Below are 71,689 nucleotides of genomic sequence, written 5' to 3' on the forward strand. Positions count from 1 at the left end.
AAAGGTGTGCAAGATCAGCTCTCCTAGTTAAAACCCCATTCCTGGGAGTCACTCTTTAACTGGAAAAGAATGTTGCTAATTGTACTCATAATTGTCTTATGTTATTTGTAAATCCTAGGTTGTAAACCAGAATAAAAGCAAGAACTGCCTTGCCTAACTGACCCATCGATAAACACATCAGTGTCCAGCAGACAACAAAACCTAATATTGTTAACAGAAAAAAGGGGGAAAGGTTGGGATTTGAGGTCTCATTTTATTAAATAGGTTGTACTGTTCCTCAACTTACGTTTTTTCATGCTTTTTCAAAGATCAGTTGGTTGATAAGTATTTGGCTCTGCTTCTGGGTTCTCTATTCTGTTTCATTGGTCTGTGTGCCAGCTTTTATGGGAGTACCATGCTGTTTTGGTAATTATAGCCCGAAGTATTAAGGTAGGAGGCAAGACTTGACTCTGGAGGCAGGGCTCGGACACCAGACCAAAAGGAAGACTACATAAAACAAGGCTGGGGCAGAAGCAGCTTTTCATAGCACAAGCCCATCAGTGTGCCATGTCAGTTTACCATTGCCACAGCAACACCTGGAAAGTTAGTGCCCCTTCCCACAGCACAACCCAACAACCCAGAAGTTTCCATATTTTTCCTAGAAATTTCTGTATAAGCATGCTTTAATTTGCATATAAGAAAAATTGGGTATAAAATATGAGTACAGAGCTGCCTCTGAGCTGCTATTCTGAGCATACTGTCTATGGGGTAGCCCTGTTCCCCAAGGAGCAGTACCTCTGATGCTGCTGTACACTGCTACTTCAATAAAAGTTCAACACCACTGGGTCACCCTTGAACTCCTCCCTTTGGAGAAGCCAAGAACCCTCTCAGGCTAATCCCCAACTCTGGGGCTTGCCTGTCCTGTATCATTATAATTTGAAGTCCAGTAATGTGAAGCCTCGAGATTTGTCCTTTTTGCTAAGGATTTCTTTGGCTATTCAAGCTTTTTCTTGATACCATTTGAATTTTATGATTGTTTTCTCAAATTATAGGAAAAATAATGTTAATATTTTGATGGGAATTGCATTGAATCTGTAGATTGCTTTGGAAGGCTGGTCATTTTTGCAATATTGAGTCTTCTAATCCATGAACTTGGCATGTGTTTCCATCTGTTGTGTCACCTATGTTTCTTTCAGTGGCGTTTTATAGTTCCCTTTGTGGAGACCTTTCACTTCCTTGGTTACACATATTCCTAGGTATTTTATTTTCCCTTTGCAGCTGTTGTAAAAAAGTTCAGTTCTTGATTTGATTCTCAGCTTGGGCATTGTTAGTATTCATGGAATAATATTTCATCAATGTATACATATTACATTTTGTTTATTCATTTATCTGTTGATAGGAACTTGGAATATTTCCATTTTTGACTAATTTGAATAATGCTGCAATGAACATTGGCATACAAGAATGTATGTCTATATATTCATCTACCTAACTATCTAATTTGAATTCAATGAGAAAAGAGGCTATGTATGGGCATGAACAGCCCCTCTCACTAATCTTATACTCCTATTGCTAGAGGCAACTCATTTTTTATGATCCAGACTCTCTTTAGGGCTTGACTGGTGATAATAATGTTATAGATCCCTCCCTGACTATGTCTTTGACTACCTCAGGGCACTTTGCTTTCGCTCACAGGTCACTTAGAAAGCTAAATTTGTGAGTTGCATTATCTAATAAATGTTGTATTCAACACAGCTGTCCTACTCAGTTCCAGATCAGTGTTTTCCCCATGCTCCCAAGTCTATTCCCACCACCAGACGCAAGAAGCTATTCTTCATCGAGGCATGTTCCACAGAACTGTTACACCAAAAAGTTGGGTCTGGTTTCTAATTGATTCAACAGCACCTCAGTTGTTTAATAGTTTGCCAAATTATTATTGTCAAAGCTACTTGTTAGTAATTCAAGGAATTAGAATCTTGTGTAATCAGGCCACAAGTAGCCATACTGTTACTTTTTTCTTTATAGATGCAGTCTATAAAAAACTTTGGTGCCTATCCATTTTTTCCCCTAAGCTTCCCACAAAATCACAAAGCATAAGGAAATTCTCATGGTAGGTAGCCTACACAAACTAGAGAGTAAAGCAGCCAGGCAGAAGAAAAAAGAGTTTATTAAAGGTGAAGTTCAAAGATAATGATGAACTTTGAGAACAACAGTAATAAGATGTTAATGAGCATGTGTCTTCTCTAAAGGAAAAGAGAAACATTTTATGCTGTTAAAAATCAAATAAATCTTGTTTATATCTGCCAGTATACAGTAATAATGGTCATATGTCATTCATTATATTTGTCAAAGTATCCATTTAAATTTAATTTAATTTAATTCAGCCGATAAATATTTACTGAGACTATGGGATCCTAGGATTTTATGAATTTGAGAAATTGATGGTCTATAAAATTATGCCATAAGTTTCTTCCAGCTCCTTTTATACTTGAAAGTATAATGAGGTTTGGTAACAACATAGTATCAGCATTAAGAGCAACAGTCATAGCAAAAACAAAACAATTCTCAGGAGACTTTTCCTTAGTCTGGAAAAACAAATTAGAAATTTTTTTATTTTATTAAATCAGCATTAGGCTCTTGTTTCTAATATATGCCTTAACATTGCCAAGCATTTTACTAAGAAATAAATACCTAATGCGGTGATATTACCTTTCATGGGTTTACATACATAATTTGAATAGTCATAATTTTATTTCATTATTTAATGACATTACTGTATTAGTATTGTTTATATCATAAAATAAAAATGTTATTACTAAAAATAAATACAAAGAACTTTAAATTATAGTCAATAAGAAGAAAATAGGTGTATGTTTGTGTGTGTACATTTGTATGTGTGCCAATGTCAGTTTACAGCTGTAAATACTTTCTAAAAAGACAAAACATGTAACTTACAGACCTGACATTTGATTCTCATGTGACTCACTCTGATTTATTGTGTGCCATATGGCTTATTTCACCATATTTTTAATTCTGGCATGCTATGAAACACCTTTCTTATATTGCTTATAGAAAAACAATCCTTCATTCATGTGAAAATATTTTGTTTAGCCAACAGACCCCCCAGAAAAGACTGATATTTCAATGAATAATTTTAATCTCTTCCTATCTTTTAGGTAGAAACAATAAACTTAGTCTATCCACGGGCTTCTAAATTTTTTCCTCTTTTTAGTTAATAACTGTATGTTTAGAGAACAATGAGGGAAACATTTTAAAAATAACAACATATTATTAAAGTTTAATATATCAAGAATAATATAACTTATTTTCCCTGTATTTTCTTATTTTGCTTTGATAATAATGTCAATACATGCTTTGAAATAAATGTTTTGGGAAGGCTAATATGTAATTCTAAAAAGCTGAAAAATATGAGCAATAGCCACAGTAGCCAGAGACAACTACTCTTAACATTTCCTGTTTTTATTCACCTTCTTTTTAATATTTTTATTTGTTACATCATGCTTGATCCCTCACCATAAAAAGATTTGTAAATAGTAATGTTTTGGGTTTGGGAGTTCTTGTTTGTTTGAAGGTAGTAGATTCAGAGTAAGCAGACTTCTTACTGAGTTACTGGTTCATCCCACAGCAAACATCCCAAGAGAATGATGTGGAAGCCAATGGCCTTCCTCTGAAGTCACATAGAATTACTTTTACTGTGTTCTACTGGTGGAACTGATCATAAACCTGCCCAGATTCAGGGGCAACTACAGAGACTTCCACCTCTCAATGGAAAGAGAGTCAAAGAACTTTGATCTGTGTTTTAGAACTACCATTACATGGTAAGACAAACTAAAACCCAAAGTCATTACTGACACTAATTTAATAGGAAAAACATTTCAACAGTGGAAATGTCTGTGCTGTTTGTTATCCTGTTCCTCTAAAAGAGCTCATATGATACCTTTCTTACATTTAAGTATGTGAGAATATTCGTAAACGTCTCCAAAGAAATTAAGTTCCACAATAGGAAAGAGATTTTAGAGGTATTTTAGGGGTAAAAATTCAGAATGTTGTCCATCATAATTACTATAAATAACAGCCAAAATTACTGATAACTTGCTTTGTGTCACAAATGGCCAAGTATAGTATTATCTCATGTAATTTTCATAAGATATTTAAAAACAGTTATACTGAAAGTTATACTGTGGAATATTCTGCCATAAAGTCTACCATAAAGCAGACTTCTTACTGAGTTACTGGTTCATCCCAGAGCAAGCATCCCAAGAGAACGATGTGGAAGCCAATGGCCCTTTTCTGAAATCACATAGAATTACTTTTACTGTGTTCTACTGGTGGAACTGATCATAAACCTGCCCAGATTCAGGTTGATTTGTATGATCAATAATATGTATTGATTTGTAGAGAAGTCCATCATATACCAAGTGAAAAAGAAAGGTTCACTGTGCATTATATAAATATTTATTTGTTTGCAATTGTAAACTAAAATATTCATGTCTGTCATTCTAAATGATGGTATTAACTTAGAAAAATGTCTATAGGAATACTTATCAAATTGTTATAGTTGGTACCTTACAGAGTTGGAAATGGAGTAGGAAAGGGCATCTTAATGTTTTCATAGACTTCAAATTGTTAGAATGCATATATTTGTTTATATATTGCTTCTACAGTAACAAAACAAATTAATATTAACTTTTTTTAAGGAAAAGACTTGGATCAAAAGAAAACTGAGAGTAGGAAACATAAAACAAAGCCAGGAGCCTAATCAAGATGATGGACAAGATTTCCAAGCCAATGTTTGTGCTTTGGGAACCTAAAGTGTCCGTCAACAGATGACTGGATAAAGAAAACATGATAAACATATAAATGGAATGCTATTAAGTCACACACAAAAAAAATGCAATCATGTCTTTTGCAGCAACATGGATAGAACTGGAAGCCATTATTTTAAATGAAACAACTCATAAATAGAAAAACAAATTCCACATGTTTTCACTTATAAGTGGGGGCTAGAGTGTATGCATGGGCAGAGGGTGCGGAATAATAGTCGCTGGAGACTCAGAAGGATGGGTTGGTTGGGAGGATGAGGGGTGAGAGATTACTTAATGGGTACAATGTTCGCTACTTGGGTGATGGTTATCCGAAAAGCCCAGACTTCACTAACTTAATGTATCTATATTACAAAACTGCACTTGTAGCCCTTAAATTTACACAAACAAAATAATAAAATGTTTTATTTGCCATTATTAAGGTTAAGAAGAGCTATTTCAAATTTGTAATTTAACGGGTATGGTTTCGTACTTTGAAGTCCATTAGAGCTTGATCCTAATTTGTTAAAAATGGCTTAAAATATTATTAAAAGCAGAAAACCCTACTCAGCCATTGGCAAGTATATTTGGTAGTAAAATTTCTGACTATTTTTAAAGTAGAAAATTATTTATCAGAATCATTTTGGGCTTAAAATTTTTGACTCAGATTTTGGTCTAGACACATTTAAGGACAATGCATGCTAATTCAGAAATAAATTTTAGTACGAAATTTTTGTTTAGCTAACAAATAAATTTTAGTATAGTGTATATTGTTTACTACATATGCACCCAAAATGTCAATAGTTCTGACTTTTAAACATCTGTTGATAATGTGAAAAACAGCTCATAAGAAACAATTATTCAAATTCTAAGATAGACATTCAGTTAAATAACATCTTGTTTTAAATGCATGGTATTTCATTCTCTCTCTTTTGTTTTTAATGATGGCCACTAATGGTCATATAACACATATATAAGGCCGCTTCGACCTTTTTCATTTTAGTAGTTGAAAAAACTGCCTTTGACGAAATTACTGGCAGATCTAGCACCCTGAAATACAGGCAGTGCTTTATGTCATTCTGGGAGGGACCCTATTGAAAGGGCCTGTTAGTGGGAGTTACTACTTCCTTATTGTTTCTGGGGATTCATACTGCAATGAAGTGTCCCAAAGCAGATGTTTCAGACCAACAGACAAATGTTAAATCAAATGCAAGAACAGCCCATCTGCTAAAAATAATCCTTTTTCCCTGGGGGATATTCTTAGAGATGCATTTTTCTCACAATCTATCAGGAACCATCTTTCCTCCTGCCTAGACTGGAGGAAAAATAGTTAGGCAGGAGCAGAACTGGACTTAAAACATTAGGCAATATAGGCTGGACTTGGCATGCTACATTAATCACCGTGTGTGTGTGTGTGTGTGTGTGTGTGTGTGTGTGTGTGTGTGTACGTATTTGAGTACACACACACACACAGTACATTTGACTATGTCAGACTTAGTCAAATGTACTGCCATATACTCTGACAGTCTTCTCTGGGCCATAGAGCCAGATTCTTCCCTGTGGTGATGGTAGAGGTACCCACCTGAAGAAAAGGCATATGATTTTACTGTTAAGAAACTCAGTGAGGGCCAGGCATGGTGGCTCATGCCTGTAATCCCACCACTTTGGGAGGCCAAGGTGGGCTGATCACTTGAGATCAAGAGTTCGAGACCAGCCTGGCCAACATGATGAAACCCTCTATCTACTAAAAAATATGAAAATTAGCTGGGTATGGTGACACATGCCTGTAATCCCAGCTACTTGGGAGTCCTAGACAGGAGAATCACATGAACCCGGGAGATGAAGGTAGCAGTGAGCCAAAATCGCACCACTGCACTCCAGCCTGGATGATAGAGTGAGACTCCATCTCAAAAAAAAAAAAAAAAAGAAACCCAGTAAGAATTAAGTCTGAAATGGGAAATGAGCGATTCCTCAAGGACCTAGAAATAGAAATTCCATTTGACCCAGCAATCCTATTACTGGGTATATATCCAAAGGATTATAAATCATTCTACTATAAGGACTCATGCACATGAATGTTCATTGCAGCACTGTTTACAATAGCAAAGACCTGGAACTAACCCAAATGCCCATCGATGATAGACTGGACAGGGAAAATATGGCACATATACACCATGGAATATTATGCAGCCATCAAAAATGATGAGTTCATGTAGGGACATGGATGAACCTGGAAACTATCATTCTCAGCAAACTGACACAAAAGCAGAAAATCAAACACCACGTTTTCACTCATAGGCGGGTGTTGAACAATGGGAACACATGGACACAGGGAGGGAAGCACTACACACTGGGGTCTGTTGGGGGGAAATAGGGGAGGGACAGTGGGGGATGGGGAGTTGGGGAGAGATAGCATGGGGAGAAATGCCAGATATAGGTGAAGGGGAAGAAGGCAGCAAATCACATTGCCATGTGTGTACCTATGCAACAATCTTGCATGTTCTTCACATGTACCCCAAAACCTAAAATGAAATAAAAAATAAAATAAAAATAAAATAATAATAAAATGTTAAAAAAAAGAAATGGGAAATGAGCAAGGTTTTGGCCTTGAGAGATAAGCATTTGCTTTATTCTTGGAGAATAGGAGGAATTGGGCATAGACTCTGGGGTGAAAAAATGCCTGGAGCATTCAGTTGTGGGTGAACTGACTTCTGTCTAGAGAATGTGATTAGCTAGGCAGACAGCCTGCCTCTGAAGGACTGAGGCAGGCGGAGTTCATCCTCTAAGTCGTGTTTCTGCTTTAACACTGCAATGTATTCTAGATGTTAAAAGTCACAGCCCATGCTGGGCGTGGTGGCTCACGCCTGTAATCCCAGCACTTTGGAAGGCTGAGGTGGGCAGATCATGAGGTCAAGAGATTGAGACCATCCTGGCCAACATGGTGAAACCTCATATCTACTAAGAATATAAAAATTAGCTGGGTGTGGTGGCACATACCTGTAGTCCCAGCTACTTGGGAAGCTGAGGCAGGAGAATCACTTGAACCCAGGAGGTGGAGGTTGCAGTGAGCTGAGATGGCACCACTGCACTCCAGCATGGTGACAAAGTAAGAGTCCATCTCAAAAAAAAAAAAAAAAAAATAAAGTCACCGCCCCTTCTCAGCTGTGCTGTGAAAAATATGAGCACACAGAGTACCCCTATACCAAGGCCTAGGAGACCATCAGCAGTGGCGTCGCTAGAAAAATGGCTGGGGCATTGTTCCAGATTAAACATGAGGCAAGAGTGTGGGACATTGAAAAAGCCAGGAGAATGCTTAGGGTTGATTTCTAGTGGGGTTTAGAGCTACAGTAATTATAACATAAATAAGCATTACCTTATCTTGTATCAGAGACCACAGTGGCCATATATAAATAAGGGTTCAAGTATTCCAATAATACACTTTTGCACCATTTGTTAAAAATTCTCACCAAAAATAGAAACCTATCCAGGGAAGTTATTCGAATTAGTGTCATTTCCAAAATGACTTGAAAAATGGAAATTACCTGTCAAACATATACCACAAGTAAACAACATAAAGAGCTTGAAACCCCTAAATTGCCAGCCATAAAGTCCATGTCCCTGCTACAATAAAACAGCTATCTTTGTATTCTCCATAGGTCTCTGCATGCTTCATTGCAGTTTGATTAAAATAGTCCATGTTTTCTTAATTCTCTTCACTCCTTTATTCTCCACACTGTTACCTTGCACACCGGGATGTCAGCTCCCCTGCTGTCTAGCATCCAGGCACTTACTGGAACCTGGCCTCAGTTGCTCCTGTTCTAAGCTTCCTCCCAAAAGGAATCCAGAGGAATCAGGACTGTACATCAAGCCAAAGACTTTTCTTCAACATTCTCACACAGGAGCAAAAAGAGGAGGCCTATATTGCATATTTCATAAGAAGAAACTAAGAATTTTTTTTCTTTTTTTGAGAAAGTCTCACTCAGTGGTGCAGGCTGGAGTGCAATGGCATTACAGTTCACTGCAGCCTCACTCTCTGAGCTCAAGGGATCTTCCTGCTTCAGTCTCACCAGTAGCTGAGACTACAATCACCACCATGCCCAGCTAATTTTTGTATATTTTTTTTAGAGATGGGGTCTTGCCATATTGCCCAGGCTGCTCTGGAACTCCTGGACTCAAGCGATCTACGACCTCAGCCTCCCAAAGTACTGGGATTACAGGTGTGATCCACCACAACCAGCCCCAGAAATTCTTATTAGTTATTTTTGTTCCTCCCTCTGTCTTCCAACTCCTTCCATTTTCCTTCAAAGGTTCAGCCCTGTTTATTCTTCCTCTTTCTAGAGTTTCCCTTTGGAAAGCAATTTTCTCTCTCTAAAACCTCTCTTCCTAAAAACTTAAACAAGAGACAAAGTAGGCCTGTAGAGGCTGTCTGAACCCCAGCACTGCCTTACTAAATCCTCTCCTCCACAAGAACAGGGAACCTCTTTCTTCAAGGAGTCTCTCACCAATAGTTTTGAGGGTGAAATGTTCTTTCTAGGCATGAATGGGAATTATCTCCCTGTGAGAAAATACCAGTATGTAAAGAGAAAAAAACAAGAAAAAGAGATGGAGTCAGGAGGTGTGTCCTTTGTGTCTGGAAGGTTGGTTGTGTTATGTGGAGACTTGGAGCAAAGTGAGGTTGGCAGCGCTCTCCAGAGATGAGCCTTTATCCCCAGTCATCCCTCGCTGCTTTCTACAGAGGTCCATGTGGACCAGGAGGGGCCAGAGAAGGAAGTGGGAAGGGGAGGATTCCAGAGCTAATCAATCAAATGTCTCTCCACAGATTACTCCGACAGGATGGGAGGTGAAAGATATTAATAGCTTGCAAGGAATAGGTTATGCTTCCCTCGGAAAAGGCTGCTCTATAAGCTTGAATATTTACCATACATCATGTGATTTATGTTCACCTTCCTCTTATTTTTTCATGCATGTAAAAACTGAAATCATAATAAATTAATTATGTAGGTAATTCTAGGGTCTTTGATGTAGTAAAAAGGCAATAATATAAACAAAATCTATTTGAACTGTGCCAATGGGGACACTCTCAACTTGTCCATGTTTGAGCCAATTCTTTAAAACAATAACTTTTATTTTTTAAATGAAAGCAATATTTTTCAATGTAGAAAATTAATATAATGTCAAAAGAATATATATTTTTAAAACTATTAATAATCCTACCACACAAAGATGACTGACTGTAACAATTTTGGTGCACTTTAGTAGGGGAGATATAGATAGGTAAATAAAGAGAAAGAAATCTATTCCCCTGCAGGCTGACCTTGGTGACAGTGTCAGTAATCAACTTAGAAAGCCGTAAGAAAAAAGGTCATTGGACAGCTGCTTGTTCCTTCCTCTTTGAACATTCGCTAGCTAGCATTCTTCTTTCAAAGTTCTCAAGTAAGGGACAAAGCCAGGTTTTATGAGGTCTGAAGTTTACATTATCTGCACCCTCCTCATAAAAAAGAATGCAAAATTATTCATACAAAATCAGATACAATCGTGAACATTATTTAGAAAGTAAAATCACAACATATCGCATAATTTTAAAAGATGAAAAATATCTACAATACAAAATGCAAACAAATTGTATATATTTTTTAATAACTGCCTCACATGCTTCTAAAATACTTTTTCCTACACTATTTTTGGCTACATACCTTTTGAGTATCTCCTCAAGTGACAAAAGTGTTACAACATTTTCTATAAAGAGAAAAGGAAGATAAAATTCAGGCTTCTGGCATAGAAGATAGAAAATTTTTATTAATAATAATATAGAAAAAATTATTAAAATTTCATAGCTCATCACTAGCACTATTGTGTAAATTTTTAAGGCTACTATTTCTTTCTTTTATAAGCTATAGGATTTGGATGAATTTCCTGAGACTAGCTTTTGAGCATGTATATTTCAAGACCAAGTTTTTCAGCATTACGCACAATTCCACTGATACTGTTGGGCATGTTTATACAGTGACAGGCCTCTGACTCGGATGCTGACATCCTTGTGACCTGACACCACCTGAATTGGAAAGGAGGATGATAGAAAGTCATTCCTACACAGAGGAAGCTAATAATGACAGAAATATTCATGGAAGAGACTGTTAACCACATAAATATATCATAACATGCTCAACCTCAATGCATCCTCAGCTTTCTCTTTTAGCCAGATTTCAAAAATGACTGCAATCACTCTAATTACCATAGTATACTTACCATAAGAAAAGTATAAAGAAAGTAAGGTGAGGAGAGGACTGTCTTAACTGATTCCATATAAAACACTGTACTTCTGGGAATGTTACAAAAGCGAATACTCACAGGCATTTCTAAGGCCCCTTGCTAGGACTTGGAAGTAAGGAGTCAGTGGAAGATTGTAAGAGACCTCAAAGCTTGTGCTTCATTGGTTTCCTGGTAAATCCATCCCTGCCTCCAGAGCTATGTTTTGTTTTACTAGAAGCTCATCATGTGAAATTCCTCTCTCACCCACAATTGATAACTCTTCATGAACATGAAAAGAGCTGTGTGACACATAATCCACGTAGTTTCGTCAATATTCACCCAGCTGAGCAGTTCCTTTCATGCCAAAGTGTATTTCAGTATTTTAGTGGATTGCACTAATAAATTCAATCATGGTTGTAAATGTTATTTGTTTACATCATAAAAGCAAATAATAATAAAAGTTAACTCACATATAATGATGTTCCCTTATGTTTATATGATGTTTTTAACTTTCCAATATACATTTCCATAGAGCACTATGGTTATTAACTAAATTCACTCTCACCAGTAAAAATCCAGACAATGCATGTAAATATGGATTAGTAGAAAGACCCATCATCTCACTTATTTACATAGAACAAAACCTGCATTTACCTACAGTATCATGGTTTAATGCGTAAGCATACACAGCAGGAACTACAACGCCTCCCCATGTAAATACATGCCATTCTGTATATACAAACTACTTCTATAAAAACATGAAGATTCAATAAATAGAACTGAAAACCTTAGTGCACTATTTTGTCTTTATAAATATGTCTTTAAGTACTTTCAAGTATTCTAAAAAGCATTGTCATTAGAAAGTTTTATTTCAAATAAAATATATACAAAAAACAAAAATAAGAATATAAACAGAAATGCACAAAATAGGCATGGCATTCCGGTTTTTGTTTAAGTGATAATTCATCTCAATACATCAATAGCCTGTTACTCAAACCAGAAAAAAAAAAAAAAGGAAATGTCTGAATATTACTTTAACTAGGGGAACAGTACATTAGCTATGTCAAACTGCTTATTGAACCTAAATCCGTGTTCTGACCCCACCTTATGTGATACCAAAAGGCTGTTTTTTCCAAACAAATCATGGACATGATTGTCTCTGGGAAAAAAATTGACTTGAAAAGGAATTCCATAAAAATCAGTTTGATTCCTTTTTAAAGCAAAGACTTTCTCTGACTACACCAAAGAAAGTGTTATAATCATATCTCATTCAACTAACACTAAATTAAAGTCTCACAAATATATTTAAAATTAAAATTAACCTTGAAAACAAGTAAATGTAGTTCTGACCAAAAGAGTTTTTTATTTATCACTGGTAATTTTTAAAAAGGTAAAATGCATAGATAAAATAACCAAAGATCTTTTTATTACCATGCCCCCAATATGTGAAAATTCCAACTGTTTTAAAATTTAGCCATTATGGCCTCCATATATGTACATCACTTTTTTTCTTAGGACAAGGATGTTATCCTGAGTTCTGTTATTTATGAATCAACTTCAGATTCTATGAAGTCTCTGGAATTATAGCCATAATTTTCTTTGAAGAAAAATACTTTTAAAGGAAGGTAGTTCATAGTGTTCATCAGGATCTCAAATGGACTGTGACCTACAAGGCCTCAATACCTAATGGACATCACTGTCAGCTGGAGTGGAAGAAAGCAAAAAACTAAAATCTAAGAGAGGTACTGGTGCCCCAGGAGACCAGGCTTGAGTATCTGTCTTCAAATGAATTTTTATATTCATGAGTTAACTTTATGTACAACTATTATTTGTTTCACCCAAGGTAGATGTCCCTCTTTCTTTCCTGGGAACCAGTCATTTATCACAGAAAATACTTAAATACATATATAGAACTCTTTCACTTAGTATTTCTGAAAATTACTAAAATCTAAGGCTATATATTTTTCTCTCAGTTTCAAATAATTTGTAATAAGTGTTGCAATTTCTCTTGTAAATAAATAAAAGGAAGTCTGAAAATGGTTCTCTCATTTTTTAAACTTAACAGGCTACTCTAAAAAAATAAGAAATAAACACGGCTTTTTGGTTCTTGTGATGTGTATCATTTGCTAGAGAGGAGCATTTATACATATACAGTCCATACTGGTTTTTTCCACTCAACATTTCATCACTCTGTTACTTTCTAAAAAACTCTAATAATTTGCTTGCCATTCATTTTAGGCATATTAATTTTTCATATCCACTGATATTTAGCTTATAAAAAACCAGAGGTTGAAAAACCATCAGTATATGTAGTCAGGATTTCAACTTTTAAGATATGATTTCTAGAAATTTATTTTAATTCAGAAAACTTTCTGTGTTGTGTTTTGATTTCCCTAAATTAGGAGGGTACCTCCCTCCACATTTTCATTTTTTGTTTTTATTTTGCTTTATGTGCTACTCTTAAATGTGTAAAACATCTTGTTCTTTTCATTCCCCAATGGATTGTATTTGACTTCAGAGTTGTAATATATTTAGTTTCTCAAGAAAATAAAAAGTCTTTTATTGATAATCACCATTATTAATTTTTGCAATTAAATTATAATATCCAGAATTCAGAGTACAAACATAGACTAATCCTCTTGTTTATGAACAACATAATAACTTATTGGGTCTTCCAGGCCCTTCTGTGCTGGTAATATCATTTTTATCAAGTGGTTTTGTTCATCAATTACTTTCAGAGTAAGGTATAATTCGAGATTAAAAAAAATCAGAGCTTTTTAAAAAGTTATTCACTACATTATAAGTTCTTAAAAATTAATCTCAGAAGATACTGAAACATTTATAGAAAAATAATAGAAAGTCTTAGACAGTCAATATTAATATCAGTGATTTCAAGAATGTTTTTAAGTTTGAATGCTAAATTTGCTTGTCATAAAATATATACACACTTCATCCAAGAAGAAACTAATACAAGGCAAATTTATTGGGAGAAAAAAAGTATTTTTTAATCATGTTGAACAATATTGATTTTAATGTTATAAAATTATCTGAACTCTGCTATGTGAGAGCACTAATTAAAACTACCTGAAATAGCTAAAGCATCTTATAATTTCTCTGTAAGTCATTCATAAATCCACTGCCTGGAGCAAGTAGAAGATATACAGATGGCTTGATTCAGCAAGTTCCTAATGTGAGTTGTTTCAAAAGCTGAGACAGTTTCTTATTAATGTATGTTCTCATTAATGAAGTCCACAGAAAAGCAGGAGTATATTTGGAAATTTTTGAAAAACAGATTTGTAAAATGTTTCGTTTTGCATGTAAGATATTTTTCTCACTCTGTTTCTATTCATATATAAGTAGATGACTTCTCTGCTCCCTCCCACGATTTTGATTTTATCATTATGACTGAGCCTTAGCCTGGTTTTCACCACTGGCACCAGAAGAGAGTCTTTCCTTGGAACCCCGAGTCTCAGCTTTGCAGTTCTATAGGAGAAATCCCTCTTTAACCATCATAAAAGACACAATATAGACAGATAGGCACCCTATATAAGAGGGGTGTATGTGTGTGTGTGTGTGTGTGTGTGTGTGTGTGTGTGTATTTTCATTTCAAAAGAAATTTTAAAAACTATTCCATAATTTAAAAAAAGATTTTGTACTCTTTTCACTTAGCAATTATAAACTATCAATTTCATGTGAAAGAAATTTTATGAAATCTATACATAATTCATGAAACCTTATTTTAGATACTAACTTTAATAAATTTCCTTACCAAGGGGACCAATATTACAGGGAGCAAAATTAATCATAATTTCATCTTCTTCTTTAATACCTATTCTGTATAGAGATACTAACAAACAGTGAAATAAACTTGAGGTAGCTGGATGAATCACTGTTTATACCATCAGTCTATGATGTTCTTTGTCAGTGTGGCCCAGATAAACAACTAGGAGCTGAAACCCTTGTCAGCGTACTTTACCAATTATACTTCTCATACTCACCAGGTGATTTCCAATGTATTCTAAGCTCCATCTGAAGATGGTGTTTTAAAAGGCATGGAAACATTAAAAAGCAAAGCATAACAGCTAAATTAAAGAATTCCTATGAGAACTTCTTTCTACAAAAAATGTAACAAGTTTATCTTCCCAAATAAATATGCAGTGACATTTAGTTACATATAAAGAATTAAGTTTGCTTTTCTAATCCGGAAACTGTTAAAAGCGTAAAGACCAAAAAAAGTAGTCAGGCACAGTGGCCATGCCTATAATCTCAGTGCTTTCATAAACTGAAGCAGAAGGATTGCTTGAGGCCAGGAATTCAAGACCAGCCTGGGCTACATAGTAAGATCTACCCCCATCTAGAAAAATAGTAAAAGTAAAATACAGGCAGAAGATATAAAAAGATGATACACAGAAAAGAAAATTTCAGTGGATAATACATGTATCTAAAAAACTTCAACCACATTTGCAATAAAAATGCAAATAAAGTTAAATTGAGTGTCATTTTCCTTATCAAATTAGAAAATGTCTTAGAAGGATTACACAAAATGCTGCTAGATGTACAGTAAAACAGAAATGGTCATATTCTGCTGATGAGATACAAACTTTTACAATTTCTCTGGAAACAATGGGGCAGTGTATATCTTGAACTTAAAAATGATATGTACTTTGATTCACTCCTACATCCCAGTCTAAGGAGGTAATCAGAAATGCAGTCAAATGCTTGTATGCTAAGATATTCTATCTAATGTTACATAATCAAAAGTTGGAAACAACTTGAATGTCTAACAAATTTAAAATATTAAACTAATTATTATATAACTATATTATAAAATTGTATTTACCTATTGGAGATAAGGTTTTGGTAGATTATTTTACATCATGAGAAAATGCTCACACTATAATGGAAAGAGAAATAAGTTATGTCAATGAGTCAGTTGTCTATTAATGCATGACATATATGCATAGAACCCCTTTTATAGTCAATGTGTTTAGAATGATTTTTACAGTTGTTTTCTTTTTCAATATAAAAACAATGTAAAAGTATTGAAAGTCTATGCACCTGTAATTCTAGACCTAGGTTTATTATTAATCTATATTTAAGCCAAAAATATTAAGCAATGATAGGGATTACATTCTTAGAACTATGATTAGCTTTGACTGAAATTTTTCATTTTCATTTGGAATACCGACAGCTAGGCAAATAAAAAATGTGCTTTTAACCAATGCCAAATACTGAAAAGTTTTATTCATGGGTCATCTGTCAATTCTAGTGACTGGTAGACAGGAGGGAAAAGGGTAATCTGGGTTGGACTCTAGAAAGCAGTAAGACACGCTGGCTCTGACAGTCACAAAGGAAGTCAGATACAAGGGAGTAACTGTGGGCCAATAATGGCAGTGGAGCTGCCAGGCTCTTGCAGGAGAGAAGAAAGCATCAGCTTGTGATAGGCAAGGTCTAAGCCATTACTTGGTAAAGGAATATGCTCTAGATAGAGGGGAGTTTATACCAAAATGTTCTGCTTGTCTCATATTCTTCATTTCTAGCTGCTTCCTCTACTATTTTTCTTCAACACAGCCTTAATAAATGCAATTTCAACATGATTTTACAAAGTTGTAAAGGCATCACTTCTGGATAAGATGCTCAAGGGAAGCAAATATTCCCTCTGCTCTCCCTCCTTTAATTTGATAAAAGCCAAAGTTATGGCCAAGCATCTTATTTATTTCCTCCATTATGATGCAAGTCTTGATTGCCTGCTTACCTCAGAAAGGATTTCATTTTTGAATAATGATTTGCCTACTTTTCTAGGTTCCTTTAGTCTGAGTTGACATATAAAGAGAAATCTTTGCATAAGCGAAACTTGATGTACTTAAAAATTTTCCGAGAGGATAGATCTTAAGGCTAAGTACTCTAACCACAAAAGGAAACAAACAAAGGGAATGAGAGGAAATATCTGGAGGTGATGTGTAAGTAAGTTTATGGCATTGATAGCAATGACGGTTTTAAGGGTTCAAGGGTTCATAGTTATCCCCGAATGCTTAAAGTTATATACATTAGATATCTACAAATTCTTGTACATCAATCATAAAGCAATTACTTTTTTAAAAGCAGTCTTACTCTCAAGAGGTCAATGGTAGAAAAAAATAGCACTGAGTTGTTTTTCTTCCTTTTCAGGGCCAATAAAAAACATGTTTTAGCACCGCTGGCATGCATAAAGGATAGAACCAGGTTTCGATGCTTATTTCCCAAGTTAATGTGGTGCTGATCTTAATACAAAACATTGTGATTAGACGCACACTTTTGTAAAGTTATGGTGTAACCACAGGGATGGTATGGTGACTATATTATTAATAAAAATAAAAGAGAAAGAGATACTAGCCATAGGCTTTGCTTTCACTTTTGGAGAGGAATCTGTGTAATAGAAACCATTGTTATATTGAACTATCTTTTTAACAAATATTGTTAAATTTCCTAGAAAGAGTAAGGTCACTCATAATTTTAGTGATCTTTATTCAACTAATCATGGATAGCCAAACAATCATGAATACATTATTATGCAAAGTTTAAGGTAAATGGACAGATATTCTTTTTAGTTGGAAAAGAGCTGCTCTAGCGGAAATACTTCAAGGAAATTCTCAAGATTTTTTACTCCTTTTCCCTATTACCAGCAATCATAGAATGTTAGAAAAATCAGAATACATGTATTTAAAAAAAAAAACACCTACATCTAATCCAAGTAAAAAAATGTCAGTCCCAGAAAGCTAGTCTTCATAATTGAACATCAATAGGAGTCTATTTCCTGGAATCTATATTGTATTACCAAGAGGCAGAATGGTACTAAGTACACATATTTTGATGCACATCACACCGAAATGTACTTCCAAGATGACTGATGTGTGTCACCTTGGAAGAGGAAACATTTCTAGTCTATTTCTTCGTTTTTATATGTCACAGTCATAAATACACTGGCTTGATATTTTCAGTTCAGAAGAAATATGTCTCTTAGGAATATTGGCATTTGTATGTGGATACTTTCTGAGAAAAATATCAATCAATTTATACATAATACTGTGAACATAGCCTATTTACTTTCCCTCTGATTTAACGCAGAAGGCCTACTTAACCATATCTGTATGAAAATCAAGGAAGGGTGGTACAACCATATCTGTACGAAAATCAAGGAAACGTGGTACCACTTTTTCTTCACTTACAGATGGACGGATCATCATATGAACCAAAAATTTCCTACATTGCCACTTCTACTCATCAGTTCTGAAATGTCTCCAGAGTTGAGCATGGAGCTTCTCATTATCTACAAAGGTTTTTCTTGAGATAGCATCTGTTAGATTGAGACAAGGAAAAATACACTTTGATTAAGCATTTCAGATTTCTTAAAGACAAAGAACAGAAATAGATCTCGTATTATGAACAGTGCAAATTATCATACTAAAGCTAAAGAAGATAAATGGTGGTGGTGTTTTAACTCATTGCTGATTGGTTTTTAGCTGCTACAAATCTTTCAATCTAAGAATATTACCATGAGAGGACCAGAAAAATAGCAATGGACATACCTTTCTCCAACAAAGTGCAGTTATGGTTCTCTTATCGTTTTGAGTCTGGAGTGTCTCTAGAAGAAATACAAAGATAAAGCTGGATCTTATGTTGGATTATGGTCACCTTGCATATGGAATGGATATTGAAAAATAGATAATGAAAATAATCTCTGAAAAAAGGACAGATAACTATAAAAATGCTTAAGCACTGTAGATTTATTCAAACTTACTGAAGCAATTTGGTTTTCAAATTGGGCTAAGTAATAGCAACCTTTCATGATTTTTAAAGTAGGTTGTTCTTAGGTGTGTTTTGAACCATGATTTAAAGTTGTATTCTTTTTATATTTCAAAATATGAGATGGCTCAATTATGGAGGAAATGTGACTTAATATATCTAAAAAGTATTCATTTGTGTATATGGAGATCAGAACGTTTCTACTTCTGTCAGGTACTTTCTAATTGAATTTAGATAAGTTGCCTAACATCTTGACTAGTTTCCTATCTTTGCAACAGAGATAACTCTTCTTTCTACAAGTATAGAAGTAGAAAGTATGTCATTTAATTCTACCCTATTTACTTATTTTCTTATAATGTGTCAATTTGTAGGAATAATGTATAATGTATACATGTATACACTATGCTATTATCCCATATTCTGTTGTCAGTCACTTTTTGTGATTTCATGGAATGTCATACATCTGGAGGTGGGCTACAGTCTATTTCATGTTGGGGGTGTAACAGAATAGAATACATGTTGTACTTTTATTAGTACAGCATTCTAAATACTTTTTTCCAATTCTTTGGACTAAAGCTTTCTTATTTTGTCTGCTTCTTTTATGTTATTTAGCATTTACTCAGTTGCAATAAAATTTTTTTAAAAAATTTAAATGCTTCTCACCCAAATTTGACTGTTTTATTATCTTAGGTAAATATCTGTCCTCTTCGATTAGTTCATAGCAACTAATTTGTATTTTGCATCTTTGTATGACTTTCAGAAGTATTTCATTCTTAATTTTTTCTTGGATTAAATTCTTCAAAGGAATAATAAAAATGAATTTTTGAAACTAAGCTTTCCTCTATGCCATCATTCAGTAATTGCCTGAGATTCAAATTATAATTTGCACATAATAAGGCCTCTAAAGTTGAATTTCAATACACATGCTATCAGCTGGGCTAAAGGGAGTTGAGAATGGAGATGACACATAAGGAGATACATCCAATAGAGTCATCACAAAATCATGAAATCCTATTTTTTACCTTTCCTAGATGAGACATAGGTCATGAAAATGTATCTCCACTGATTCTTCATTTTAGCAGATGAGTCTGAAAACGCTGACAAAATCAAAACTGTAAATTTTTGTTTTTCTTCTATATATTTGTTTTGCCTGGAAGGGAAATCTAACCCCAGAAAATTAAAGCGGCCTATGCAAGTTCAGCCAGCACTTATTTATATAATCTTGAATAAGTCACTTACCCTTTAAGATTCCAACACAGCTTTCTCTATTAAATGGGGATAGCTGTGGTGGAATATAACTCCATTCCTTCCAGCATTAAAATTTGTATGAGTCCTAGAAGTTCTATAGTTCATATAAAGTTCTATAGTTACATATGAGTCCTGTAAGTTCGTATGAACTTAGTTGTATCTCATTTTCCACACACTATTCATTCAACAATATTTACTGAGTATCTACTGTTAGGTTCTATTTGCTGTTTGCTGCCTTAGTTCCATAGCATCTAGGTGCAGTCTGATATGCTGACAATACAAGGTCAACATTTTATAGTTTCATCATTTTATGAACAACCTCCTAGACAATGTATTAAATCTATTTTTTCTATTTCTGTATATAGGGAAGGAAAAGATTATACCCATTAAACTGTGATTTTTCAGTTGATTTTACATTTTTCAAACTGTCTTGATGAAGCAAAGTACTCCAATGTAATATATGATAGTATTTTAGCCAACGCTGTGGGCTCTGGATAGAGTCAGACCACCTATATTCAAATTCTATTTTCACTCTTCTTATGCTTCATTCTCTGCACTACAATTATTTTCATCAAATCAGATAATTTCCTAATTTTGTGGTAAGAATTGAATGATAGTAAGTGTGTAGAATAATTTCTTTAATACTTTAAGAATAAAATTACTATCTGCTAATATGGCAAACTGATAAATTATTGTCAAATCAAAATATAATTATCAAGTATCCTTAATTTTTATAATTTAATTTTTATACCTACTGTTTTTTCAGAAATTAACTTCATGAATGTAATTTAACATATCTCTAAGAAGTATCCATTTGTGTATATGGAGATCGAAATATTTCTGCTTCCCTCGTGTATTTCCTGGTTACATTTAGGTAAGTTACCTAACATGTCAAGACTAGTCTCCTATCTCTGCAACAGAGATAACTATTTCTGCTAAAGAAGGCAGACAATTCAAAAAATCAAATGAAATACTTTTGGGAATAATTTTGGCAGCTTAAAATATGAGCCTGATAATCACCCTGTTTGGATTTCTCATCCACCTGATACTTATAATGTTGTTATTCTAGAAATTTGGGACGAGAACTCAGGAACTAAATTTTACAAGTCTAACTTTAAGATCAAAATCCATAGAGATAACCTATTAGAATAACGAAATAAACTCAAATAAAAGTAAAACTATACTGATCCTTTAGGAAAATGAAGGTATAGTTCACAGCCTTCAAAATGCGGTTTCTCTAGAGCCTGGAGTCTGGCCTCAGCAAGAAGACAGTGAACCAATGTGTGACCAAGGTGTCTTTTAAAACCATGTAAACTCCTCCTTTTACTTCTTGTGACCACATAATAACAACATAACAGAATGTCAGTGAAATTTTGAGTCAGTTCTTTAGAGAAGGCTAAAAAATACTGTGAGTGTTTTTCAAGGGATTAAACTAACCTAGCAGATTAATTTGGACCAATAAAGGATTCAGTCTTTAAAGCCCAGTCTCTCTGCAAAACTTCAGTAAGAAAGCCAGAGTAGTGGAAAAATTGCAAACAAAAATATTTTCAACTGAAAACATAAAAACAGATTCAGTCTCCTTTAAGTGACCTATAAAGCACTTAGCCTCATCACTGGCATGTAGAACAAGTCAGTGTGCTTCTTTAAAATTTTTAAATATTTGTGCAGCTATAACCAATAAGAACCAAACAAGCAGCTATCTATGCATGGGAGACACCAGGTCATAATATCAATAAAGTATCTCCTAATTTCCCAACTGATTTATGGACATTATCTCACCATGTTAGAATCAAAAAATTCTGTTACCACTTTGTTCAAAGCAAACACAAAAAAACTTTCTACTGGAAGCGTGCCAATTCTCAAGTATCATGTAAGCATTCAGAAGAATATATATTGATTGGAATGTGATTAAGCTAAAATTAGTTTAATGAACTATAAATATTCAGTGCCTCTGATAGATATTATTTTTCTTTAAAAAGAAATGTTATTTTAGTAAAACTTTCAAACATTGCTTAATTTGAAAAACATCTATTTTCATTTGGCTACTGCCTTTCCCAAATCTCTATCAAGACTATGAATTAGTAACTTCAAGACTGTATAACTCACCATTAAATTTCCTATATCTGAGAAAGAGCTCTTCATTAAAACTCTGCTTCCAAAATGAGATTCAATCATGGCAAATGCAAAACAGTCCACATATGACAGGAAAATCACAAATGCAAATACAAACTAACTAAATTGTAGCTTACTCTCCATTATACTTTTAGAATAGTTCTTGGAAAAGTCAAGCTTTTTCTTCAATTAAATGATGTATATAGGGAGGCAAATGAGAGCCAGAATCTAGGATTTCAGAATGAAATAAGTTCTAGACAAATACAAATCTCATCACAGAATCATTTAGCCAACAGCCCATGTGGCCAGCTGCACCTTTATGAATGTAACAAATGCAGAATGGTTTGAAACAGCTCAGCGAAAAATTTTTAAAACACTTGGACATTCAATGTGGATAAATTATAGCTTATAAATTATGTATTTACCTAAGAAGTAAAATTTAAAAAGAATTGCTTGAAAATTACATCCATAGCATATATGCATTCTGAGGTAGCTGTCATACGAAAATGCAATTTAAACAACAAAATGTTTCTTGTAAAGTATTATTTTCAGAGAAATTAATCTTAATTATAATCTACATGTGGGAGGGTTGGGGTTGGGAGGGGGGTTGGCTAACAAGAGTTTCCGTACGTTTGCCTACCTTTTATTGTACTAGTTTGCCCTGGAAATTTGAAAGAAAAGACCATAGAAAAGGAATACCCAGGTACTGGTTATTATGGTGAAGATATCTGCAATATAAAAGGATTCTTATTGTTGCACTAGAATAAGAAGTATTGGGGGCATATAAAATATCATTTTCATAATGGCCTGTAATAGTGTAGACAAAAAGCAATGGACATCTGTCATGAAAAAGATTATTCCAATAGTCAGTACACATTTCAAGATTTTTAGCCTAACATTACATTGTTATTAATAATTTGGCATGTGTATATCATTTGGCTGGTCATTTATATGCCACTGTTGTCCCTCATTTACTCAAGTCTCTTTAATTCAGCAAGTTTATTTAGTGAAACACATTCATAATAAAATATTAATGAAAACAGAATTTTTGAAAAATGAAAGACTAAGATTGATTGAACTTTTGTTTTAACTAAGAAGCAGAATTCTGTATAGGTCTACAGTATTTGAAAACTCAGCAGATCTTTTTAAATGTAAACACTAAATGTATATAACTTAGTCTCAGAAAGGTAACTTAGGACATTAAGTTATAAACTGTGCAGATCCCATTTATTTTTCATTTATCCCATGATCATGACACCAGTCTACGGTTTGGTTTGGAGCTGAAGTTTCTTCACCTGTATCTAGAATTGGGAATGCCTTCACGAGGCCAGAGGTCAAGACAAATACCATTTGCTGGGCAGAGTCAGGGTTTATCAACCAGAAAAGCCAAGATCAAAAACCACAGGCAAAATTGATATGCAGGTCATAAAACCAGAATTTTAGAAGAGATATGGACAGGAGCAATTCTGCTGCATTTTGGACAGCAGTGATGTGTAGAAGATGGGTGGGTGGATGAAGCTGGCAGGAGAATGTGACAGGTGGCACGGACATCTGCTTTCAATGGCTAGTGGATGTATCATCCTTCATGGAAGACCCTGGGGGTCTCTAAAAACCGTGATGGATGTAGACAGTGGATGGTAAGTCTAGTCCTTTCATTTTTGAAATTTTCCATACTGTTGCAATCTTAGATTTAGCCTTTTTGTTGAAAATATTTCTTCATAGAATTGTTATTTTCTTGCTGCAGTAAGCACAATATGAGGACAAACATTTAATAATATTAATAGCTAACATTTGTTTAGTATCATTCAGCCAGGGAACTGAGCACTTTGAACACCATGCCTTATTTTACAAAGTAGTAGTCTATTTACATTTTATTTCTGATGTAACTAAAGTTCAGTAAGGTTATATGAACACCTGTTTGTAATTGTAATAGACAAACGAAACTCACTTTAACATGGTAAGTATGCCCTCTGCTGGTGGATAATAGCTTTTACACTACCTACTTTTTGAAATGATGCTAGTAAACAAAAGCCCAGGACGACGTCTTCATGTGAATTACTTACCACGCACTATTTTTATAACTCTGGTTTGCTATACCTAAGGTCAACATTGCATCAAGAAGGCCATGAAAACAGGATATATTTCAGGAAAAGGAAAATTTTTATTAAAAATTTATATTTCAGGACTGGTTTTCAAATCTGGAAAGGAAATTGCCTTTAGTGGGGGTAGAATATGGGGAGGGAACATTTTATTAAAGTGTCTTAAAATTATTATAAGTCAAAAAGTGTTCTGGGGAGAGAGCTGTATTTGAGACTGGATATTTGTGGCAATAATAGGAAATAATTATCTGTCTTCAGGATGCAGCATTTAGCATTAGGAAAAAATAAAAGACAGAAACAAAATGTCAATAACCAAAGCAAAACATACTTGTAATCAGATTTTTGTTGTTGTTGTTGTTGTTGTTGTTGCAAAATTGAGCAAGAGTGAGAATGAAATGGTGCCAAGGGAGCAATTTTTCCCAGGATGTAATTGGAAGACCTAGCCATCATTCAAATCTTCAGATTTGCATTCCTCCAGTTTCATCTGAAGAGCACCAGATTCAAAAAGTAGCCTCTGATTTTCTTCCTTAGAGGAAAAGCTAGTGTAAGACTCTACCCATGACACAGGAGCTGACAGAAGATCAGATTTCTCGGTGCTGTGTGTTCCCATCAGTAAGATCATCTGGAGGGAGTATTTAGTGCCATCTGCAAGGAAAAGCCAAGACTTGTCCTAGGAAACATGGCCTTCTCTTTTTCAACTATTCTTCATGTTATCATCATGTCAGCAGAATTCTTCACAGGGATCACAGTAAATGGATTTCTTATCATTGTTAACTGGAATGAATTGATCAAACATAGAAAGCTAATGCCAATGCAAATTCTCTTAATGTGCATAGCGATGTCTAGATTTGGTCTGCTGGTGGTGTTAATGGTACAAAGTTTCTTCTCTGTGTTCTTTCCAAACTTTTATGCCTCAAAAATTTATGGTGCAGCAATGATGTTTTTTTGGATGTTTTTTAGCTCTATCAGCCTCTGGTTTGCCACCTGCCTTTCTGTATTTTACTGCCTCAAGATTTCAGGCTTCACTCAGTCCTGTTTTCTTTGGCTGAAATTCAGGATCCCAAAGTTGATACCTTGGCTGCTTCTGGGAAGTCTTCTGGCCTCTGTGATCATTGCATTTCTGTGTATTGAGGTAGATTACCCTAAAAATGCAGAAGAGGATACTCTCAGAAATACCACACTAAAAATGAGTAAAACAAAGATAAAGAAAGTTAGTGAAGTGCTTCTTGTCAACTTGGCATTAATATTTCCTCTTGCCATATTTGTGATGTGCACTTCTATGTTACTCATCTCTCTTTACAAGCACACTCATCGGATGAAACATGGACCTCATGGCTTTAGAAATGCCAGCACAGAAGCCCATATAAATGCATTAAAAACAGTGATAACATTCGTTTGCTTCTTTATATCTTATTTTGCTGCCTTCATGACAAATATGACATTTAGTTTACCTTACAGAAGTCACCAGTTCTTTCTGCTGAAGGACATAATGGCAGCCTATCCCTCTGGCCACTCAGTTATAATAATCTTGAGTAATTCTAAGTTCCAACAACCGTTTAGAAGAATTCTCTGCCTCAAAAAGAAATGATGAAGAGGAGGACCAATGTGAACTATTTCTTTCCTTGATACAGATTCAATGGACTTAGTTGGGTTTTGTGTGCTGACTCTCCCTCTCTCTATTAATTTTCTGCCAGTGTCTGTCCCCCAGGACAAGTGAGGCACTAATACTGATGTTGGATGGGTGGGATATGTTGCTATTTCAGCACTTACCTACTTAAAACTATTGCATTGGTGATACATTTAAGTAACAAGTACTTGCGCTGGAGTATAGTTATATATTAGAAATAAAAAAATACTAAGACTTTATTTGGCTGACCAAGGTAGTTCTTTTAATCTCTCTTTCCAAGTCATTGGGAAGCACCTGGCTTAAACAAGAAAAAGTATATTGATTTAGTTCAAGAATTGAAACAATAAAATAATTTGGTTTTAGGGGCACTTGACTATTTTTCAAAGGGATTCAAATTTTATGTTGAAACTGTCTGTCACAGCAATGTCCCCAGCAATACTGGTTAGGGTCTTATTTTGCTTTTGATGTCAGATTGGCAGATGATAAGATGCAAACTGAGCTGGCATGCCTGTGCACACATAAACATAATCCAAAGTCTCGATTTTTTTCTTTGTTTTATGAAACAAATATTTTTCAACTGTCAGGAGTACTAAACCCACTCCCAGAGAGAATGTTGGGGAGGTTGCTAACAGCGAAATCCTAGTGAACAAATGTTCCACAATAGGGACCTTAACTTCTTTGCAACTGAGAATTTTGTCTGGAGCATGGCAGTAGCAAATGCCTTGAAGGTCTAAAAAAGCAGGTCTCTGTTCACTATCAAAATCTATTGCCAGATTTGAATTGATTCTGCTTTTTGAGGATCTTGAATAGTCTTATTGTAAAAAAGAAAAATATGTTTTGCAATATCTGACATCACTTAGGATATCTGTTTAAATCTACAAAATCCATGCTGGATGTGGTGGCTCATGCCTATAATCCCAGCATTTTGGGAGGCCAAGGTGGGTGGATAGATTGAGCCCAGTAGTTGGAGACCAGCCTGGGCAACATGGCAAAACCCCGACTCTACAAAAAATACAAAAACTAGCTGGATATGGTGGTGCATGCCGGTAATTCCAGCTACTTGACGGGCTGAGGTGACAGAATTGCTTGAACCCAGGAGACGGAGCTTGGAGTGAGCCAAGATTGTGCTACTACACTCCAGCCTGGGTGACAGAATAAGACCCTGTGTCAAATAAATAAGTAAATAGACCTATAAAATCCTTATTGGGTCTTGAAGAGAAATGTACTATTTTAATTGTAAAAAAAACTGCTATTAAAGTAGATTAAAAGTTGCTGGGGTGAGGAAAAAAAAATTAGATACATGTAGGAATACATGCAATGATTTGCTCTTAGATAAAATAAAATTGAGAATCTGTATTAGCAATTCCTTGACTATACTCTGAGGGAGAGATTCTCAAAGTTGACCAGACACGAGAATCCCCTGGAAGTCTTATTAAAACACAGATTGTTGAGCCCCACCTCCAAAGTTTCTGGTTAAGCAGGTTTGAGATTGGGCCTAAGAATTAGCCTTTCTCATGAGTTTCCATTTATATTCATGCCTTTGGTCTGGGGCCATAGTTTGAGAACTGGTTGAGAGTCTCTATACTACAGAGGTTAAGAACCTGGCTTCAGGCCAAATTGGATGGCTTTGCCTCTTAACCCGGCTGGTTATTAGATGTATAACCTTGGGCAAGTTGTTAGACTCTCTTTCTCTGTTTTTTCATCTGTAAAGTGAGATAATAAAAGTAACTACTCCCAGAGATTGCTGTGAGATTTTGTTAGCAAGTGTAAAATACCTAGAACAGTGCCTGGTCCACAGCAAAAATCACTTCAGACAAAATATCATTTGGTCCAAAAACTTTGAGTCACCACCCTCAGGAAGGCATGAAGATTATTTCTAAAACTTCTCTAGTGTTTTGAAATTGGATTCGACAAATAGAACTAAAATTCTACATTAGTACTTTGAGAAAAAGAGGCAAAGTCTACTTCAGTTTGGAATGGTATATAGGGTTAGTATTGGAGAATAAAATAAAAGAGAATAAGTGAGAATAAAAGAGAACAAATGAATATTTTGGAATGCTGTAAAAGGCAGCTGACTAAATAAGGTGGTGAAACAGGAATTATGAATCACTGGAGGATGACAAATGGACAATAAGCATCTTAGGATGGGAGTGAATGAAGGCATCAAGAGGCAAGGGTGTGATAAAAGAAAGGAGAGAAGGCAATAATGAACATTTGTCTGGGTCCTTTGGAAAAGCCACTGATGGTGGGATCCACACGGGTCTCAGCTGTGGGGCACTGTGGTGTACATGGTGCATCATTGATGCTTGACCTGGTCAGTAAATATGGAACAAGATAATTCCTTCTTTGACGTATCACTCACACTTAGTCAAAGGGGCATATATTAATCTGTGTGACTTGAACGTAGATAATTGAGGAAGAAGGTGTCTAACCATAATAAATTTAAGAGGCTCCTTAGGAAAAAAAAGGGGTGGAAACCCCCCACAAATTAAGAAGCAAGCTTTGAACATCGGAAGTGACACAGACAACCTCAGACTTGAAAAGCAGCCAGATTTAGTATAGGTACAATATGATAGCATCACACATCATTAGGCGTATTTAACTCATGCATAGCCCTGCTTTGTAAACAAATCTACCATGAATTGATCTCTACTTCTGAAAGTGATCAGAAAGTCCCACTTCCCTAGAGCAATCACTGATCATCTGTTAAGAAATATATATTCTAGAATTTATTGAGGTTCTGTAGTGCAATAAGCATTGATAAAATTGCTCTCAGGCTTGCTCTGTGGTAAAGGAGAATGACAAGAGGAGAAATTCTTATACCCAAAATGTTCACCCACCGTGTGTCCAACAGAGTGTCCTGGGCCTGGTTATTTACCCAGGGGATATTAAAATGATTTGACCACACAAACATACTTACTTTTTCCTCATCTTTGGTTGTATATTTTTTACCTGTGAAAGCCTATTCCATATCCCATGCTGTGTGACATGCCAGATAGTGGCCAAAAAGTGGCTGCTTTGCACAGCTGTTTCAAAGATAAACTCAGGCATGTATAATCTCTAGTGTCCAGTCCTAAAGTACCTCACCTTCCCAACAGCTTTCCAAAGGGTGCCAGCTCATTTACCACTGCCAGTTCTCTTATTGTGCTGATATGTAATTAATATGGCTTTATGAACCTGAATTTATGTAAATAACTATGTTATTTTATGGTCCTCTCACTTTTCTTAAGCTTCAACTCTTTCCTATTTGTGTTGGTTATTTCCAGTTTGGAAATCCCCTTTGATAGAGAAAGAGACAAAATAAGAGTTAGACTGTTTAGCTACATTACGGCATTAGTTAATATTATTTTTTCTTCCCAAGTAAAGAAAGTCTCTTTTTTTTTATTTTCTCTGAACATTATTTGAAGCCCATTTTACTTCTTTTATAACTTATAGAATATTTCAAGGTACAATTATCTGTTATATGAAAAAATTATTACAATAAATTTTAACATTTCATTTGTACGAATACATGTCATTTAAATAACTTATTCAAAAACATTCATGTTCCTTAATGCCTAAAAATATAGAAATCAGAATGTTGAGATTTTCATTTGCCACAGCTTGATGTCTTCCCAAATTTGTGCAGCTGAGAAACTCGAAATTTCTGACTCTAAATTTCTAGTTTGGAAATTCAGAAATACGTATTCAGGAATTACCTAAGAGGAGAGTTTTGGATGGTTCTATATAATTGAAGTCTCTTAGCTACAAAATAATGTTTCCATATCAGAAAATTCCAAGAATGCATTCATGAGAGCATTAAACAAAATTCCAGAATGTTGCTTATGCTGTTCATCCATCCAAACTCCTTTCCCTTCTTCTCCCTTTTTATTAAGTATTCCAATGTCATCAAGGGTCAGTAATGATCTCAGGCACCCTAAGAAATCTTCTGAGACATTCTCAAGCTTCAGAGACCTTCTTCTCACTAATTTCTCATGAGAGGAACTGTCAGGAGAAATCACTTGGCATTTAGCAACTTATCTTGTGACGTATTCTTTTAGGTTTGTATCTTTTCTAGTCAATTACTTATAATTTATTTGAAATCTGGAGTCATAATGTATTTTTGCACCCCAAACAACTAATAATAGTCAACTAAACATAAGTATTTGTATATATGCTTTGGATAAAGAACCATGTGTATCTCTATGCAAAAAAAAAAAAATAAAAAAAAAAAAAAAAAAAAAAAAAAAAAAAAAAAAACAATGAGGCATAAATCAGATAGCATAAAGATATGTTAATTCTATTTCAAAACTGTAAGAAATGTAGTCAATTCAACTTTGCCGCCATTTACATTAGGAAAAAAACACCACCTTAAAATTGAACATCAGGGAAAATAATAAGAAAAAATTTATTTTGGTTTCTCACTTTATAAACTAGGACAAAATTATAAGTAATGCACTGCCACCTGGTGGCAAACTTTCACTTTAAGTAAAATGAACAGTTAAAAGAGACTCCAGCCATTGTGGATCTCTGTCTAGGAAATTTTATATTCTGTTAGAAAAATATTAGAAGAGAAATTAATACCCAGGTCATAGGAAATGCTGGACCAAAGAAGAGTAAATAATTAGCCCAAATCAAATAAACTGTAAAGAAAAAAATCAAAATTATTTATGACATTTATAATTGGAAACTTGAATTGTGGATATTCAATAATACCAATGAATTGATGTTCATTTTTTTAGACATCATAATGTGCATATGTCTTAAAAATAAAAGTGTTCTTATATTTTGGGGGAAACATTCTGAAATAATTACTGATAAAATAATATGATGCTTCAAAACAATATGGGAAGGTAGAAAAGTTGGAGATATATTCGAGGCAAGTGTGTGAAACAAGATTAGCTGTGAACTGGTAAATTTTTAAACTGGATGATGGTTACAGGGGGATTCATTACACAATTTTGTCTACTTTTGTACATATTTGAAATTTTCTACTTAAAAAAGCTTTTTAAAAACTTACCAAGAGATATGTATCTATTGAGTGTAGGATTTGATTAATAAAAAGAAGGAGGAATCTTCCCCTAAAATATATTTGATTAATAAAAAGGAGGAGGAATCTTCCCCATAAATTATATTTGATTAATAAAAAGGAGGAGTCTTCCCCATAAATTATATTTGATTAATAAAAAGGAGGAGGAATCTTCCCCATAAATTATATTTGATTAATAAAAAGAAGGAGGAATCTTCTCCATAAATTATATGGCAGAGGCTGAGTGTGGCAGCTCACACCTGTGATCCCATCAATTTGGGAAGCAAAGTCAGAAGGATTGCTTGAAGTCAGGTGTTCGAGACCAGCCTGGGTGACAGAGCAAGTATGTTTCTGAAAAAAAGAAAAAGGAAACAAAAAGAAAATTATGTTACAATAATCAGTAGGTTGAGCCATAGATTGGAAGGAAGAACTTGTAATCTTCATTTGTTTTAAAAAATGTCCTTTGAAGAAATTAACTCAAACTTCTTAAACCCAAGTTGAAAACTGCCTCTCAGAATCATGTATTATGTCAAATGTCAAATTCATATATGTTATAAAGCAGATTACTAAACAATTACAAAAGGTGAGTTGTCAAGACTTACTTTGTAAAACTGGATTGGAGTTCAATTATTCATATGCTCTCTTTCTGTGTATTTACTGAGTATTGAGCTTGTTACTGTGCTGCTTTTCAACTTTGGAAATAAAAGGCTGAGATTTATTGCTTTGTTGCTAGGTTTTAGGCAACAACCAGAGGCCCTAGTTTTACTTTTCTTTTTCTACTCTGACTTGAGCTCTGTAGAAAATTAATTCGGTTTCTTAGCAACCCAGATGAGTAAAACTTAAATATACTTTGGCTTCTTTTGTAAAGCAATGGATAACGTTTCCACTAAAAACTGTTAGTCTCTCTTGGATTTACAGAAAAGATTTGCTGAGATATATTACTCTGAAACATTTATGAAAAGCTATCTTTCAAATGGTAAGTGAAATGAATGTTCCTGCCTTTTGTTTTCATTTTGAATTTTTCTGGTTGTCAAACTGACTAGATCTTTGGAGCCTATATGTTTTATAAGTTAAGGTATATAAAATGAATTCACCTATGAGTAAAGCAATTCATTTATCCATGATATAATAAATAAATAAGAAATTATGAAAGGAATGTAAGAAAAAGAAAGCCCTGCTAAAAGACAGTGCTGAGATTCCCTTTATATAAGTTTTACAAATATGCATGAATTTGTGGTCTAAGAATTTTACTGTGAGCATGATAGCATATTATATTACATTTTTTTATGTTGACAACATTAAGATATCAAGAGTATCTGTATCTATTATTTATTTTCCTATCTGTCTCTACCTATCTACCTCCCAAATATAACGTCATAAAATTAAACTCAGGTATGTAAGCAAAGGAACTTTAAATTTGCATATATTTACTAACTAAAGAAATCTGTTTCTTTTTTTATTAGCAAATTATAAAAGCAGATAACAAAAATATTTAATAACTTTCCTGGAGAAAATATTTGAGGAAGAAATTCAAATGAATGTTTTTTGTATTGTCACTAATATGATGAAGTTTTTCTATATTTAGACAAAAATATGATTAGATGTTTCTGTTTTAGAAACAATTTTCAGAAGGTGAATATAAATTTCACAATTTGGCAAACATAGTTATAGTGATTGAACTATATAAAATTTGCATTTTGGTAAGGTTGAAAATGGTTGAATGACAATTTCACACAGCTCTACCTAAAACATGCAGAACTATGCATAGAGTTTGTAGAGATAGAAATCTTTGTCCTAATAATCTAATTAGGGGTTGACATAAATAAATTATCCAGGTACAAGTCAAAACGTAGATTTGAGTTCCATTGTTGTATTCAGAAAAAGAAAACATGAAGCCTATATGGAGATCTGAAAATGCCGGTGATTGGAGGCAGCATTTAAACTGAACCTTGAGGTATAAAATATACTATCTTAGGTGGAGAATAACTCTGCTTATTGAATGCAGATAAAATCATTCTTTTATTTTCAATGAAACGTCTTGGACAAAATATAGATTTTATAAAAGCAACATTTACTATTAAATCTTTAAATGAGACTATCACTAATTTATTTTTTCCTTAATTTATCAATCATATATTTCATAACTTTGGATTTTTCTATGCTTTATTTTTTTCCATGTAAAATGAAGATTATGGTGCACTATTCTATGACAGTCTTCAATTATTCAACTGGACCTCCCAGTTGATTTATTTCTGCCTGGGAACTACAAATACATTTGTGATTCTATGATTTATACATAATAGAAGCTTAATTTTACATACATATTATTCAAGAGGATAATATGTATTAATAAATTCATAATATAAGGACAAAATAAGGTAGCATGCAGAACTGAAACACATTTATTCTCTTTTAAAATGTGGCATAGTATATTGAGGCCTTGAATGTACTTGCTTCACTTCAGATCACAATGCAACCAGCTCAGAAACAGTGATGATTATGGCACTGAAAAAATACAGTGATCCCAAGTTTGTCAGCCTATCGTGGAAAAGTCTACAATGTTGTATAACAAGTTTAAGAACATGCTTTTGGTTGGTGAAGGAGATTCCATAATCACACCAGTGCTGAATAAATCTCTTGCTGAACGAAGACAATATGAGGAAGCAAACAAAATCAAAGATTAAGGGAAGAAAGTGACAAACAAAAAGTTGGAAAAGGAGTGGATGCAAGGACTCTAAGTGGAAGATCTGATACTCAGAACAGTAATTACCACAGCACAATGGAGCGAGCAATGAAGAAAACAGACAACCCTGAGACCAGCACTAAGAAAAAGCCATCCAGTGATGAGAGAGAGATGAAAATATGGCTGATGGATTCTACATTACATAGCAAGGTTGACATATTTAGAAAGTAGAGAGCATATCAGAAGTTTGTGAAGTTCTCATCTGTCATATTTAGACTGCTGAAAGTTTTAAATTTTTATCAGCATAGGTTTTGATGTTGAAAATTTGTTTTGAGGGAGAAAATCTCTGTATCTTTGTTTAAAGGAATTAAACATTATCAGTAACTGTTCTTGTGCAGTAGTAACAGCTACATTATATAGTAAATAGGGGCAAAATCCATTTAGAAGATGTTAAACTTCATTTCCAGACATGGTTGTAGTGTATTTTTAATTAGTGCATGTATGTTAATGTGTAATTGCTAGTAGAATAAAGTTATATTTTTAAAACTGTTGCTTGTAGAAAACTTTCCAGTTTTCCCAAATACCATGGGTTTTGGGCATAGTTTCTGCAAATCTTGAATTACCAGACTGTCTTTTCAGGCCGTGGGTTTTGTGAAAGTTAAGCATTTTTATGTAAGTTAAAATGTTACTTCTATATAAGTACTCACTCCCTTCTTTGATCAAAAGTTAATTTTAATCTCACCATCTACTTTGTGCTAAGTTCTCCTGCTTCTTTGAAACAATGTATGGTCTGTATGACTTTTTGTATGACTACTATTAAAAGACAATCAACTGACATGAACTGACTGAGAATTCTAAGTAAAAAACTCATGTTAATTTTTGAGAGTCATTTTGTTTTGTGACAGGACATTCAGTGATCTTATGACTTCCCTTCAGATAACAGGTTTAGTATATGTGGGAATGAATCTGGCTTTAGGGCTCAGTCATTTGAGATCTTTTATAGGCAGGCATAAGTAACTAAAACTGAAAATGAAATAAGCTTATTTTTGAGGAATGGTGTAAATTTCTAAGATTTTTTTTTTTAAGTTGTACTCATTAAGGACGTCACAAGGCAGCATTTCAATGGAAAAAAAGCAATTCATGTTGCTTATGTGTTAAATATAAGAAAATGCTATATAAGGAAACTAACCTATTTGAAAAAATGGTTATATTAGAAGAAAAAATTTATTTTCATTTCTATATCATACATGTGGAAGAGTTGCAAAAATACAAATACGCGTTGCTCCATGTACTTCGATAGTTTGTGTATTGGCATGTGTGGACTAAATCAGGGTGAAACTAGTGTTAACATAAATTTTAAGGGTATGTTAACTAAAGCAGAGGTCCCCAATCCAAACCAGGCCACACAGCAGGAGGTGCATGGCGGGCCAGAGAGCAAAGCTTCATCCATATTTACAGCCACTCCCCATCGCTCACATTACCATTTGAGCTCCACCTCCTGTCAGATCAGTGGTGGCAGTAGAGCCTCATAGAAGTGTGAGCCCTATTGTGAACTGCACATGTGGGGGGTCTAGGTTGTGTGCTCCTTATGAGAATTTAATGTCTGCTGATCTGTCACAGTCTCCCATCACCCCTAGATGGGACAGTCTGGTTGTAGGAAAACAAGCTCAAGGCTCCCACTGATTCTACATTATGGTGACTTGTATAATTATTTCATTATACATTGCATGGTAATAATAATAGAAATAAAGTGCACAGTAAATTTAATGCACTTGAATTGTTCTGAAACCACCACCCACCCCTCCTCAGTCTGAGGAAAAGTTGTCTTCCACAAAACCACTTGCTGGTGCCAAAAAGGTTGGGGACAGCTGAACTAAAGGATGGTGTTTCTAAGATTTTTTTTTTATATTAGGTCCCTTAATATTTTTCAATAAGGAGGATACTTACCATGTTTTGAAACTATATGAATGTGGGAAGATGACTTAAGACTAGTGTTCGGGTGTGACATTGTATGGTTTGACCCTCTAGGACAATTGTTTTTCTCTACAAATTAGAATTTTTGAATTATTTCAGTAATTAGATTTTTGCTTTGGAAAAGTCTTACAATAGAACTAGGAATTACTGTTTTGAGAGAACCTGCATATGTACTGGTCCTTATCTATTTGGTCCTAAATAAAATTTTAACCTGTACAGATTTATTCTAGTTAATCCATAAGGGTCAACATGTAAACCTGTTTTGATTAAATATACTAAATATTGTTGCTGACTATAGTCAACCTAATCTGCTATGAAACGTTAGAATTTATTTCTTCCATCTTACCATATGTTCTTATCTATTAACCAGCTTACCCTCATAACCCCCCTCACCCATCTACTCTTCCCAGTCTCTAATATTCATCATTCTATTCTCTATGTGATCAAGCTTTTTAACTACTACACATGAGTGAGAACATGCAGTGTTCATCTTTCCGTGCCTGGCTTATTTTGCTTAACATAATAACCTCTCTATCTCCATCCATGTTACTGCAAAAGACAGAATTTTGGCAGGGCGCGGTGGCTCATGCCTGTAATTCCAGCACTTTGGGAGGCTGAGGTGGGTGGATCACCTGAGGTCAGAATTTCGAGACCAGTCTGACCAGCATGGTGAAACCTCATCTCTACTAAAAATACAAAAATACAAAAACTAGCTGTGATGGGCACCTGTAATCCCAGTTACTTGGAAGGCTGAGGTATAAGAATAGTTTGAACCCAGGAGGCAGAAGTTGCAGGAAGCAGAAACTGTGCCATTGCACTCCAGCTGGGGCAACAAGAGCAAAACTCAAAAAAAAAAAAAAAAAAGAGAGATACAAGATTTTATTCTTTGTTTTGTGGTTGATTGGTATTCTGTTGTGTGTGTATACACATTTTCCAGTGTTCAATTGATGGGTACAACTGGATTTTATATCTTTGCTAATTATTTTTGGTATTTTTTTTTTTGAAACAGGATCTTACTCTGTCACCCAGGCTGGGTCACGATCCAACAGTGGCAGGATCATGGCTCACTGCAGCCCCAATCTCCTGAGACTCAGAAGATCCTTTTAACTCAGTCTCAGGAGTAACTGAGAGGACAGACACATGACACCATGCCTAGTTAATTTTTGTACTTTTTGTAGAGACAGAGTCTCACCATGTTGCCCACGATTGTCTCAAACGTGTTTTCCATTGGCTAAATATTTCACAGTGGGATTGCTGGATAATATAGTAGTTCCGTTTTTAGTTTTTTGAAAAATCTTCATTCTCTAGTAACTGTACTCATTCTCACAACAATGTATACATAGTCTCCTTTTTTCTACACCCTTGACAACATATGTTACTTGTTGTCTTTCGGATAATAGCCATTCTAACTGTGGTGATTTTGATTTGCATTTCTATGATGATTAGTGATTAAGAGCAAGTTTTCATATATTTGTTGCTCATTTGTATGCCTTCTTTTCAGAACTTTTTATTCATGTACTTTGCCCACTTTTTAATAGTATTGTTTGGGTTTTTTGCTGTTGAGTTGCTTAAGTTCCTTGTATATGTTGAATATTAGTTTTCTGCTGGATGATTAGTTTGCACATATTTTCTTCTATTCTATAGATTATCTCATTACTTTGTTTATTTTGCTGTACAGAGCCTTTTAGTTGAACATAGTCCCATTTGTCTATTTTTGGTTTTGTTGGCTATGCTTTTGGGGTTTTAGCCATAAAATCTTTGCCCAAACCAATGTCCTAAGGAGTTTTCCCAGTGTTTTTTTCTAGAAGTTTTATAGTTTCAGGTTTCTGGGATTTTTGTGAAATTTCTTTGATCGAGATCTGTTGCTGGAGAATTATTTTATTCCTTGAGAAGTGTCATATTTCTTGCTCTTTCATGTTTTCTGTGTCCTTACATATCTATGCATCTATTTTTTCTTTGAATTTTTTGAATTTTCTTTTGTAGCTTAGGACTTTTTCCAATTATTTATCTATGATGTTGGCTGGGGCATTTGGTTTTGATTCTGAATGTGTGCGCTAGTATAGTCTCTATATGGTTTCTTTGCCTACAAACAATGTTAGTGGTATCTGTGATTTCCTCAGTGACTTGGGGTGTGGTCATTAGTGGAGGCTCTGGTGGAGATTTTCTGGGAAGAGAGATTGCTAGTAAGTCCGTCTTCAGGGCCAAGTGGTTGCAGCAATGGTCTGAGTGTACCTGTCCTTTAGCCCCCTGGGGGGTGTATGCTGGCACTGGTGTTAGTTATCCAGTTGGGCCATTTATCAGGCCTCCACGTATCTTGCCCAGATGGTGGTAATGGCAGTGGTGGGCCAGGTGGGTGGACTGGTTTTTAGGCCCCTGTGCAGACAGCATGGTCTATGGCAGTAGCAGTGGCAAGATGACCCTCTTATTCCTGAGCAGTGCATACTGGTGTTGGCAGTGGCTGGGATTGGCTGGGCAGATCCCTCCCCAAGCTCCTAGATGACACATGTGTTTTTAGTGCTGGCAGTAAGGTGGGTGGGCCCATCTTCAGGTTCCTAGGGAGAGTGAATAGATGGTATAAGTGTTGGAATGGATAGAAAAATCACCAAGTCCTTGGGTGGTGTGCTCAGGCTCAGAGATGTGATGCCAATCTGGAGTGTCTGTCCTCAGGCTCCTGATGGTGTGCAGGGGGATAGGCTGTAGTAGGCAAGCTGAGACAATATGTGATGGTTGGTATGGATACCTGATCATAGGGTTCGTGCTAGAAAGCACAGTGTCCCTGCTGTTGGTATGGGTAGGTTGCTATCAGCAGTCTCCTACAAGCAGCGCCCAGGCTCTGGGAAGTGAACCCAGAGCCTGAGAGCTGCTTGTAATCTCTGGTAGCAGCAGTGACTGTAGTGGTGAGTGTGAGGAGCCTGATTTTCAGATGTTCCCTAGAGCACAGAAACTATGCTGTTGGTATGGGCAGGATTGGCACAGGGAGTCTCCAGTTCTAGGCTGCACTTGTTTCAGCTCCCTGCTGCCGGAGTGACTTCAGCATTTTGCAGAGAGTGGAGATGAGGATCCCACCCTCTATTGGGTGCCAGAGCACATAACCACACTGCCAGAGGAGCAGGGTCACCACTCACAGCCCAGACATGCAGCTCTCAGGCTTACCTGCCCTTGGAGGCAGCAGCAGCAACAGCACCAAACAGACGTGAGAAAGAACCCCACCCTCTGTGAGCCAGCTTTAACACAGGCCACACTGCTAGTGGGAGCATGGTCACAACTCACAGCCCCAGACAAGCAGCCCTCTCTTGCCCATCCAGCCCCTGGATGGGCAGCTGCAGCAGCAGCAGAATGTGAGGAAGAAAAAGATCCCATTCTCTATGCTTAAGTCCCAGCACAGAGGCAATTCTGCCAGCAGGGATGTGGTCACTCCTTCCAGCCCCAGTCAGACAACTCTCAGGCCTGCTTGCCTTGGCTCCCACTGGCAGCAACTGCTATAGCACTGTGCAGGGGCAGGGGAAAAGATCCCACTCTCTGACTGTGAACCCAAGCACAGTATGTGACACAGTTAGAGGTGAAGGCACTTATCAAAGCCCCAGACAGAAAGCTCTCCAGCTCTGTAATTTGGCTTTCTTTGTTCCCAGTGGTTGCCTCGTTGGTGTGCTGCACCATTGTTTTTTTTCCAAGGAATAGCACTCTGTGGGACAAAAGTACTGGAGAACCCAAGCATCTATGGGCTCAGCCAGTGTTGTGCCTCTGTAGCCCTCTGGGTGAACACCAGGGTATATAAACAGAGGTTCCTAGGATGTGGAGATATGAGAGCTGTTGTTCCCAGAGCAGGATCCAGAGTGGTGATGACTAGGCTCTCACAATGGTGCTATGCAGCAGCCACTTAGGTCTCAAGGGTGAGTGCAACCCAGTACATTTTCTATCTGGTACAGTGCCTTCACTGGGTCTCCAGATCAACATCCACACTAGTCTTAGACCTAATGTGAGTGGAGGATCTCTCCCATGGTTAGGATTGCAACAGTCCACAGTAAGGATGTAAGCCAATGAGGGTCTTCCATTTACTCTTTCTCTGCAATAATGACCTCCTATGGGCTCCCAGACAATCTTGGCCAAGCTGGCCATTTGGTTTCTTCTCCTTCTGTGTCTCAAGTATTTCCTGTGATGTCTCTTAACCTCCAGTGTTCGCTACTAGATGTTCTATCTGAAGTGTGATTATCTATTTGGTTAAGTTTTGTTTCTTCTGTCTGGAGAAGGCAAGTGCCTGATACCTCTAGTCAGCATCTTGAACCTGTCTCTACATTTGAGACAGGTTTCTTCATCTAGTTTCTTGATGAAGATGTTTATTGCTGTAAAACACCTCCTTAGAACTGCTGTTGCTGTATCTCATAGGTTTTGGTTGTATTTCCACTTTCATTTGTTTCAAGAAATTTAATTTTTTCTTTGACTCATTTGTTGTTCAAGAGCGTGATGCTTAATGTCCAGGTATTTGTATAGTTTCCAAAGTTCCTTCTGTTACTGATTTCTGGTTTTATTCCACTGTAGTCAGAAAAGATACTTGATATGTTTTTAATCTTTCAAAAATTTGTTTAGACTTGCTTTGTGGCCTAACATATGATCTATCCTGGAAAGAGTTATATTTGTAAATGAGAAGAACATATATTCTGTTAGCTGCTGGGTGGAATGTTCTGTAAATGTCTATTAGGTTTATTTGCTTTAGAGTGCAGTTTAACTTTGATACTTCATTGATTTTGTCTAGAAGTTCTGTTCATTTCTCAAAGTGGTGTTTTGGTGTCCCTTACTATTATTGTATTGCTGTCTATCTCTCCCTTTAGATAAAATAAAAATTTGTTTTATATATTTGGGTGCTCCAGTGCTGGGTGCACATCTATTTGCTATTGTTATATTCTCTTGCTTAATATACTTCTTTATCATTATGTAAAGGCCTTCTTTGTCTCTTTTTATATTTTTTAAAATCTATTTTATCTGAAATAAGCATAGTGACTTCTGCTTACTTTTGGTTTCCATTTGCTTGGAATATCATTTTCCATCCCTTCACGTTCAGTCTATGTGTGTCTTTACAAGTGAAGTTCTTGCAGGAAGCATGTAATTGAGTCTTTTTTAAATCCATTCAGTCTATATTTTTTAATTGAGGAAATTAACTTGTTTACATTGAAAGTTATTATTGACACTTGAAGATATACTCTGACTTTGTTAATTGTTTTCTGGTTGTTTTGTATATCTTTCTTTCTTTATTCCCTTCTTATCTTTGTGGCTTGGTTGTTTTCTGTAGTGATAAACTTTGATTCCTTTTTCTTTTTCTTTTTTTTTTTGTTGCTTTCTATGTTTTTTAAAATTTTTTTGTGTGCCTTTTCCTTTTTCATTTTTTTTCTATGATTAGTATGAAATTTACATTTTATTGAAATCTACTCATTACCTGACCTTCTTCCGTAAACTGTTTCTTCTCCTTTATTCCCTATTGTGGTTAATAAACTGCAATATATTTGAAACAAAGCCCAAGATTTTAGATTTGCTAAGTAGCTCATGAGAACAACCTCCCTTTCTCATCTTCATGCTGCATTTTTGTTTAGGTTTTTAACTATCTCTCATCTAAATTGTTGCTATGTTGGGTTTGGGATTTTTTTTTCTTTTTTTTTCTTTGCCTTAGGTTTCACTTTTTATTGTGAGGCTGTTCTCCATACTGCTACCACGTGGTCTTTCCAAAATACAAATAACTTGCTAACTATTTCCCTGTTGTAATTTTTTATTTGTTCCCTTTTGTCTCTTTGATGAGTTTAAAACTTTTTAGTGTGGCATAAAAGACTTTTAATAATATAACTCCAACTAATTTTTCTAGTTTTTCCCATTATACCATTTTTCACTGTCTCATCACAGAGAAGCTATGCGCCTTTTACATGCTTCTTGCTTTTCTTTCAGTATAGCATATCCCATTTTAAAATAAAAATATGTACACTAGTATTTGGAAAACAATCCATCATTGAAAAATGTTATAAATTTTTGAAAATGGACATTTTCAACATATCTGAAGCGTAGTTTCCTTTCATTCGCAGTAGTTTCCCTTCACTTACAACTTTAGTATATTGAAAACTAGCATGTAGAATTTTGACCTTCTATTTTGATGCTATAATGAAACAACACAAAATTATAGCACAAGACAAGGAAATTCATCCTCACCTCAGGTCTTTATTTCCCAGGAACCAGCATTGTTGTACTATTTCTACTTCACCAAATATATTTTAATTGGTAATTAGCCTTTCCAAGGAGACTTTGAACTAATTGAATCATCCAGTAACATATTGATAATGTCATGAAATCTGAGAAGGGTAATAATGATTTCCTTGTCACTGGTTAGCTAGTCAGCAAAAAGCAAATCCATGATTCTCATTTATAACTTTCAATAGCAATAATTACAAGGTACTTGTGATGGTTTAGGCAGTTACAGGTATCCTAAAAATAGGTGATGATGAATTTCACATACTTTCTATTTCTAGGTGAAACATTACCGCCTTCCTTTACCACCTGGAATGTTTCTACTTACCTTTCAAGATCAATCCAAATGACAGCTTTTGACATCACATCTATTTTCCTGATAAAGCTAGCTGACAAATCTCCTTGCTTCTCATAATACTTGTAATATCTATCCTATTACACAGGTTTTATTTTTGGTTTTTATGTTTGTCTTTTAAGTAGCATTTCAGTTACTCAAGGATATGGATTTTATGTCAATCACTTAAAAAATGACCAGCCCTAGTGCAGTGACTGCTGTGACAAAGGTTCTGAATAAACATTTGCAGCAATGATACTTTTCTCCTTCTCCTCCATCCACATTTCCTGACATTTCTGAGCTTTTTCCTGCTTCAAAAATCTTTCAAAGATTAACTTTGCTTGGAGAGAAAATGTTGAATACACCATTGCTATAGTGACAAGCTTCACCTATTTCCATGTCTATTGCAGATTCCTCCATGTGAAAACGCCCTCCACATAATGTACTGTGAGTCTCAGAGAGGCACAAGAGATAGGGATATTGCAAAGAGGCTGCAATGTTCTTCACGACAGGATCTCAACTCCAAATGGAAAAAAAAATGTTCTGCAACCTCCACAATGTAAAATGAAAGTTAATGTATGGGAAATAAAGCCACCTGATTTTAACTACAAACTGTATACCTCCTTGAGAATTCCAGAAAGACCATCCAAACCCCTTAAGGAAGAAAAAAGGAGGAAAAAAAGCAGTTTTCCAGATATAATGCTTCACTTACCTAGCATAAGGAATCATCCTAAGAAGGCCATAACTCCTAAATTTATCACTACATTTCCACATCTGGATTCATCAAAAGCAAAGTTAATGTTTGTGAAGAGTGGACAATATCCAAAGGGTGTATATGTCAATCCCAAACCACATGATTTTCGACAGGTACAACAGAGAATTTGAATAAAAATACTTTAATATAGATAAGGGGAACTATGTATTATATTTCATTCATTTCTTAATGAGAAAAACTTTTGCATATGGAAAAAAAGGTGATATAATGTGTATAAGGATGCATCTTTTTTTTTTTTCTCACAGAACAACGCAATTAAGATTTAGCAATAAATGATAGAAAAGAGAGTAAGAACTTGATTGTTTCTGATGAGGTTTTATCTGCCAGGTCGAGTGGCCAATTTTGATGTGGACTTTCTTAGGTTTCAAGAGAACAAATTGGGTTTAGATCTGATTGGAGAACAGACATCAGATGCCAGGAGTTTATAATCTAGAAATAATAAAATAAATGTGTGGTGTAAATTAATGAATGAATGAAAATAGTTAAGAAGGGATACTCTATTACTTTAATGAATCTTTTGGATGATTAATAATTTAAATAATATATGGGCAATAATTAGATTTAGAATTTAAAAGGGTGATGAAGAATATGGAGATGCAAATAAGGTCAAACATGATTTATGCAAAATATGATTCCACTAAAATGTGAATATATTACATTCTTAGTTTTCTAATTTAGCACATAAAATGACTCTTGCTAGGCAAAGATGCATTAGAACTAATAGTACAGGATCTAGAAATAGTGAGATAAAAGAATAAATGTATTCCAGTGGGAAGGTATAGAATAGTAGTTAAGAGCATGACTTCTGAGATCAGAGTATCCCTGTTCTTTTACTTTCTAATAACTTTGGACAAGATACTAAGCCTTTTTCATTATTTATAATGTGGGTTAACAATGCTACATATTTTATGTGGTTATTTTAAGTTATGAATGAACACATGCAAAGCACAACAGAATTTGAAATGTTGAGGTATTCAATTAATGTCAACTCTATGAGCCATTAGGAGAAAATTTGGAAAATCCAGGGAGCCATAGTCAATAACTCTCTTTATGTATTCAGGGCAGCTAAATACTTTGATTCATAGTAAATAACATGTTACCTTTTGGAGATGAGGAAGGTCATTTAAATATTCAATGTTACTGGTTTATTTACATACTTTAGTAAGCTAGTCATGGTGGCTGATGCCAGTAATTCCAGCACTTTGGGATGTCGAGGTAGGCAGATCATGAGGTCAGGCGTTCAAGACCAGCCTGACCAACATGGTGAAACTCTGTCTCTACCAAAAATAAAAAAATTAGCCAGGCAGCCAGGCATGGTTGCATGCACCTATAATCTCAGCTACTTAAGAGGCTGAGGCAGGAGAATCACTTGAACCCCGGAGGCAGAGGTTGCAGTGAATCGAAATCACGCCACTACACTCCAACCTGGGCGACAAAGCGACTCTGTCTCAAAATAAATATATTTTAAAAATAAGTAATTTACTAACCACAGACTTACAAAAGGAATGGGGGATATTTTTATTTTAGCAGAATTAACTTGTTTCTATAAATGAGTCAATTGGAGGCAGAGTGTTATAAATTATGTAACCACCAGATGTCAGTATTGTCACTAATTAAACCTCAATGAAAGCTTTTTGAAAGGAACTTGGTTTCGTGTTGTATTCAATTAAGACTCAAAAATCTCGTATTAGAGAATCTCCTTCTTTGGAACTTTTAATATTGTTCTATATGCTTGTGGCAGGTGATGCATTAAGAATAGAATCCTGTTTAACTTCTGCTTGGTACCCTCACTGTTTCATGTCACATTTACTTAGCTTTTGCGTAGAGACCTTTGTGATGTTTTATTTGATCAGTTCATGGAGTCTACAAATTCTATTTCAGTTAAAATTGGTTCACTTAAACCACTAAAAATGCTATTTTGTTTATAGCTTATATGTAAAAAAAAAAATAGTAACTCCATTCCAAGTTTGACAAATTATTTAGCTTTGTTCAATATTTTTGCTACATTGCTGAAGTAAGTTCAGCTCCAGAAAAATAATATGCAATTCTATGTGTCATAAATTAAGATCAAGTTTAGGATTAAGTTGTCAAATTTTGAACAGGCTCCCTTAATTCCACACTGTTTAAGATAATATTTCTGATCTATTCACAAAAGGGTAATTGAAGTACTCCTCCCCACCACAAAATGAATTGTCTGTACACTATTTAAATCTCAGATTATTCTTTCAAATTTTCATAAACAAGCTTTAAATACTACATTTGAATGCCACAACAAAATTGTCAAAATTACATTTTGCCAAGGAAATATTTACTATTAGGAAAAATCAAATTCCAACTACAATAAGAAACAATGTATGTATTGGTAATATTGCAATCTTTTCTTTACATATCTAGTACCAACCTGGTTTACCCAATTTTAAGACAACTTATGAAAAGGACCCCTTTGGATTAAAATTTAAGTCACAATCCTTAAGTACAGGTAAGCTGTTATGATGTTATGAATATTGCAAAAAATAAACTCTGCATTATATATTAGTAGAACTGTAAAAGCTTATAACTAAACAGGTGGATTTTATCATCACCTTTAATAATATGGTAAATTTTTAAATGCCGTTTTGATTATTTGCAACAATACATTTACTTTGCTACCACAACTGTTAATATATTATTAAAGATTCTTTTTGTGACCCAATGTGTCATGTATAGAGAATAAATGGACTGTAATGCTTAAGAGAATAAACTCTAGAGCCATGCTGTGCAACTCTGAATCTTGGCTTTACTGCCCTAAATCACCTAAACTGTCTATCTATTGGTTTCCCCAGCTGAAGATGCAGATGATAACAACTATATCTACATCATAGAATTAATGTGAGCCTTAAATGTGCTAAAGGCACTTAGTAATGTATTAAAAAGCACATGGAAATAACATACAAACAGGCATGCTATTATTACTGTTATAGTGCCATTTGTTAAGTGTTAATTCAGAGTTAATTTGTATTATTCAGCATTTCTTATTTGGATTAGGATGGATAATATCTGAATGCTATATTTATATATTATAATTATATATAAATTCAAACAAAATGTTAACAGTGATTGTCTCTAACTAGTGAGTTCACAGTAACAATTTATTTCCTCTTTTTCAAAATGAGCAAATAATTTCATACCTATAAAACTACAATAATTTATTTTAAAATAATGTACAAATTTTAACATGTGTTATAAAAGTGTCATCTAGGTGTGTAATTAAAATGGAACATGTCAACTTTCCTAGTATATGCTATGTGTAACTCATTTTGGTAGAAAATGCCAAAGATACTTTATAAGGCCCTCAAGCTTAAAAATATTTTAAGTAAAACCTAAGGTAGAATGTAAATGTGAAATATACCATCCAAAAGGAGATACTTTAGAAAGACACATCCACAGAAATAAATGATGGGATTGGAAGTGGAGTTTGGAAGTGGAGTTTGGATTTGGAAGTGGAGAAAAAATAAGAAAAGTTTTTTTTAGATTTATATCTATAAATTATTCAGCAACTTACCCCTTCTGGGTCCTGATCTCCAAAAATGATACACCTGAGATACATCATGAACAAATACATGTGTCATTGCTAAGCTTTTCATTTGTCTTCATATCTCTAGTACAGGGATGCCATTTACTGAAAGATGATAAACAGAAGAACACTACAGAAAAATTTATCACCCACAAGGGTCGTGAATGCACCTGGGATTCAAAACTAATTCTGACGAAACACCCATGGCCTGTTAGATCTGCTTCATATACAGTGAGTTTGACTTTCTCTGCAGCTGTTGGGAAATGCTTCCAGCACTGTTGTCAACAATTGCTTTAGTGCAGGAGTTTTTTATTCCTTGCAGTGTAAAATATACTTATGTCTTTGAAAATAAAGCATATAGTCTCTGCTTTTTTTTTAAATGCAAATAGTGGATTATCTAAAATTTTGGATTTTCTTTTCTTATTACAAATAGAATTGGTATAGTGGAATAATGTGTTGATGAAAAAGCCAAACTCTGTAAAATAGTTGAAGAGATTTTTTCAGAGTCAAATTGATGATCATGACCTGTAACAGTCTCAGGAGGTCCTGAGAACATTTGGCTTAAGGTGGTTCTTTTACAGTATGATTTTATACATTTTAGGGAGACAAGTTATAGGCAAAGATATAAATCAATATATATAAGGTGTACATTGGTTTGGCCTGGGAATGCAGGACACTTCGAATCTTGGAGGCTTCCAGGTCGTAAGTACATGTGAAGCAGGGCAGACAAGCCCAAAAACTGGGGCATAGGCTGGGAAGGTTCATGGCTTCATCCAAGAAAGAATTCAAGGGCAGGCCTGTGGTGTAAGATGGCATCTTTTATTCAAGCGGCAGTGTGCATAAGCAGCAGAAGCATAGATACCCCATATGCACAATCCCCATGTAGCAGCTCAGGGGCACTTCTGCAGTCATATTTACACCCACTTTTAATTACATGCAAATTAAGGGGTGGGTTATCCAGAAATTCCTAGAAAAGTGGTGGTACCTTCTGGATCCTGCCACAGCAATGGTCAACGGTCATGACACTGGTGGGGCTGTCTCTTGGAGAGATGCTTTCAATGCCTCTTCCCTGCTTCAACTAGTCTTCCATCTGGTCTGGAGTTGAGTCCCACCTCCTACCTCAGATTCAAAGATTCTCCGATTGGCAACTGGTTGAAAGAGTTAGCTTTGTCTAGAGGGGTTAAGTAAGCTTGAGTTAAGGTGAAGAGTGGGGATTGTGGAAGCCAAGGTTCTTGTCATGAAGTCAAAGACTCCAGGTAGCAGGCTTCAGAAACAATAGATGTGAAGGTCTTATCAGACCTTAAAAGATACGAGACTGTCTGCAAAAGAGCGATAGCTTTGCAGGGCCATTTTGAAATATGCCAAAACATAGTACATTTGGGGGTAAAATACTTTTATTTCCTTCAGAGCCTGCTATTTGTCATGTAATGCTACACTAGAGTCAGGTTGAAATGTGTATCTTATTGCTACAAAGAGTTGTTTGTCAGTCTTAAGGTCTCTGTTTTAATGTTATGCTGGTGAGTTGTGCCTGAATTCCAAAGGGAGGAGGGTGTAATGAGCCATGTCCCACCTTTTCTTCCCATCAGAGTCTGAACTTTCTTTTCAGGTTTCTTTGTGTCCCCTCACTCATGAAAGGGGGCCATTCATTTGGTTGGGGGGTGGAGGGCTTAGAGTTTTATTTTTGTTTTATGAAGGCTTAAATATTGTAAGAAATTTTCCCCAAATTTCCTCTTATATAATTGGGAATCACCAGAAGTTCAGTGAATGATACTCACATGAGAAGGCCTGAAAAGTCAGCTCTGTGATACAATCATAAAAATAAAATGTTGGAGCACATAATTTTACCCTGGCTGAAATTCTGCCCTAGTCACATAAGGATGTTTTAAGCCCTTTATGTCTAAGCAGAACAAGGTGTGAATCTGGATTACACATACACATTTAAAGCAAAGACTATTAAATAGCAAATTTTAACAAATAAACAATTAAAGTTAATACATGTCTGTCTGCTTTTACTCACTTCCTTCGTACCATCTTCCTTCAGAGACATAGAAGGCGGCGTGATGCATACAGTGCATTTATGGATCGTGTGGAAGAAAAGTTTACAAAGATATGCAAGAGCAGGTGGGCAAAAAAATTAGGATTTGTTGTTAAATACTTTTATTAACTCTTTAACATTACTACTCAATTTCTGTTTTAATAAAACATTTTATCATATAAATGCTCTACTGTCAGAGGAACTATAGGTGAAGTAGTTGCATGGTGCTTAACTGTTTTAAGTGGAGCCTAAAAGAATCCAGTCCCTTTATCAAATTATTATTATTTGAGAATTTCATTGCAACCTGTTTTCTAGGTGCATAATCACCTCTCACAGCTCTCTTTATTCACATGTCAATGTCATCTCTGAGAAGTGGGGGGGAGGATAGATTAATGTCATAGATAGAGTTTAGGCTTTGAGTTTGATGAAATGAGTTCAAATTAAGAGTAATACCTACAATTTGTGATCCTGGATGATTTGCTTAAATTTTCTGAGCCTATTTTCTCAGGTTTTTGGAGAATTAAATAAGATGACATATATAAACTGCCGGCACAGTCCCTCATATCTTCTTGATTCAATTATTACTATTATTGTGAATGATAATATAGAGATATGGCAGGCCGGGCGCGGTGGCTCAAGCCTGTAATCCCAGCACTTTGGGAGGCCGAGGCGGGTGGATCACGAGGTCAAGAGATCAAGACCATCCTGGTCAACATGGTGAAACCCCGTCTCTACTAAAAATAAATACAAAAAATTAGCTGGGCATGGTGGTGCGTGCCTGTAATCCCAGCTACTCAGGAGGCTGAGGCAGGAGAATTGCCTGAACCCAGGAGGCGGAGGGTGCGGTGAGCTGAGATCGTGCCATTGCACTCCAGCCTGGGTAACATGAGTGAAACTCCGTCTCAAAAAAAAAATATATATATATATATATATAGAGAGAGAGAGAGAGAGAGAGATATGGCCTTGCATGACCATAGAAAAGTAACATATTGCCTGTGGCTCAGTTTTCTCATCTGTAGAAGATGAGTAATAATAGTACCAACTCTGTAGAGTTACTAGTGAACAGCTGCATTGTCTGGGGAATTACCCGTGGTTTGTTGTCTCACGCTGAGAAAGAATTCAGGGCACGGACACATGTGGGTGGATTAAGGAGCAGAAAATTTAATAGAAAGACTAAAGGAGAGAGGAGAGCAGCCCCTTGCCAGAGAGAAAGAGAAACGTCAGTAAAACAGGAAGGCAGGCCTACTGCAGCAGATTTTATAGGCAGGCTAGAGGAGGCGGTGTGTGATTTACACAGATCCCACAGATTGCTTTAATCAGATGTCACATTTACACAGCTATGGGAAGGCTGGCCACCCCACCCTAACTTTATTATGCAAATAGACTCTCCACTTGACCAGCACCACCTTGTCTGTTCTTTACTATACATGTGGCTGGTAAAGGGAAGGGAAGAGGGAGCCGCCATTTTGAAAATGCTTAGTCTCTGGTAGTTATTTTCTGCCAGCATTCACTGGTGCCAGTGTCCAGCTTGCTTGTTTGTGTCTGCAGCTGCTTTTTGTTAGAAAATGATTTGGGACTGCTTTTCATTAAAAAGACAAACCTTACCAAGGACTTCCATAACCCATCTGCCTAAGTAATTTCCTCTTAACTCCTGTATTGCCATGAATAGTCAAAGTTTGTATATGTGAAACACTTGGAACATGGCACATGACACTTAGTAATTGCTACCTAAGTATTTTATGAGCAACAATTCAAAACCATGCATTTTTTTGTGTGCAAAATAAAATATATAAAATGTCTAGGGACTAATAAAGTCAAGAGCTTTATGAAATCTGAGAAAGAGAGGCTACTCAGTAAGATTAGTCTTTGGATTTGTATGAGGGACTACACAGAGTGAACAGTCGGCAGATAGCTATCTCCAAGAGAACCACATGACAGATGAAAAAAGAGTAGATAGGTGGCCAGAAAGCTGTCTCCACATGGGCAAGAATTTGCTTTAAGTGGTAAGTATGAAATCATCCAACTAATGATTTGAGATGTAGACTTGTTCTGACAAAGTTTACAAAATGGTTGTCTTAAAATGCAAACATCCTGCCATTTGGGCATAAAATTATTGATTCGTGTAGCATAGTGGGAGCTTCTCCTATATAGTTGATGTACTAGAGCTTAGTTATTGGTGTCTCAACATAGAAGAAAATGGCATGGTGGTCCATCACCAAAAGTTTCTTTTTTGAAGGTTGTTTTTTCTTTTTTGAGATGGAGTCTTGCTCTATCACCCAGGCTGGAGGGCGGTGGTATGATCTCAGCTCACTGCAACCTCTGCCTCCAAGATTCAAGCAATTCTCCTGGCTCAGCCTCCCGAGTAGCTGGGATTACAGGCACCCGCCACCACACTTGCCTAATTTTTGTATTTTTAGTAGAGACAGGGCATCACCACGTTGGCCAGGCTGGCCTTGAACTCCAGACCTCAGGTGATCAACCCACCTCAGCCTTCCAAAGTGCTGGGATTACAGGCATGAACCACCGGACCCAGTCACTAAAAGTTTCTTAAAGTGGTTGCAGAAAATCATAGATCACTACTGCTGCCTGTAGCACTGTGAATTCATGGCCTCTATCTTTTTTTGAAAACTTCAACCTTCATAGGTGTCACTAGGAAGTATACTTCAGAAACAAATCTACCTCAACATTTCACAGGCTTCTCACAATAGAAATGTTTTCATCTGAAGTCATAGTTCCTCTTATTATTTAATGTATTTAGCAAACAGATTCCCATGAAGGTTTAAATAAAATGGCTTTATTTTTCTCAAATCATGAATTTTAATTATGCTGTGTTGGATCTCCCTCCCCTCATCTTGAGAACAACTTTGGCAGAACCTATAGATTTTCAACACTTCATTTGTACTAGCCCTGTCTTTTGTATAATTTAAATGCACATTCAACTATGAAAAAGTTATGTAACTCAATTTAAAAATAATCTGTAATTTAAGATATGTTCAGCCATGAAAATTCAGAATAAGAAATAAATATGACTTCTATTTCACATTGTGCATAAAGAAATAAATTCATGTGGATTGTAGATCTAAATGTGAAAGGAAAAATAATGACATTTCTGGAATACATTTAGATGATTAAATGATATATTAAAAAGAACTACAAAAGCACTATCTGTTAAGAAAAAATTATTGAATGTTCTACTTGAACATTCAAACTACAAACTTCCATCAAAAAACATCATTAGGAGAGTGAAAAGGCAGACAGAGAGCTTAGAGAGAAAATATTTGCTATTCATTTAAGCAAGAAAATTGTTTGTATTAATGATATATAAAGAACTCATGTAAATAAGAAATAGGCATATAATCCAATGGAAAATAACAGGAGGCCAGGCATGGTGGCTCACTTCTGTAATTCCAACACTGATCGGCCAAAGTGGGAGGAACTCTTGAAGCCAGGAGTTTGAGATCAGCATGGACAACATTGGGAAACCCTGACTCTACAAAAAATTTTAAAAATTAGCCAGGTGTGGTGGTACACACCTGTGGTCCCAGCTACATGAGAGGCTGAGGCAGGAGAATTACTTTGAGCCCAGAAAGTTGAGGCTGCAGTGTTTCTTCTGCTGCATTCCAGCCTGGGTGACAGAGCAAGACTCTGCCTCAAAGAAAGAGAGGAAGGGAAGGAAAGAAAAAGGAAGGAAACAGGGATTTCATACAAGAAAATCTCTAAATGACAAAACATGAAAATGGCTTCACAAGTAATCAGAGAAATATGCAGTAAGATGCACAATGGAATTCTGTTGCACAGCCACCAAAATAGCTAAAATAAAAAGATAGACAACCAGAAGCATAGGATTATTCATTCGTTTTCATGCTGCTGATTAAGACATAACTGAGACTGGGCAATTTATAAAAGAAAGAGATTTATTGGACTTACAGTTCCACATAGCTTGGGAGACCTCATAATCATGGCGGAAGGCAAGGATGAGTAAATCATATCTTATGTGGATAGCAGCAGGCCAGAAAAGAACTTGTGCAGGGAAACTCTTGTTTTTAAAAGCCATCAGATCTCATGAGACCCATTTGCTATCAGTAGAAAAGCATGGAAAAGACCTGTCTCCATGATTCAGTTACCTCCCACTGGGTCCCTCCCACAACATGTGGGAATTCAGGATGAGATTTGGGTGATGACACAGCCAAATCATATCATTCCACCTCTGGCCCCTCCCAAATATCATGTCCTCACATTTCAAAACCAATCATGCCTTCCCAACACTCTCCCAAAGTTTTAACTCCTTTCAGCATTAACTCAAAAGTCCACAGTCCAACATCTCATCTGAAACAAAGCAAGTCCCTTCTGCCTATGAGGCTGTCAAATCAAATGCAAATCAGTTATTTCCTAGATAAAATGGGGTACAGGCATTGGATTAATACAGCAGTTCCAAATGGGAGAAATTGGCCAAAACAAGGGGGCCATAGACCCCATGCAAGTCTGAAATCCAACGCAACAGTCAAACTTTAAAGCTTCAAAATGATGTCCTTTGTCTCCATGTCTCACGTACCAGTCAGACTGATGCAAGAGGTGGGTTCCCATGGATTTGGGGAGTCCTGTCCCTGTGGCTGTGCAGGGTACAGCCTCCCTCCCAGCTGCCCTCATGGGCTGGTGTGAAGTGTCTGTGGCTTTTTCGGGTGCACAGTGCCAGCTGAGAGTGAGTCTACCATTCTAGTGTCTGGAGAACAGTGACCCTCTTCTCACAGCTCCAATAGGTGGTGCCCCAGTAGTGACTCTGTGTGGGAGCTCCCACTCTGCATTTCCCTTCTGCACTGCCCTAACAGAGGTTCTCCATGAGGACCCTATCCCTACAGCAAATCTCTGCTTGGGCACCCAGATGTTTCCCTACATCTTCTGAAATCTAGCCAGCGGTTCCCAAACCTCAATTCTTGACTTCTGTGCATTCGCAGGCTCAACACCATGTGGAAGCTGCCATGGCTTGAGGCTGGCACCCTCTGAAGCCATGGTCTTTTTCCTCCTAGGCCTCTGGGTCTGTGATGGGAGGGGCTGCCACAGAGGTCTCAGACACCCTGGGGACATTTCTCTCATTGTCTTGGGGCTTAACATTCAGCTCATCATTACTTATGCAAATTTCTGCAGCCAGCTTGAATTTCTCCTTAGAAAATGGAATTTTCTTTTCTATCGCAGTGTCAGACTGCAAATTTTCTGAACTTTTATGCTGTGTCCCTTATAAAACTGAACACCTTTAACAGCACCCAAGTCAACTCTTAAATGCTTGGTTGCTTAGAAATTTCTTCTGCCAGATACCCTAAATTATCTCTCTCAAGTTCAAAGTTCCATAAATCTCTAGGGCAGTAGCAAAATGCTGCCAGTCTCTTTGCTAAAACATGACAAGAGTCACCTTTACTCCAATTTTCAACAAGTTCCTCATTTTCACCTGAGATCACTTCAACCTGTGCTTTATTGTCTATATCACTATCAGCATGCTGGTCAAAGCCATTCAACAAGTCTCTAGGAAATTCCAAACGTTCGCACATTTTCCTATCTTCTTCTGAGCCTTCCACGCTGTTTCAACCCCTGCCTGTTACCCAGTTCCACAGTTGCTTCCACATTTTCAGGTATCTGTTCAGCAGCGCCCCACTCTACTGGTACCAATTTACTGGATTAGTTCTTTTTCATGTTGGCGATAAAGACATACCCAAGACTGGGCAATTTACAAAAGAAAGAGGTTTATTGGACTTACAGCATGACATGTCTGGGGAGGCCTCACAATCATGGCGGATGATGAAAGGCATATCTCACATGGCAGCAGACAAGAGAAGAGAGCTTGTGCAGGGAAATTCCCACTTTTAAAGCCATCAGATCTGGTGAGACTCATTCATTATTACTAAGGCAGCACAGGTAAGACCTGCCCCCATAATTCAATCACCTCTTACTGGGTTTCTCCCATGACACATGGGAATTGTGGGAGTTGCAATTCAAGAGGAGATTTGGGTGGGGATACAACCAAACCATATCTATAGGCAAGGGTGTGGAGAAATTAGAACTCCTATACACTGCTTGAGAGAGGAGAACTGGGCAAGTACTTTGGAAAAATATTTTGCAATATATTCTGAAGTTCAATGTATACACCCATATAATTTATGACACAAAATTTCATTCTAAATGCTATAAAATAAACTGATATATATATATATATATATTCGTATGCACTAAAAGATATACATAGGAATGCTTACAGCAGAATTATCTTTGATAATCTTTAGAGACAAGGCCAATGGCGATAAATAATAGAATGGATACATAAAGTGTGACATATTTACACAATAGATTAATCAGCAAAAAAAATGAACAAAATGCTGCTATATGCAAGCAATAGGTATGAGTCTCACAAAGATACCAAGGAGTTTTTTTAAAGCCAGGTGCCATATATATGTACAATGTATATATATATATATATATATATATATATACACACACACACACACACACACACACATCTGTATATGCTGTATTATTATTCCATTTATATAAAGGAAAACTCTTGTCAATGTGTAAGAAATCAGGAAATTGGCTTCCTTGGTTTGAGGGGAAGGAGTACAATAGCCTTCTGGGTCCTGGAAACGTAATATTTTCTGACATTGATGTTGGTTACATAGATACATTCACTTTGTGATACTCCATAGAAATATTTATTTAATATCTATGCACATTCTACATGTATGTAAAACTTTAATAATTTTTTTGGTTGTGAGATTCTTTTTAATTGCTTTGAATTTCAAAAAGAAGGCAAGCATCATTCATTCTAAATTAACACTCTAATCTCACATCCAATTCAAAATTTCTTTGCTGTTTTCAACAAAAGCCTGCCCTGTAGGATATGGGAAAGAGAACATTGTCTCTTGTTTCTCTCTTTCTGTACCTTGTCTCAATCACACTCCATTGCTTCTTGATCTGCCTTTTATCTCCAAGGTGTTGGTGTCCAGAGGAGAAATGGAAGAAACAGGGGCAAAAAGCTCAGGTAAGAGAGACTACTGTAATCGGCCATGACATCCTCTGTGTGGCTGATGTCCAAATCGTGACTGGCTTGTGGAGGACGTTTTTGTGCATTATTCTCTGTCCTAGACGGAGGCCTCATTCAGCACAGTCCTCTGAGAACCAAAGTCCAGCAACTTACCCTAAGTCCCTCCCTCAGCCCACTACCTCTTATCAGTCTGAGAAGAGACATCTTATCATTGGTGGGATTACTCACAAGACAAGTGGATCTCATCTATTTCATTAATTCACGGTATTTACAGAACCCTCTATACAGCTCACCAAATGGTGTTGAGTACAGAAGACCCCCATTTTCCTTTCTCCTTTCCTTCACATTGTGAGCCACTCATTTTTTCATCTCTAGATACAAAGTAGGCAGCATGCTCTATGATCAAATGCACATCCTTAAAACCTCTTGGGGACATACATGAAACCACTCCTCTACCAGGAGCTCCTGAACCACCTCGTACTAAGGGGCCCTACAGATAGGCCCTGCAGTTCTGTAGCTCAGCAATCACTCATCTAGAGCAAGCCTGCTGGTTTCCTCCTCTCATATGCACCCTCAATCTTTATAAATGATAATCCTGAGCATCCATGAGTTGGCTTTGCAGAGATTATCTTTTGTTTTTTTCTCACAGAAATCAGAAATGGGTATTCCTCAGGGCTTTCCCCCAAGGTTAATGATGCCTACTTTAAAAACAAGGCCTTCAGATGTTCAATTGTTGAATTCCTTAATTTGGATGGAATAGAGCCTGTGAGTAGGTGGTCTGTCCTATTCACCTTTTAAAGATAGGACTTCTAGCAGTTTCTCTATGGTGTCACCAAAACACCGGGGGTTTATTCTAGATCCTGCTGCTCAACACACAGAAAGCCAATCACTGAGACAATGAGTATTGTCAAGAAAGAAGGCTTTAATCCAGTGCTGCAGCCAAGGAGATTGGCGCTCAGTCTCAAATTCATCTCTCTGACCCAGCTAAACCTATGGGTTTATATAGCAGGGAAGTAACATAACAATGTGTAAGAAAACAAGAACTAGGGAGGCGCAAGGATGCAATTATGATGAATGAGGGCTCCAAAAAGAACAGTTTATGGGATTATTGGATTGGTTTCAATGGACCATAGGAGTACCTGTATCCTAGTGTTGGCTTTGAGGGTTTTCCCCATTTCAAGACAACAGAAAACACATCCCATTTCTACATCCTTTAAAAACTTGTAGTCCTTCCCTAAAGGAGCTCCTACCTCCTCTCACCTAAGTGAGAAGCCTCATTGTAATGCTTCCCTGCACTATTCTACCTTATTGGTACTAATGGAAAAGGAAAAGTTGAATTATGTAAAACAGAATGTATTTAGAAGCCCTTATTTTTGCAGCATTTAATTGGCATTTATATATCAAACTTAGCAATGAGCAATCATTTTCATAGGTATAACCTTACTCAGTTGTCTTCTGACCATGCAATGTTTAGTCAGGTATTATAATTCTTATTATTGGAGATAATTATTATTATTGTGATAATTTTATAAGCTGGGAAACTAAAGTTTTCACTGGGAATTTAATGTTAACATCACTTATTCAAATGGCGCTTCACAACACCTTGTACTTGCCCTCAGTTGAATGTGCCTGCTTTCTGATAAATACGAAAAATGAATTTGACTCTTTGGCCAACAGAGTATATTTCTACTTCCACATCATAGTTGTAGTCATGTGCATGATTCTTTTTTGTTATCGTGCCTTTATAAGCTTGGTTTTCATTATTTCTGTAGTGAATAAGAGGATTAAGCAAATGATATCTAGCATTTGCAGCCAAGTTTCTGTTCCCAGGAGTGATCTATCAAGTAAGTCACCCTTTATAGAAGTTGATTCAGTGAGTTCTGCTCACACATTTTTCTTTTGTTCATTTTAATAGCTGATGGACCAAACCAGCATAGGGCTTCCTGAACTCTGGCCTGAATGTTCATCTCCCATGCATTTCCCAGTGAGGAATGAATTTTGGCACCTTCCTGGATTCTACAGAAATCTACACTCTCCCAGAGGCATGAGAAAGTGCTAAAACAACAAATGAAAGTTGCGTAATTTGAAATGCCCTTGTTACAACATGGATCAGAATCCAATCATCAGGCTTTGGATTTAGTCTGTGAAACTTAGATCTATGAGTGCTGATAATGTTGTGCTTTCTGTTAATACCCCAGCTTAAAGAGATGCCCCAGTCTCAGGTAAAGCTAACGTGAGATGAATGAACAACAATATGCTTACTAATTTTGACCACCATGTCCCTCTAAGGCCAGAGATTGCAACTGTTTGCATCTTTCATGGAAATAAGAATTATTTGGATGTAGCATATATTCTACTAAAGGATGACTGTTATGCTGGGTGGGGAAGTAACAGTTAAAAATCAAAGATTTTTATTCAAAAAAATAGACAATAAGATAGCAACCAGAGCTGAAGTCATTCAAATATAAATGTGGCACTTTCTCAGGAGATATCATCCAAAGATTTAAAAAAATAGGAAAGTTTAATTCATGACACAGTGAAGTTCTCCTACAGTTTAAATTGTTCCTAGAAATAGATTTTATTTCAGGAATCAAAGAATGCCAGATGGTTAGTGATATTGTTTATTTCTGGGAAAAAAAAGAGTATATTTATGACCTTTGTATTCACATACGCAAGGTGGGATAGGCTGAAACAATCAACATTTACTTAGTATGTTTATGGTATATCGAAATCAATATTTGGATGTTCATTTTTCAGTTTTTTCAATATACTTTAAGACACCTATCTGAGACACACAAGTATATCAAGGGAGAAGATCTCCAACTAACAGAAATAATAAATGTCCTTCTTAAAGATCATCAGGCTTGGAGAATTTATAGTTCCAACTAGAGGGAAAGGTCTCTCTTTTAGCATGTTAAAACAATTTTCTAAATTTTTAAAAAATATTTTCAAGGAAAGAAAACAAATGACTTGAAATTTCTTCTTTGCTTCTGATCAAAATTTGATGATTATAATTTAAAATTAATAAAAGGGGAGGGTAGGATTTAATGCTACTGCCAGTTTTATCGAATGGATTATCCTATCAGCTTTCCAATTTCACTATGAAAACTGTTGAAATAAAGACAAGTAAGTATTTAATAGCTTTGTTTACATAAGCAACATTAAGTGGAAAAATGAGGCAATGAAATTAAATCATTTCCCAAAGGATGTTTTGCATAATTTAAGTTCCCTGGAATTTGAATGTGTAATCCATGAAAAGAAATGTGCTCTTTAGAAAAATCAAGGCAGCAAATACTGGATTAAATAAATCAGATACCTGAATTTACTCAGGATATGTGAGTAGAAAGGTAGAAGTGCCCCAGGACTTAGTCCTTGGCCTGATCTCTTTCCTATCTGTGTACACTGTCTTGGTAATCTCATCCTTTTATTTATTTATTTATTTTTTAGAGACAGGATCTTGCTTTCTTGCCTAGGCTGGAGCGCAGTGACACAGTCATGACCCACTGTAATCTCAAACTCCTGGTTTTGATTCTCCCACCTCAGCCTCCTAATGTCATTAATTCTTATTGCTTTAAATGTCATCTTCACACACAAGACTTCCTAATATGTATACCCAGCTCTGAAATATCTTCCAAACTCTAGACTTAGATGCTTATCTAGGGCAACCTACTTGACATCTCCTCATGATCTCTTATTAGACATCCTCTCAAACTCACCAGATCCAAAATTTAACTGTGATATTTTTTCCAATCCCTGCACAGTTTTGCTTATCTCAGTTAATAGCAATTCCATTCTTACGCTTGCTAAGGCAAAAAATAAAAATAAAATGGAGATATCCTTTTTTTCATTTTTTATCTCTTTGAGCTGTTATATCATGAACCAACAAGTTTCCACTGCCTTTAGTAAATACATTGGCCCAAACCCTGTCTTCTCTTGCTTTAATTATTATAATAGCTTCCTATCTACAGGTCCCCTGGAGGCGACATCCACCTCAGTCTATCCTCAACACAACAGCAGTGTTGTCTGTCTGACTTTTTAAAATGCAATTTTTATCATATTATTCTTCTACTTAGAACCCTCCAATGTCTTTACATCTTAAGCTGAAGTTCTTCTAACGTCCTTCGTTATGTAGTTCTGGTTATTTCTCTGTGCTCATCTCCAACTACCTTTCTCCAATCACTGGGCTCCTCCAACTAATAGAGAAACCTCATGAAGGAAGGAATTTTGTCATGTATTCACTGCTGTGTCCCAGTGCCAAGTAGAGTATCTGATGTACAGTAAGTAGATTCTCCTATATAGTTATCAATGAATTACTTCACTCAAATAGTCTGAGAGTTGTATACAGTATAGATGACTTAGTTATTGATTCCCACGCTGGGGAGCCCACAAAAATCAGTCATCCACTAGCAGTTGAAGAGAACTAAGTCTGATTTGTAGGTAAGAACTTTTATTTATAAATTAATACTTCTGTGGAGTCATTTGCTCTTCCACTGTTTTGCATCTGTCAGGAATGCTAAAATTTTAAGATTCTCGTTCATTGCACTTAAAGTGGAAATACTACACCATGAGGTGAAAAATGAAACTTTTGGGGAAATGCTTGCACTTAAATTATTGGTAAGTATATGTCTTTTCATTAGAGCCAGACAAATATTGGCTTAACTTCAAGGCTTGCTGAGAACATTAATGATTAGCTGCTCAAATCAGCATGAAATAAATAGCCTACATTAACATAAAACTATGGTACCTATGCTCACATCCTTGCAAATAATAGATAACAGCAATCTATAAACATCTGGTTATATTTATCTTCGTGTACTGTTTGTGAATTCTGGATTACAAAGTGACTTTCAGAACAATATTAGATTATGCCATAGCTGAATTTTAAGGAAAATACCATGCTGTTAGTTTACAGAAGAAGGACAGTAAAAGCCAAGCTATATGTTTGTAATATATCAAGGACTTGGCTGCATCAAAGCATAATTTTCGAAAAGTCAGACAATAACTTGTATGTATATTATTAGTTGAAAATGAAATCTTTCAAGCCTTCTAAAATATCTCATAAACTGGTTGCGGTGGCTCACACCTGTAATCCCAGCACTTTAGGAGGCTGAGACAGGCAGATCACAAGACCATCCTGGCCAACAAGGTGAAACCCCGTCTCTACTTAAAAATACAAAAATCAGCTCAGCATGGTGGCCGGCACCTCTAATCCCAGCTACTCAGGAGGCTGAGGAGGAGAACTGCTTGACCCCAGGAGGTGGAGGTTGCAGTGAGCCAAGATCACACCACTGCACTCCAGGCTGGGCAACAGAGTGAGACTCTGCCTCAATTTAAAACAAACAAACAAACCTATTAAATCACTAGACTGAACACATAGCAAAGATTTATAACTCTTTACTAAGGGACTCAAGAAGATGAGAAATGTGGATAAAAGACCATTTTGAAATTCTGGACATTTGTATACGTGTTTAAAAAATATATTTATGGGCTTTCTAGGTTATTTACAAAGCTGCTTATCTTTCAGGACAATAAAACCATAATCGATAGAATTATCCCCTCCACCAGAGAGAAATCATTTGCATTCCTACTGGAATGAAATCTACCACCTAATATGTAATTTTACAGAGTCAGGACCTTAGTTAATGATGAACAGTGAGTCATACAGAGCTGCATTCCTTTAAACCAGTACTCCTTGGATTTTCAATAATCAAACTGATAGCATTATCTGGCCAACGTCTGAAAAAAACAAAGTCTTATATACAGTTTTTTAGGAGTATAAAGTAATATGATATACTTGGGGAATACTTTGGGAGAATCTATTAAAATTTAAAATATAAGTATAATTTGACCCATCACTTTCACTTCCAGGAATCTGTTCTTCAGAAAGAATGATACTCATATGCTAGGTAACATATAGAAACCTGTATCTTTAAGTATTACTGTAAAACAAAAATCCTGGAGAGAAAAACTAAATGTATGCCAATGTAACAATGGTACAGCTATAGAATATAATAGAAGACAGTAATTTTTTAATGAGATAAATCTATGTATGCTTTCTTGAAAATGGGGTCCATGACAAGTAAAAACTTAAGATAAAACAAAAATGCACACTATTTTGGTGCTATATATGTATGCATACTTATACATATGTACATTCATATGTGTAAATATGTATACATGCATGTATATGTGCATGCACACACACTTGCTTTAGTCTGTATATATGTTTATAAAATAATAACAGCTAATATTTACTGTGTCTTTACCTTGTGCTAGGCACTATCCTCCACACTTTACACGAACTGATTCAATCCTCAAGAATCATCCTATGAGCTAGAGATCAGTATTCTCCCTTTGTAGAAGCAATTTGCTCAAGTCACACAGTGGGTAATAGAGCTGGAATTTATTTCATACAGTTTGTCTTGAGAGCCTGTACCTCTTAAGCTCTCTATTGAAAGTTCTCTAAACAGGATCAGCTTGAAAGCAAAAGCAGACCCCAGAGCCTGGTTAGTGTTGTCAAACTCTTAACATCCCAAGGATCTTATTCTTTCCTCTAAGTCATGCATGAGCATTTTGAGGGTTCTTGTTGTCTTTTTCAAAGCTTAGGTTCCTTTTACTCTCTAATTCAGCTCACCGAATTCTAACTTTGGTCTCTAAATAAATACTTCAATGGAGTAAAATGGAAGGTCTGTGAATTTAAAATGTTAAGATTCTATTAGATAAGGAATGCAGCTTTTGGAGAAAATACTGACATTTGATTGATTGACAGAAAAACCTTTCCATTGGAGACACAGTAAGATTGAATTCCGGGCTTGCTGATAATATTAATAATTACATTTAAAGCAATGAGGAAAAATGGCCTGCACTTGCATAAAGCTATACAAAAATGGTGAACTAAAGAGGAACCTGTTCCACTCTTTGGTCAAATAATTACATTAGCAAGTGGTAAAGGCCAAGGTATAAACTGCTGCTTGTATTTCCCTTTGTAATTTTTTTTTTTTTTTTTTTTGAAAAAGAGTTTCACTCTTGTTACCCAGGCTGGAGTGCAATGGCGCAATCTCGGCTCACTGCAACCTCCGCCTCCCGGGTTCAGGCAATTCTCCTGCTCCAGCCTCCTGAGTCACTGGGATTACAGGCACGTGCCACCATGCCCAGCTAATTTTTTGTATTTTTAGTAGAGACGGTGTTTCACCATGTTGACCAGGATGGTCTCGATCTCTTGACCTCGTGATCCACCCGCCTCAGCCTCCCACAGTGCTGGGATTACAGGCTTGAGCCACCGCGCCCGGCCTGTAATATTTTTGAGTAAGTGAAAATTTTGAGCAAGTTTTGAAAAAGTGACTATCTAAAAAATTAAACGATATTATTATCCATGTTATGTGGAGATTATCAAGCCCTTATTTAGGAAAAAAAAAAAAATGTTTTCCAAAGCGAATTCAAACCTGATACATGTTAAAAACCAAAGGAAGTAGTTTTAAAAAACTAAGTATATTTTAGTAGATTTCAGAATAACTTTCAGATTCCTTCAGTTGTGTAGCTACGTGCTGCATTTTTGCCTTTTTCTATACAGCAAATAATTTTCCATAACTTGTTTTCAAAGCAATTATTGTACTAAGCATATTCATTGCTATATATTTTAAATTAAATGTGAATGCTGTCCCAGAGCAAATAATAACTAGTACCTATTGAGCATATTTTATGTGTTCTAGTTATTTACGTACATTGTATGCACAGTCCAATTGAATCTTTACAACAGTGTATGTATGTTTCATATATATGTGTTTAATATAGATTCATCATCAGCATTTTACAGATGGGGAGGTAGAGGAAGTTACCAATTTGCGTAACTTCACACAATTAATAAGTGGAGCATCTGGAAATCAAATCCAGGTAGTTTTTATTTTTAAATTGCAAAGTCCAGATCCCTAACCACTATCCTCAATGTCTCTAGAGTTTAAGCATGTTAATGGCAAGAAACAGATTTCAAGTGTCTTTTCATCTCTAATTTTATAACTGGAAAACTACCACGCTAAATCATAGCTCCTAAACTACTAAGAATCAGACATATTCATGTTTCTACAAACTTTAATGCACAAAGTGAAACGTGAGTTTTTTTTTTTTTTAGTTGGAGAATACATTTTCTATGTTTTCTAAGATGGAAAAAAAACTTAAGCAATGATAATCACCATGTTTTTATTGACTATAGAGAAACATTCCATTTTTTTCACAAGTTGAAACAAGTTAAAATATTCAAATTTTAAACAGTTTCCTTTCATTGAGATAGGACTATAAATATTTAAAATTTTCAATTTCATTTGTAAAACTTTTAAAGTGCTCTTAACAGATGAGCAGAGAGCTTTCTGCAGAAAACATTCACTTTTAATTTCATAGTCCCAAAAGGGAAAGTTGAAGGCCAAGCTGAAAATCTGCTTAGATCATTCAAATGACGCTAAAGAAAATGAACCTCCTGAAGATGTTTTGAAGAAGTTCCCTTTCCCTAAAAGAGGGGCAAAGAAGCTAAAAAGTTACACCCTCACAATAGAAAGCCTGAATAGCAGAGGCCTACAGAATTATTTATTCTCCTCAGCCTATCAAGATTCTCTTTCAGATTTTTAGCATTCACCATTCAGAGTGTTTACATTATCATGAACTTTCATAATAAATGTGGCAATAAATGCTACGCTACTAATTTTCAAGTAGTGTTTTAATGTAGAAAACTCTCCCTAAAAGTACATAATCATTAATTTAAACATTTCAATACGAGGAGCCAGTTTTACTTACTAATCTCCTTTGGGCAATTGTTCTCTGTGCTTTTTATAAATTATTTTTTTCCTTCACAAGGTCACTTGACTATATTAGATACATATTACTTGACAGTAGTACAATTGCTTGATGAGAGAAAAGGTAACATCTGTAGACAAGATGTGCCCTACACAAACTTGGAAAGGAAGAAAGTTACAGATGATTATCTCACATAAGGAAAGGCAACTCACACTTGACAGTTTAATTGTGCAATTGCTTGATGAGAGAAAAAGCAACATCTGTAGACATGATCTGCCCTACGCCAACTTGGAGAGGAAGAAGTTACCAATGATTACATCACATAAGGAAAACCAACTCATATCTGCCCGTTGTTTTGGAAAAGGAATACAAATGTCAGCCGTGAACATGGTGGCCCTGGTGGACTGGCGCCTTAAACTCTGACAAATGCATCCAGCCATAAATGCTAAGAGTTTTATTCACTTCAGACAGCAATTACAGCTAAATGATTTTTAAAACCACACAAAACCTAAGCTGATTCTTTTATTAAGAGAAACTCTCTATAATGGAGCATTTTAAACATAAACAAAAGTTGATCTAGGAGAACAGTGAACTTCTATATGCTCATCACTTAATATCAACAATTATCATCAGTCACTTTGGCAATGCTATCTCATCTATCTGCCCTCAACTTTCTTCCTGGACTATTTCAAACTAAATCCCAGACATTGTATCATTTTATTCACAAATATTTCATTATATTGCTAGATGAGAAAAAATTTTTTTACCTCTTATTTGAAGGAATATATTCATACACTATAATTTTTCATTGCTACTGTTTGAAAAATTAAATACTGCAATCACTTAATAAAGGCCATAAATGCAAGAGGATAGTATTTAAGACAACTAGAAAAAATAAAACCAAAACGGAACCATTTTCCTTTATTTTTCTGCCTTCTCTTTAAGTACTTACCAAACCATTTCCTTCTTGCTGCTTCCTTGATTCAAAAGGTAAATATGCTCAGTGTTTCATTACAAGCTTTACAATTAGATAAAAAGTAAGACCAAAATAATACAATATAAAACATATAAGCCTTAACGATAAGTTAACTTTTCCTGTGATGTTCAAATGATTTGTGAAGTTTGTAAGGCTACAGGATTTCAGGTCTTAAGAACAAGTATTTTTCTTTTCTTTTTTTTTTTTTTTTTTTTTTTGAGACGGAGTTTCGCTCTTGTTACCCAGGCTGGAGTGCAATGGCGCGATCTCGGCTCACCGCAACCTCCGCCTCCTGGGTTCAGGCAATTCTCCTGCCTCAGCCTCCTGAGTAGCTGGGATTACAGGCACGCACCACCATGCCCAGCTAATTTTTTGTTTTTTTAGTAGAGACGGGGTTTCACCATGTTGACCAGGATGGTCTCGATCTCTTGACCTCGTGATCCACCCGCCTCGGCCTCCCAAAGTGCTGGGATTACAGGCTTGAGCCGGTATTTTTCTACATATTGTTAAACCAGATGGCAATACAATAGTAAATTAATAACCAAGGTTTTATAGTTCATGTGAAACACTTCCTGAGCTAAAGACTATTCTTTGTGTCACATGAGCTAAAGTAATACACAGGAAAAAGTGGACCTAGAACCAGTACACTAATCTCTAATAATTCTTTATATTATTCTTCAGGCTCACAAGATTTCTTTAAATCCCTAAATATTTTGGGGGGATTTTAAAATTTTGTTTTGCTTTGGGATCCTGGATTTTAAGTACACAGAATTGAACTGGCATTACTCCTTGGTTCATAACTGACTTTTATTCTAAGAGTTCACCTCCCTTCCTTTATATTTCATTTCGAGATTGTTTCCATTCATTATTGCATCATTCATCCCCTTTCCATCTCCACCAGGCATCCACTTACATGCAGACAACGTACATTCTTCCATACCACATTCCACATATTTCACAGCCATTTGTAAATACATGCTTCCATAAAATTTGTTTTTCTAATATGGGTGTGCTCTTAATTATGTAAGTGGTATTGCTTTCTGTTGCATTACTATTTTATTCAACTTTTTTTGATTTGCCTATATTGCTATTCCTTCCATGCTGTTTATTGCCTCTGACACTGCATGTTATATCTCTCATACATATCCATATACCACACGTTACTTATACATTTACCTGTGTCTTATCTCCTAGGTTGCCTTCGACTTATGTGTACACACAATATGCTCTGGCAGGTATCATTGTACATGTGTGCTTGTGCATCTGTGAAGAGCATGTCTAGGGTACAAATACAAGAGTGGAATTTGAAAATACAAAGTATGTGCTTCCAGTTTTCACTGAATATTGCCAGATTGCTCTCCAAATGACTACGTCATGTTGGAGCTGCCTCTCAATATTGTACGAGGTTTCTCATTTCCCCACATCCTCACCAGCCTTTGATGATGTATAAATTTTTAATCTTTCTTATTTTTAACAAACTGATAGTTACAAAATAGTGTAACAGAAGAAGTAGAGTCATAGTGGTTGTAGTGGTTAGGTTCATGGGCTCAAAGCAACCCCACCTAGATTCAAATGCTGGGTGTACCGCTTAATACTTGTGTAGCTTTCTGTCCCTGTTTTCTAATCTGTAAAATGAGATAATAATAACACGTAGCTCAGAAAGTTGCTATAAGTATCAGAACAGTTATATTTCAAAAGGATTTAGAATAATGCCTGGCCATTGTAAACACTCAAATATTGGCTATGGGTGATTCCTCCAATTAATAGGACACGAGCACTGAGTGCTCTTCATGCTTTATTGGCCATTCACCTGGCTTCATACTGAAGCAGCATCATCTGGGGTAAATACCTAAGGTTTGTTGTCTGATGCCAAGGGAATCGAGGACGCAGAGTCACAAAAAGCGTGTTTAAGAGAGGAGGTTCAATAGGCGAAAGAAAGAGAAAAAGAAAATAGCTCTCTCTCCTGCAGAGAGAGAGGGGCGCCTGAATGGGTCTTCCAGGTTTGTGGTGAAATACCTGGGCTTCTATAGATGAGCTTGAGGAGGTGATGTCTGATTTACATGGGGCCCAAGAGATTGGTTGGACCAGGTGTGCTGTTTGCATAGTACAGGAAGAAGCTGGCCATCCCACCCTAATCTTTCATTACGCAGATAGGGTCCCTACCAGGCTGGCGCCATGTTGCCTGCTTTTTCACTACACAGGTGGGGGCAAAGCAAAGGGAAGAGGGAACCTCCATGTTGAATATACCTGGCTTCCAGGTATTTCTTTTCTATTAGCAAAGCTGCTGGCACTACCTATGCAAGCTTTTAGCTTGTTTATCTAAGCTTGCAGCTTGATTTTTCAGAATGCTTTTTGTTAGGAAAAAAAATGATTTGGGCTGCTTTTTTCTTTTCTTTTCTTTTCCTTTGAGATGGAATCTTGCTCTGTCGCCCAAGCTGGAGTGCAGTGGCATGATCTTAGCTCACTGCAACCTCTGCCTCCCAAGTTCAAGTGATTCTGATGCCTCAGCCTCCCAAGTAGCTGGAATTACAGGTGCGTACCACCATGCCTGGCTAATTTTTGTATTTTTAGTAGAGACGGGGTTTCACTGTGTTGGTCAGGCTGGTCTCGAACTCCTGTCCTCAGGTGATCCGCCTGCCTTGGCCTACCAAAGTACTGGAATTACAAGTATGAATCACCACACCCGGCCTGAAACTGCTTTTTATTAAAAGGAAACCTTACGGAGGACTCTTACCCTCACTATCTGCCTAGTTTCTTTCTAGCTCCCGTGTCAATATTCAAAATTACTGTTCCGTAAGATTTATTGAATTTCTTCTTCCTGAGTTCTTTTTGTTTATATGTATAGTCTTGATATACTTAATTAATACAAAATAATTTTATTTTTACACTATCAGTCAACATTTTACTTCGTCTTTGTTGTCTTATTTTGAATTTACATCTTTAGTTTGATGTAGTCAAAGTTATCCATTCTTCCCTTTGTACTTCATGCTGTTTTGGGATTTTGTTTAAGAAAGCCTTTCTTCTTTGAGCTCATAAAGACATTCAATTTTATAGATTTTGGTTCTTTTGAATTTCTATTTTGTTTTATATTACATTATTCTAATCATTTGATAATCACTATAGTTTCTTGTTAGTTCTTTTTATTTGTCACTACATTTTCTTAGATTTCTTATTTACACAATTACCATCTACAAATAATGACTTTTTATTTTTCGTAGTAATTCTTAATATCTTGTAAGTCTTTTTCCTGTCTTTGAATTGTCAAAGACTTCTATACCCTCTTGAAAAGTAGTGAGATAGTGGATTTCTTAATGTTTTTTCTTATCATTTTTGCCAACCATAGATGAAATCCTTCTAAAGCTTTTTTATTTAATATTTTATTAATACAATTTATTTTTATGCCATTAGATTGATAAAGTTCCCTTCTATGTAGCCTTCTAAGAATGTTGAAAAAGAGGACTTTTATTACTTTTTACTCTAGTAGGATAATCTTACTGCTTTTTCTTTAAACAAAACACAGTTTTTGCTTGGTTGGGGAAAATTTTATTTATGATATTGGCATTGATATTCATAAATAAATTGAACCATAATTATATTTTCTTGAATACCTTTATTGGGTTATGTAGCTATAACAGCCTCGTCAAAATGATTTTAGCAGCTTTTCTTTAATTCTGTTTTCTACAGCAAATAGTGTACAATAGGGAATAAAGGTGATTCACATGTAAAGCTTTTTGGGCCTTGTATTTTATAGGATAGAAGTTTTTGTTTTTAAAACAATGTTGTTAATTTAACATGTGTTTAAGATTTTATATTTTTTACTGCATTAATTTTGGCATTTTATATTTTCTAGAACTGTGTATATTTTACCTTGAATTTCAAATTTATTGACATTTACTTGCCTAGAATATTATAACAAAAATGTCTTATATTTACTTATGGAAAGTCTAGAAATAAAAACTTTAAAAGATTCTGACGTATTATTAACCATTATAACCTATGATCAAATGCTGAGATTACACAATGTTCCCAAAGGGTAGATTAAATTAGTGCTAAAGCACAATCTTCAACTGATTTTTAATTTTATGTGGAAAAATATGTAAGCTTTGATAAGACAGTTTTGAAAAAAAAATAGTGAAGACCTGCCACAGCAAAGATTAAAGAGAAAGAAATAGTGTGACTAAACAAGCAAGCTACAGATAAATGAATAAATAAGTTAATAGATTAAATAGAAGATTAAGAAACAAAATTTTACATTTGATAAATATCTTTCAAATCAGTACATATACATGAGATAACAAATCTTGTTAAGAAATGTGGTTATAAATTTAGATTAAAATTATATCTTTACGTGATAACACAAACACATATTTCAGATGAGGTAAACATCTAAGGAAAAAATACAAAGTTTCAAAATTATTGCAATAGAATATATGAGAAGGTTATTTAATATCACATTAGGAAAGGTTTCCTAAGGATGAAACAAAGACGGAAAATAGTGTATTTGCAACCCATATAAAAGGAAAAACTAATATACCTAACACAAAAACTAACACAAAATATGTTCAGATAATGTAAGGAATTTCCAGAAGAAATAAAAATAGTAGCTAATGTATAGAAAAATGGTAAATTTCACTAATAATCGCAGAAATACAACTTTTATAAAACGAGATATAATTTTCATGCATTAGACAGGAAATAACTTTTTAAGGAAAATTTGTTACAATTTAGGGCTAAAATAAGGGAAAATGGTCATTTTTATCCACCAACTTAAAAAACATAATTTGGTGATACCCTTAAACTTTTAAAAAATGTGCAAATCATTTGGCCTAGAAATTCCACTTTCAGAAATCTATCTTACAGAAATAGTAACATGTATACAAAGAACAATATGTGTGGAAATTTATTAATATATTATTTGAATTGATCCACGTAAAGCAACTAAAAGTACCAAAATAAGGAAACTGCATATTAATTAATACAATGAAATACAAAGCCATTATTTTTAATGAGGTAAATCTATACAAACTTGCCTGAAAGAATGTTTACAATCTGATAATATGATGTTGTTTTAAATATTAAAAAAGCTGCATGCCGATATGCACTCCATTTTGGTTGAAGTACATGTGGGTAGATGAGTTTGTGTGTTTATGTGTGAATAACTACAATGTGCTTTTACTGAGCATTTTACTAGCTGGCAAGAACTATTTCAAGAACTTTGTGTCCGGGTGCAGTGGCTCACGCCTGGAATCTCAGCACTTTGGGAGGCTGAGGCGGGCGGATCATGAGGTCAAGAGAGCGAGACCATCCTGGCCAACATAGTGAAACCCCGTGTCTACTAAAAAATACAGAAATTAGTTGGGGCGTGGTGGCATGCGCCTGTAGTCCCAGCTACTAGGGAGGCTGAGGCAAGAGAATTGCTTGAACCCAGGAAGTGGAGGTTGCAGCGAGCCGAGATTGCGTCACTGTACTCCAGCCTGGCGCCCGGCAACAGGGCAAGACTCTGTCTCAAAAAAAAAAAAAGAACTTTATTTGTATTGACTCATTTAACCCTCATAACAATTCTATCATATAGGACCCCCATTTTAGAGATGTACAGTATTATATTGTGATCTTGATTTTGTGTAAAATGTTATCAGAGCATATTCCGAGATTGTACGATTAGGGATAATTTTAATCTCATTTGTGGTGGTATTTTCAAAATTGTCTTCAGTAAACATGTGTAACCGTGGTAATCAGAAAAAAAATGCCCTGTCGATACTGAAATGAAGAAACGGTAGAAAAATAAAAAGAATTCTCCTTCATCTTTACTGCCGCAAGTATCCCAGTGCCCTAAGACTTCTTGGGTGAAGCATATTACCCTCCATCTTTCTTCATTGGGCCTCAGCTATTAGCATGAGTACCAGCTGTCCAGGTAATATATGTTAAATGGTTTATTTTAAATTTCTGTCATTTCAGGAGAGCAACTGGGTAGACATGGAGTTGATGAGCCTCCCTTTGCCAGGCCTCAAGATATACTGTTCTCTGAAGTCTAAAACATCTTCAGAAATCCTTTCAGTCAATTTGCTTACTCCATAGAGGCCTGTGATTTCAAGGAAGCCTCAAAATACTAAGGGGAAGCCAAGAGTTAAAGGAGTTACAGTCAAATTGCATAATTTAAACTCCTATAAAGGGAGGTTGCATCAAAAAGAGAATTGGCTAAAGGAAGTTGTTACTGGCTAGCAGAAAAAAATCTTCAAGTTTTAACTTTTAAAAACAATCTTCTGGGCCGGGCGCGGTGGCTCATGCCTGTAATCCCAGCACTGTGGGAGGCCGAGGCGGGTGGATCACGAGGTCAGAAGATCGAGACCATCCTGGTCAACATGGTGAAACCCCGTCTCTACTAAAAATACAAAAAATTAGCTG

At 35.7% G+C, this 71,689-nt stretch overlaps 1 protein-coding gene across 2 annotated transcripts; it reads left to right on the top strand.

Moving 5' to 3' along the window:
- Positions 1-31,726: 31,726 nt before the first annotated feature.
- LOC108301890 lies at positions 31,727-58,838 on the top strand. Of its 2 annotated transcripts, XM_017525234.2 has the most exons (7): positions 31,727-31,903; positions 42,551-43,007; positions 45,310-45,394; positions 46,557-46,699; positions 48,510-48,589; positions 55,479-55,527; positions 57,446-58,838. In XM_017525234.2, exons 2-7 carry the CDS (start codon positions 42,705-42,707, stop codon positions 57,587-57,589), a joined length of 804 nt encoding a protein of 267 aa, XP_017380723.1. In that variant the 5' UTR covers positions 31,727-31,903; positions 42,551-42,704; the 3' UTR covers positions 57,590-58,838. The 2 variants fall into 2 exon arrangements, with proteins under 2 accessions (XP_017380723.1, XP_017380724.1); XM_017525235.2 differs by lacking the exon at positions 55,479-55,527 and having other exon boundaries at positions 31,729-31,903; positions 57,446-57,532.
- The last annotated feature ends 12,851 nt before the right edge of the window (positions 58,839-71,689 follow it).

Source organism: Cebus imitator, unplaced genomic scaffold (assembly GCF_001604975.1).
Source record: "Cebus imitator isolate Cc_AM_T3 unplaced genomic scaffold, Cebus_imitator-1.0 Scaffold37, whole genome shotgun sequence".
NCBI classification, from domain to species: domain Eukaryota; kingdom Metazoa; phylum Chordata; class Mammalia; order Primates; family Cebidae; genus Cebus; species Cebus imitator.

Excerpts from the sequence above, each read along its gene's own strand:
- LOC108301890 (XM_017525234.2), top strand. The coding sequence starts at position 42,705 with ATGAAAGTTAATGTATGGGAAATAAAGCCACCTGATTTTAACTACAAA. Across the intron at positions 43,008-45,309 it reads AACCACATGATTTTCGACAG|TACCAACCTGGTTTACCCAA; the intron begins GTACAACAGAGA and ends TTACATATCTAG. Across the intron at positions 45,395-46,556 it reads GTCACAATCCTTAAGTACAG|TACAGGGATGCCATTTACTG; the intron begins GTAAGCTGTTAT and ends TCATATCTCTAG.